The sequence below is a fragment of the Euleptes europaea genome, chromosome 12, assembly GCF_029931775.1.
Source record: "Euleptes europaea isolate rEulEur1 chromosome 12, rEulEur1.hap1, whole genome shotgun sequence".
NCBI lineage: Eukaryota > Metazoa > Chordata > Lepidosauria > Squamata > Sphaerodactylidae > Euleptes > Euleptes europaea.
Window position 1 is genome coordinate 32859461 of NC_079323.1, and position 60948 is coordinate 32920408.

General features: G+C 44.0%; 3 protein-coding genes and 4 non-coding genes across 7 annotated transcripts in view; 4 read left to right on the plus strand and 3 right to left on the minus strand.

The window, feature by feature from the left end:
* The window catches only part of TIPRL (TOR signaling pathway regulator), a 6324-nt gene extending 4612 nt beyond the window's left edge, over positions 1-1712 (minus strand). Inside the window, exons 1-2 of the mRNA XM_056858142.1 lie at positions 1604-1712; positions 1-131 (exon numbers count right to left, since the gene is read on the minus strand). The exon at positions 1-131 is cut by the window's left edge and continues 49 nt beyond it. Of these exons, the coding sequence (XP_056714120.1) occupies positions 1-131; positions 1604-1704 (232 nt within the window). The 5' untranslated portion in view covers positions 1705-1712. The remainder of the gene's footprint in view (positions 132-1603) is intronic.
* Positions 1713-9096: 7384 nt separating this feature from the next.
* Positions 9097-17934, plus strand: GPR161 (G protein-coupled receptor 161). The gene is made up of 5 exons (XM_056858364.1): positions 9097-9503; positions 11446-12170; positions 13039-13143; positions 16738-16857; positions 17642-17934. The coding sequence occupies exons 1-5, from the start codon at positions 9136-9138 to the stop codon at positions 17887-17889; spliced, it is 1566 nt and encodes a 521-aa protein (XP_056714342.1). The 5' UTR covers positions 9097-9135; the 3' UTR covers positions 17890-17934.
* Positions 17935-26848: 8914 nt separating this feature from the next.
* On the plus strand, positions 26849-49753 carry TTF2 (transcription termination factor 2). The gene is given in 23 exon segments (XM_056858171.1): positions 26849-26855; positions 27857-27968; positions 28370-28456; positions 28570-28636; positions 30635-31555; positions 32769-32895; positions 34636-34824; positions 35535-35692; positions 38096-38177; positions 38943-39059; positions 39236-39386; positions 39994-40103; positions 42365-42545; positions 42804-42957; positions 44187-44278; positions 45039-45125; positions 45333-45462; positions 45557-45727; positions 46494-46546; positions 48125-48278; positions 48714-48796; positions 49314-49388; positions 49609-49753. Coding segments are annotated over 23 exon segments (3453 nt in total).
* Positions 49754-52454: 2701 nt separating this feature from the next.
* Positions 52455-52537, plus strand: TRNAL-CAG (transfer RNA leucine (anticodon CAG)). The gene has a single exon. It is a non-coding gene; the product is annotated as a tRNA-Leu (tRNA).
* Positions 52538-55869: 3332 nt separating this feature from the next.
* On the minus strand, positions 55870-55943 carry TRNAT-AGU (transfer RNA threonine (anticodon AGU)). Its single transcript has one exon. It is a non-coding gene; the product is annotated as a tRNA-Thr (tRNA).
* A 1942-nt stretch (positions 55944-57885) lies between these two features.
* TRNAI-AAU (transfer RNA isoleucine (anticodon AAU)) lies at positions 57886-57959 on the plus strand. The gene has a single exon. It is a non-coding gene; the product is annotated as a tRNA-Ile (tRNA).
* A 385-nt stretch (positions 57960-58344) lies between these two features.
* Positions 58345-58416, minus strand: TRNAH-GUG (transfer RNA histidin (anticodon GUG)). The gene has a single exon. It is a non-coding gene; the product is annotated as a tRNA-His (tRNA).
* Between the last annotated feature and the right edge of the window lie 2532 nt (positions 58417-60948).

Sequence of the window (60948 nt, forward strand, 5' to 3'; positions counted from 1 at the left end):
AGTTATTTACGCATCTTAAAGCATCAACGGCATTGAACTCGATTCCAAAGTGAGACTCATGCTGAATTCTTAAGATATTGTCTCCAAACATCATTTCTGGGACACAAGGCATACGCAGTTCTTCAGCTAGTCTGAAGGGGAAAAAGAAGATTTATAGTCTACCTATTCTTGCAGGAACTATTTCTTATTGATCTCTATATTTTTCATTCCACAGAATATTGCAATTTTTTGGTATCTAATGCAGAATATGTTAACAGGGAGTTCATTTAGTCAAGATGAAATTAGCAATAGAAGAACCTCCCCTCCCCCAATTTTATATACCTCTTTCACAGTATCATTTCCCCATACAGAAAAATGACTTAATGTGGGAATTGGTATGAAACCAGAATGAGAATCCCACTTTGAAGCTGCTTACAGCTTCTGCACATACAATGAGAAACACACACACAAAGCTACAAGTTATAATTTACACAACAATTTTCCAGAAATTTAACAGCAGCCATCCTAAAACAGCAAGAGAAACAACCTTAACTACACCCACCAAATGATTAAGAAGAGTTGTTTTTTACACCCTACTTTTCTCTATCGAAAGGAGTCTCAAAGCAGCTTATAATCACCTCCAATTCCTCCCCCCACAACAGGCACCTTGTGAGGTAGGTGCGGCTGAGAGAGTTGTGAGAGAACTGTGACTAGCCCAAGTGACCCAGCAGGCTTCACGTGTAGGAGTGGGGAAACAAACCCGGTTAGAGTCCACCGCTCATGTAGAAGAGGGGGAATCAAACCCAGTTCTCCACGTTAGAGTCCACCGCTCTTAACCACTACACCACGCTGGCTCTGGGCTGGGAGAATAGACGAATTCATTCTTTTTGCAATGAACAGTAGGACATAAGCTCAGCTATAATAAAAACCTGCCAAGATAGGAATTTCCAAAAAAAAAAAAAAGGTTTTGCATGGGGAAAAACCTTCTAGTGTTAAGTCCGTGTTAATACCACACCTAATCCCATCACGCCTGCTATTCACATGTACATACTGTTAACATTTACATACTAATGCTTATCTGAATTCACTCTCCTCTACTTAAAGACAGATGGATGCACGTTCTAGCTGTATCTGAAGAAGTGAGCTGTGGCTCACGAAAGCTCCTACCCTCCCCGAAAATATTTTTGTTAGTCTTTAAAGTGCTACTGGACTCTTGCTCTTTTCTACCACTAAATACAGTACACTAAATACCTTGCTCTTTTCTACCACTAAATACAGTATCTGAAGAAGTAAGCTGTGGCTCTCGAAAGCTCATACCCGGCCAGAAAATATTTTTGTTAGTCTTTAAAGTGCTACTGGACTCTTGCCCTTTTCTACTTCTAGTGTTAGGTATTCTTTACTAGCGCTGTGGGCTAACTGGATTAGCTGCTGCTGCTGCTTTGCTACTGTAAGGGTTTGTTGGTCGGTTCCCGTTTTCCCCTGCCGTCAATGCCGATCTCTGCAGATTTGGGGCCCCGGGATTGAAAGCAAAGGCAAGGACTGAGAACCGGCTGCCGGAGACCGGGCAACGGCCCCCAGCTCCGGGCCCGGGCAGCCAACGCCCCGACCCCGACCCCTCTCCCACCTCTCGGCCTCAGCCGACTTCATGATGTGGGTCCGGGCGGCGGTGAGCTTCCAGGGCCCGAAGGTGAAGTCGCGCCGGCTGCTTCTGAAGACGGGCATCATGATGGCGGCGGCGAGGACGGAGCGAGCATCGATCCCCCCTTTCCCCTCAAAAGAGGTCCCCCAAGAGAGGCGAGAGGCCAGAGACCGACTCAAAACAGGCGCAACCCCCACAGGAAGGACAAAAAAAAGGGAAACACCCCCCCCCCAAACACCTCTTTCCGTTTCTGGGTTGAGCACCTAAGCCGGCGACGCCAGGCTGCAGTCTCTATGGTTCTGGAACGAGACTTCCGGTTCCGGGTTGCGGTGGGAAGAATCCCACGTGCGTTGGGCAGCCGCCGTAGGACCAGAGGAGCGTCAACTTGAAAACTCAAGCCAAGCGGGCGGGATTAAAAAAATAAAAATCATTTTGTTGCAGTAATCATATGCTGCCCCCTCCCACCTCCTAGACTACAAGAAGCTCGACTGATTCAGAAAAGACATTGATGGTTGTCATGCCCAGATATAAGGGCTGGTTTAGAACGCTAGGTAATTGAAAAGAAACTATTTTGCTTTATGTACTTTTAAGAAAGAAAGCTACTCCATATTAATATCACTGTGAATTTACTGAGGCCTGGCACACATATCCTGAACGTATAAGTGTCGCAGCTCAGACTGGTATGCACCAATTTTCCTTGAGTGGCATACTTTGCAAAGAAAGTTGTGCATATCCATCCCTGTAAACTTCATCTCAGTGATACCATTAAACCACTATCTATGCATATTATTTATTTTCCTCAATTTATATTCTTCTTTTCCATTGGAAATTCAAAGTAGCTACCATCACCAGAACAAAATCATAATAAAAGGTCATAAAATAACATAATATTCTGCTCAAATTGATTCAAATGAAGTCAAAACAAATTGGATCCACAGGCGCACGCATGGAAGCTTTGGGAAGTTGGCATCCGGGAGCCATGAACCAACAGATCATGCTCTCTGGGCTTGGTACGGCCTTTCACCAGTAGAGAGCTCTGAATTACCTTCATCTTTAGGTATGTGGTTTCTAGTTACTAAGATCACAAGACCTAGAACTTGCTTAGAGACAGCCTTCGGCCAATAGCTATGGCTATGCTAATTAGGGTGAAGTAGACACTTAATGTGCATTGGTGCTTTTGTGTATCAATCTGCTTGTCAGCAGCCGTGGGCCTGCCCCATGCGGATGCATAAATGATACTGACTTCCCTATGTTTCTCAGGTGAGTAACTCTGCATCTTATTTGTGGGTTATTTCACCCCAGGGTCTCTGTTTAGCTAAATAAAGAACTGTTGCTTATTTTAACCTCCTCCTAGTTGTCTTCATTGGACTCTAAAAGACAACATGGCACTTTGTATGGCGCCCAACGGGGGGCGCCATATGAAGTGCTATGTTGTCTTATAGAATCCAATGAAGACAACTAGGAGGAGGTTAAAATAAGCAACAGTTGATGAGGAAATGCTTCGCCTGTTGAATGCCTTCTTTGACATATTTATACCTAGGGTTGCCAGCTCTGGGTTGGGAAATACCTGTAACTTTTTGGGGCGGAGCCTGAGGAGGGTGGGGTTTAGGGAGGGGAGGGACTTCAATGCCATAGAGTTCAATGGCCAAAGCGGCCATTTTCTCCAGGTGAACTGGTCACTATTGGCTGGAGATCAGTTGTAATAGCAGGAGATCTCCAGCTAGTACCTGGAGGTTGGCAACCCTATTTATACCCCACTTTTCAGCTAGAAGGGCTCCAAAAGATGCTGTGTGTGAAGCAAGGTGACGTACAAGTATTATAATAAATAATTAAATCAATCATAAATTAGGGTTTTCAATTTGGTTGTATATATTTTTGTAATTATTTTATGTATTTTATTAGAGCTCTGTAAGGAAGAAAGGTGGCTAATAAATATTTTAAATAAAATTAATAAGTAATAAAAACTGTTCAAAAGTTGCCAAAATGCAGTGTTCTAGTTTGCTCCACCCCCCATCATAAATGTGGCATCTGTTCAGACCATGCAGATTACTTATAATGCAATTCTAAATAGGGTCATACTACTCTACATCTGTTGAAATCAGTGGGCTTAGAAGAGCGAAGCTCTGTGCAACACTGTTATTTAGGAGACATCATGGTACAGGGAATATCCCTGAAGACATAAAAAACATACAAAAGTAAACTGGCCAGCAAGGATGTAGAGACCAGTAGCTGTTCAGGCCTGGCAGAATACTGAGAAGCTGAAATTGATACTTGGTAGAGATAGCGGTGAGATGTCAATCTTCTCTCCCACCACTTTCCTTTGATAGCTTCTAGTTTTTCAACAGCCTCCAAGCATGATTTCAAGATTCCATTTGATTACAGTGCTTTGAAAAGGCCATGGCCCCTCCCCAAAAAGTAGAGAAGGAAACCACATAAGGTTTAAGAAACAATGGGGGGGGGGAGGTTCCCTAAATTTATGTGAGAGACAGAAAATTGGCAAGTAAAACCCTCCCTTAACCACAAATTTATACCAAGGGTACTACAGAGTATTCGGAACTGATGGAGACTCTATTGGCGCCTTGACACTGTCAGGTGGTCCAGGGTGGGATATCAACATCAATAATATTTTAGGCCACTGCCGATATGAAGAACTGGCTCCTCCTAACCCCAAACAGCCATGGCCTACCCACTCCTATAACCACAGAGGAGCCACCGGAGAAACTGGCTTGTTTTCCTAAGCTCCGTAGAGGGAAGCCATCCTTAGTTTACCTGCCAAAAGCACATCTTGTTCACTCTGCTATCCAAGAGAGAAGAGCCCAAACCCTCCAGTTACCCATCTCACTCTCAGGAGACAATCACATGAAGCGGATAAGTGGGTGCTGCACCAGCCAGGAAATCCTTGCCAAGAGAGCAAGCAACTTGTGGAGGTCAAGATCAGACTGGGCTCCATCCTAACTGCATTTGGACTCCACAATCTTTACATTTTCTTTCTCTAAGTACCCATTGATCTGTCACACCTGCCCAATTAAAATATTCTAAGCATCAGATAAAATAGGCTGTAGTCCACAAACCTTTATGCTGCAATAAATCTGTTAATCTTCAAACTCCTATTTGTTTCTTAGTGGTGTCACCACAACGTACACCAGTAACATCAAGTTGCACCACAGCTCTCCTCTGAAGCCTTCATAGTTCTTCCCAGAATTGTAGCTGAATACTTCAGTTTGCTCTCCCTGAGTGACTTGTCACAAGTAGCAGCCATCTTACCCATCATCTTTCTTTTATATAAGAATCAAATTCATGGTAATGTGGAAGGCAGGAAAAACAAAATGATTTGGTTCAGACCACCAAAAGAAGCAATCAGGCAATAAGAGTGTAATTATTTTGTTCCTTATAACTTTAAACCTTTATTCAGTAGTACACATTTTCAAAAATGTTTAGGGGGCGAAATGGGAATTCAACCTGTAGCTCCAGTGTCAGAATTAGGCTCTCTAGCATCAGGGGTTCTACTGTAGCCACTCCATCCATCACCCCCACCCCCAAGTGTGTAAAATCTCAAAATCAGCCTTAATGATTAAGGAAACTGTAAACTGAAATCATCAGATCAATTTGCCTTCCACATGTAGAAACTCTGGATCAGACAGAGCCCAGACTTGCTGCCAAACATACAGCAAGGTCAGGGGGAATTATGAATGTCACGACTTCCTTACAAGTCTTGTGTTTTCTTTCTTTCCCCTATTGTATTAGTGCTACCTGCTTCACGGATGCTCCCTAAACGCTGCTGTAATTAAACATGTAATGTAATGACTACTGGGGAATTACTCAACTTTAAGGTGGACAGTGAGGAAACTGAAATTGTTCAAGACTTTCTATTCCTTGGCTTCATCATCAACCAAGAGGGAGACTGCAGGCAAGAAATCAGGAGATTGAGACTGGGAAGGGCAGCCATGAAGGAGCTAGAAAAGATTCTTAAGTGTAAGGATGTGTCACAGGCAACCAAGAGTAAGTTAATTCATGCCATAGTATTCCCTATTACTATGCATGGGTGTGAAAGTTGGACAGTGAAGAAGCTGACAGGAAGAAATGTGGTGTTGGAGGAGAGTTTTATGGATACTGTGGACCTCCAAAAAGACAAATCAGTGGGTTCTAGATCAAGCCAAGCCTGAACTCTCCCTAGAAGCTAAAATTACTAAACTGAAGCTATCGTACTTTGGTCACATTATGAGAAGACAAGAGCAACTGGAAATGACAATAATGCTAGAAAAAGTTGAAGGCTGCAGGAAAAGAGGAAGACCCAACATGAGATGGGTTGACTCTATAAAGGAAATCATGGCCCTCAGACATTTTGGAAGACATTGATTCATAGGGTTGCCATGAATCAGAAGTGACTTGACAGCACTTAACACATACATGCATGCTCGCACAGTCTGGAACTAGGGTTGCCAGGTCCCTCTTTGCCACTGGTGGGAGGTTTTGGGGGTGGAGCCTGAGGAGGGCGGGATTTGGGGAGGGGAGGGACTTCGATGCCATGGAGTCCAATTGCCAAAGCTGCCATTTTCTCCAGGGGAACTGATCTCTATCGGCTGGAGATCAGTTGTAATAGCAGGAGATCTCCAGCTAGTACCTGGAAGTTGGCAACCCTACCTTGGGCCAGTCACACACTCTCAGACTCAACCCTGGCCAATATGTGGATGGGGGACCTCCAAGGAGTACCAGGGTGGCTATGCAGAGGCAGGCAATGACAAACCATCTCTGAATGTCTCTTGCCTTGAAAACCCTACCCGTGGCCATAAATCAGCTGTGACTTGATGGGAAAGAAAGAAAAAGAGAGAGAGAGAGAGAGAGAGAGAGAGAGAGAGAGAGAGAGAGAGAGAAAGATGTTAGATAGGCGGTAATGATAATTGTAGTAAGAATATCAGTTTTTATTTGAAGCCTTTTGAATGGCTCTAAATCAGTGGTTCCCAACCTTTTTTTGACCAGGGACCACTAGGACTTTTTTGTTCAGTGCAGGGACCCCAAGGTTCAAAATAAAAATTCCGGGAATTTGAAAATAAACTTTAATCATAACTGTTAGTTAAACTGTTAGTTAAACTTAGAATTATATTTGAATATATATATTTTATAATAGAGAACTTTTAATTGAAAATATTAATTTATTATGGGTTTATAACTTTGTTTCGCGGACCTTAATTTAGTTCTCACGGACCCCTGGGGGTCCACGGACCCCCGGTTGGGAACCAGTGCTGTAAATATATGTTCCCTTTGGAAGGTATGATATTGTATATGGATGGATTGGTACGTGTTTTACTTTTTTATTTTAATAAAAAAAATTTTTGGGGAAAAACCCAAACCAACGTAACCGCACCCTCGCCCGAAAGCCCGCGCTTCTTTTTGTCTCACTCAACAGGGTGGGGGAAAGAGATGGAAAAAGGCGGGGTGAGAAAGACAATTCGCACGGGATATGTCAGGAATGCCACGGAGCCACACCGAAAACGATTCCGCACCGGCGGTGAACCAGACGGTGGCCTAGGGAAACCCACCCCGGGCGATAGAAGACCGCCTTTCCCCCCAAAAAAAGTTGGTCTAGCCCGGCCCTGAACGGGTAAGGAACGGGGGGGGGGGGCGACTGGAGAAGGACAAAGGAGCCGAGGAGGGGCGAGGATGGGGAGGAGGAAGGGGAGGAGTGGACGGGGAGGGGGGCTCGCGAGGAGGAGGAGGAGGAGGCGGCGGGACGTGAAAGAGCCGATGGGGGGGCTGTCCCGAGTGGAGCGCCAGACGCGGAGCGCCCTGCAGTTGGCTCCCTTTGTGTAAGGGGGGAGTGGGTTTGTGTGTGCTTGCGTGGATGGGGGGGGGAGTCTGAGCCTTCGTGGGGGGGACCCTCCTGCCCTGGGCGGCCTCCGTGGCCTTTTTTTTTTGGGGGGGGGGCTGCAAAACGCCAGCCGGCTTGCTGGCTTGGCCGGCGGGGATGGGGCGGGCGAGGGGGGCACCCCGGGCGGAATGGGCGCGCGGCGCGCACCGCCCTGCTCCGCGCCCGCCTGGGTGGCCTCGGGGAAGGAAGAGCGGGGCTGGGCGAGGGGAGCCCGGGCGAGAGCGGAGGCTTTCTGGCTTCTGCGACCCGCAGATGGGGCGCAAAGGCGGCGGGGAAGAAGCCAGGAGCATCTACAAAGGGGGGGGGGGTTCATTCCTTGGAACTGGGGTGTTGGAGGAGAGGGTGACGGATGCCGTGGACGGCCCCAAAAAAACCAATCGGTGGGTCCTAGGTCAAATCAAGCCTGAACTGACCCTAGAAGCTACAATGACTAAACTGAGGCTGCCGTACTTTGGTCACGTCGTGAGAAGAGAAGCGTCGCTGGAAAAGACAGCCGTGCTAGGAAAAGTGAAGGCAACAGAAAAGAGGAAGACCCAACAAGAGATGGATGGACTCCAGAAAGGAAGCCACGGCCGTCAATTTGCAAGATCTGAGCAAGGCTGTCAAAGACAGGACGTTTTGGAGGACTTTCATTCATAGGGTCGCCATGAGTCGGAAGGTGTGTGTGTGAAGTGCCGTCAAGTCGCTTCCAACTCATGGCGACCCTATGAATGAAAGCCCTCCAAAACGTCCTGTCTTTGACAGCCTTGCTCAGATCTTGCAAATTGACGGCTGTGGCTTCCTTTATGGAGTCCATCCATCTCTTGTTGGGCACACACACACACATCTAGAAAGGGGGAGCTAGTTAATGGACTCTGATTCCAAGGGCACTCAAATGCACAAGTTGCCATAGATGCGTAAAATGATGGTGTGTTGTCTACTTTAGGCTTGAGGAACTTAGTCCAGCCTAAAGAACCTTCCTCCAACTTAAGGGTCTCTTCCAATGGAGGAAGGCTTCAGATTTGCTCAGTGGAGATGTGCCATACATAAGCACAGCCCTAAGCTCTGAGAGTAGGGTTACCAGGTCCCTCTTCGCCATGGGCAGGAGGTTTTTGGGGCGAAGCCTGAGGAGGGCGGGGTTTGGGGGAGGGGAGGGACGTCAATGCCATAGAGTCCAATTGCCAAAGCTGCTATATTCTCCAGGTGAACTGATCTCTTATCAGCTGGAGATCAGTTGTAATAGCAGGGGCTCTCCAGCTAGGACCTGGTGGTTAGAACCAAACACACACAGAAACACAAGCTCAAAGAAGTTTCAATCAGTCTATAATATAACCTAACTTCTTTGAGCTTGTGTTTCTGTGTGCTTTTGGTTCTAGCTTTTATTTGCACAGAGGTGTCTATTTTCCGTGAGTACCTGGAGGTTGACAAGCCTAGCTAAAAGACTTCAGTGCACAAACAGATCTGCACATACACAGAGGTTTCTATTGACTCTTTGCGAGTCAGTGCACGGTCTTCACCATGCACAGGCAGCATTCCTCAACTTACCCAGTGCATATAGCAGATATCAGGAATGGGAGCAAGGCCGATATTTTTGCTTAACTGTCTTTTTATGCTTTCCTTCTTTTCAGGTGCTCAGCATGTGCTGGCCACTCCCCCACCGTATGCTCTGACAATGAGCATCAACTCCTCCCTCGGTAATGAGAAGGCCTTGAGGAACCTGACGCTGCTGGAAGATGGGGCAGGCAGAATCACAGAGTCCATTGCTATCATTGTCATTGCTATTTTCATCTGTTTGGGAAACTTGGTGGTGGTACTGACCCTCTACAAGAAATCCTACCTCCTCACGCTCAGCAACAAGTTTGTTTTCAGCCTGACCCTCTCCAACTTTCTTCTCTCTGTGCTGGTGCTTCCTTTCGTTGTCACCAGCTCCATCCGGAGGGAATGGATCTTCGGGGTCGTGTGGTGCAACTTCTCAGCCCTGCTGTACATGCTCATCAGTTCGGCCAGCATGCTCACTCTTGGGCTCATTGCTATAGACCGGTATGCTATTCTTCCATTATGTGTCATGTGGGTGAGCAGCGAAAAATCAGGATGCGCCGGAATTAAGTGCTCAGGGGTACAGAAACATGCTGCGCATCAAATAATACATCATGGCCATGTCCTGAAGCTGAGGCTCATGGAAGTATTTATTGTCATCAATACGGAATAAGGTATCAAATTGATAATATGCAATCAGCAGAAAGCTGGACATTGAAGAAAACTGATAGGAAGAAAGTAGATTCCTTTGAAATGTGGGTTGGAGGAGAGTGTTACATATACCCTGGACTGCCAAAAAAAATTAATCAGTGGCTTCTAGATCAAATCAGGCCTGAACTGACCTTAGAAGCTAGAATGACTAAACTGAGGCTATCATACTTTGGTCACATTATGAGAAGACAAGAGTCACAAGAAAAGACAGTCATGCTAGGAAAAGTTGAGGGCAGCAGGAAAAGAGGAAGACCCAACAAGAGATGGTTTGACTCTATAAAGGAAGCCTCTGCCCTCAATTTGCAAGACCTGAGCAAGGCTGTCAAAGATAGGACATTTTGGAGGACACTGATTCATAAGGTCCCCATGAGTCGGAAGTGACTTGACAGCACTTAACACATAACACACAATCAGCAGACAGCATATTATTAATAACATAAGATGAAAAAAATTAAAATCTCATTAATGTGGAGGCTGTGTTCCAAGGTCTTTATTAATTCCCCTTAATTGTATGGAAGACTGAACTTCAGCCTCATTCTTTCAAACATTCTATAATTGTATTTTGAGACAACCAGATGGGACTGAAGTGCAGTTTTTAAAGACCCATTGTGCAGATATGCTGAGTGCTCTGTATTTGTGTCTTCCCCCAAACACAGTTCTTGGACCACTGCACCAATGTGAGTAGTATAGTCCGTGTGGCTTGCTCCCAGTGCACCTACTATTTGGGTGAAAAGATACATCTCCCCAGGACTCTTTATCAGCCTGTTATTCTCCATAGCTGCCAGGAGAGCACAAAATCTGGAGTACTCATAAAGCAGTGTAAACCTCTCCAAGTCACTTGGCTAAACTGGATTCCAAATATGTAGTGCTGACTTTTTTTTACTGGAGAAGATTCCACTGATACTACATATGACACCACAAGCATATGTTTTAAATACATGTAATATTACTGTATTATAGATCAAACCAGGCCTGAACTGACCCTAGAAGCTAAATGACTAAACTGAGGCTATCATATTTTGGTCACATGAGAAGACGAGTCACTGGAAAAGACAGTTATGCTAGGAAAAGTTGAGGGCAGCAGGAAAAGAGGAAGACCCAACAAGAGATTGATTGACTCAATAAAGGAAGCCACAGCCCTCAATTTGCAAGATCTGAGCAAGGCTGTCAAAGGGAGGACATTTTGGAGGACTTTAATTCATAGGGTCGCCATGAGTTGGAAGTGACTTGACGGCACTTAACACACACAATATTACTGTGGGCTTCGTATATACTTGTAAGATGGCACCCCCCTACACATACCCCATCCCATCATATCTCGAGAGTAATGAAAGAAAGATTTCTGTTTTACTTCTGAAATGACATAAACAGATCATACGTGTTCATGGCCTTGGCCCAGTCCATCCCCCCTAGAACCTGATTCCATATGTTTCAGTAGCCTTTTCGGACAAATGCAGGTTCACTTATGACCAATTTTAAAATACTTTTTATACTTTCTAAAGCAAGGACCTGGGGATAGCAGAGCAGAGGGAAACCCAACAAACATGCAAAGATTGTAAATGTTATGTACCAAGAAGAATCGTTAATAATATTGGTCTGAGATCACAATGGGTAGCCACATTTGTCTGTAGCAATAGAAAAGAGCAAGAGTCCATTTATCTACTGATTGCAATGTGTGTATGTGTGTATATATAGAGATATATATAGTGGAATCTTCTTTTTGTATTTCTTCCAGATACTATGCTGTCCTGTACCCAATGATTTACCCGATGAAGATTACGGGTAACAGAGCTGTTGTTGCCATTGTGTACGTGTGGCTACATTCCCTCATTGGATGCCTGCCTCCCCTCTTCGGCTGGTCTTCCTTAGAGTTTGATCAGTTCAAATGGATGTGTGTGGCCGCATGGCATAAAGAGGCCGGTTACACTGCCTTTTGGCAGATCTGGTGCGCTCTGCTGCCCTTTATGGTCATGATGATTTGCTATGGATTCATATTCCGCGTGGCCAGGATTAAGGCACGGAAGATTCATTGCGGGAGCGTGGTCATTGCGGAGGAAGATACCCAAAGGAATGGAAGAAAGAACTCTAGCACTTCAACGTCCTCCTCGGGCAGTCGAAGGAACGCTTTTCAAGGAGTAGTTTATTCTGCCAACCAATGCAAAGCTTTGATAACTATCTTGGTTGTGATTGGTGCTTTTGTGATCACGTGGGGGCCTTACATGGTGGTAATTACATCTGAGGCACTTTGGGGGAAAAACAGCATTTCCCCTGCTTTGGAGACATTAGCAACCTGGCTGTCTTTCACTAGTGCTATATGCCACCCTCTGATTTATGGACTCTGGAATAAAACTGTCCGCAAGGAATTGCTGGGAATGTGCTTTGGCGACCGGTACTACAGAGAATCGTTTGTTCAACGGCAGAGGACATCCAGATTATTTAGTATTTCTAATAGGATCACAGGTAACAAAGTATAGATATATACTAGATAGGTAGATGAACAGATATGATTATTTCCAAAACGGGGTTTTGGAGATGTTTATAGTAAACATTCATATCTCTTTGTGTGTTAAGTGCTATCCAGTCACAGCTGATTTATGGCAACCCCAACAAGGGACTTTCACGGCAAGTGAGAAGCAGAGCTGGTTTGCCATTGCCTTCCTCTGCAGTCTTCCTTGGTAGTCTCACATCCAAGTACTGGCCCTGCTTACCTTCCATAATCTGACGAGATAGGTCTATACCATGCCACCTTCCCTCCCTCATATCTCTTTTCATAATGAAAAAGAAATATAAGAATTTCCCTGCCTTGGATTTCTCTTTTGGAGAAAGTATCATAAGTGTAATTCTTACATATTCTTACATAAGCATCATAAGAATAAATTTTCGTGGTGAGCCAGCATGGTGTAGTGGTTAGGAGTGGTGGATTCTAATCTGGAAAACCGGGTTTGATTCCCCACTACACATGAGCAGCGGACTCTAATCTGGTGAACCGGGTTGGCTTCCCCTCTCCTACACATGAAGCCTGCTGGTGGGCTAGTCACAGTTCTCTTAGAGCTCTCTCAGCCTGACCTACCTCACAGGGTGTCTGTTGTGGGGAGGGGAGGGGAAGTTGATTGTAAGCCAGTTTGATTCTTCCTTAAGTGGTAGAGAAAGGGGTAGAGAAAACCCAACTCTTCTTCCTTCATTCATTGCCAGCTGTTGTTAGTACAGATGTTGTTGGTCCACTGGTAGATCCATTAATCAGGCTGTCAGTAGTGAAGGTTTGTGACAATGCTTTTGTTAAGATCATCTCTCCAATGCATACATTGTTAATACTGGAACTCTTTTGCAGACTTGGGGCTATCCCCCCATCTCACAGCGCTCATGGCTGGTGAGCGTCCTTTAGGACACAGCAGCAGCACGGGAGACACAGGGTTCAGCTACTCTCAGGATTCAGGTAACTCTTCTTATTGTGTTGCTAGCATTCTGCATGTAGATAGCAAGAACTCTCAAGCTGCCTGGAGCAGGAGTCCCCGACCTTTTTGGGCCTGCGGGCACATTTGGAATTCTGACAGTATGGTGAGCGCAGTAACGAAGTGGCTGCCGCAGGAGGTGGAGCCAGCCACAAAGTGATTGCCGCAGCTTAACTTCAGAGCCAGCGTGGTGTAGTGGTTAAGAGCGGTGGTTTGGAGTGGTGCACTCTGATCTGGAGAACCAGGTTTGATTTCGCACTCCTCCACATGAGCGGCGGAGGCTAATCTGGTGAACTGGATTTGTTTCCCCACTCCTACACATGAAGCCAGTTAGGTGACTTTGGGCTAGTCGCAGTTCTCTCAGCCCCACCTATCTCACAGGGTGGCTGTTGTGGGGAGGGGAAGGGAAGGTGATTGTAAGCCGGTTTGATTCTGCCTGATGTGGTAGAGAAAGTCGGCATATAAAAACCAACTCTTCTTCTAACACAGTACAGATCCTTGTGCTATGGTGGCAGCTGTTGCCAAAGCAACATTTTAAAAAATCTGCACAGCCAATCAAATCTCCAATAGTCAATCAGAAGCCTTGCTGGGCAAAAGCCCTGCCTGGCCCCACCCACCTCCTAAAAACACTTGGGCACCAGAAAAGGTATTGGTGGGTGCCATGGTGCCCACGGGCCTATATTTTTCCATTTCTTGCTAGGTGAATCTATGGTTTCTATGAAGCTGGAGAGTATGCTTTTGTTGTCAGAGCTGAATTAATTTTAATGGCACTCTCTTGGTGCCAGAGTGTTTAAAGCTTAGTGGGAATGTGTGAAACCTGATGAGCGCTACAGAAATTACAAGGAAGAGAACACACATTACAGGCATGAACACATGAAGCTGCCTTATACTGAATCAGACCCTTGGTCCATCAAAGTCAGTATTGTCTACTCTGACTGGCAGCAGCTCTCCAGGGTCTCAGGCCGAGGTCTTTCACATCACCTGCTTGCCTAGTCCCTTTAACTGGAGATGCCGGGGATTGAACCTGGGACCTTCTGCATGCCAAGCAGATGCTCTACAAACTGAGCCACGTCTGAGGAAGTGCCCTTTAGTCCATGTAAGCTTATGCTAAAATAAAAAGTTAGTCTTTAAAGTGCCACGAGGATTTATTCAATTTTTTTTGCAACCGACTAACACAGCTACTTATAGGAAATTATAATTGTCTCCTTCTCATGCACAGTACCACAAACCTAGCTGCAAATGCAGCCAGGGAGATTTGAGAGATCCTAACTAACCAGCACAAGAATACTGAAAGGAAGACTTCAGCCTATAGAGCAGAAGAAAATCTGCCCAAGGCCCCAGGCCTATTCTGAAGCCTTGCGGTGGGCTTCAGTTCTGACACAGATTTGGGACCCTATCTATGTTGTCTATTTATTTCATTGCACTCTTGCAGGGTCAGTCTGACCACTATGCAATGTAACTTACTCCTTACTACATCGGTGCAGGATCACAGTGTTTCTTTCACTTGATTTCTTGTTCTTATTAAAATATAATCAGTGGTGTTACTACAGCTATATAAATAGATGCTTTCCACACTACATTGAACCCTGAAATAGGTTTTTGGCAAACATTCTATCTGCATTACCATCATTATCTGATGCTGATAAATTAATTCATTTGTTATCAGATATGGATCCCTATATTTCCCAACAAATGGCATTTTATGGCCTTGAGGCTAAGAAAATCAGAGAGAAGCAAATATAAATTGTAGAATGCTGGATAGAATTGCACGGGCGCATTTTAATGTTTTTTTTTTAATGATACTGGCTTGTCCATTTTAAAATTGCTGGTATATTGTTTTTGTAATGGCCTATGGTCTTATACAATGAACTGCTGGTACTACTACTATAAATAGATGCAATACTGAAGTATGCATTCAAACCACAAAACAATTGATTTAAAACATATGTTCATGTTTCCTTTTAACAATGGACTTATATTTTCCGATGGCTTTAATTAACATTGCCATTTTTTCTGCCATTTTTTCATTGGCCTAAGACATGCTTCGCCCTCCTGCAGAATATTCACATCCAGGGCCCAAACATAATTTCTCTGGAGGTGGTATCCGTTTGTGACTTGTCCACCTCCCACCTCCCACAGTCCCATCCCACCTCATAAAAGAACATTTTTATTTCTGAAATAGTGTAAGTAGACCAAGGGATTTACTTATCTCAAGGTCCCACCACAATGTATGCATTGCTTCCCCCTCCCCCGCCATGCTTGGTGCTCAGACTCTGCCATGCTCAGACTCTGCCAGCAATTCCTTCAATCCAACAATTTGTGGAGATGTTACAGTATAGAGACAGATTACATACTCCATTTAATCCGTAGTCTATCTTAATTTTATGTCCACATGAAAGTATTTGAGAGCCACGGAGCTGAATGAGAAACTTTTCAGTACATAAGCTTTGGGTTTCAGTTACAGGTTCATTGTTTAGGTAGTGTAGTGTAGTAGTCAGAGTGTCCGACTAGGATATGGGAGAACTTGGTTTGAATTCCCAGCCTGCCATGATCACCCAAGATCACACAGCTTTCTGTGTGATCTTGGGTCAGTCACATTCAGCCTAATCTACCTCACATGGTTGTATAGTAGAGGGGAACCATGCCAGCCATTTACATCCCAACTGGGGAGAAAGGCAGGGTATGAATGAAATAAAGAAATGTCACCAGATATTTCACTGGCTCAGTGAATATCATAGGAATTGCATTTAGGGCTGCAATCCAATACATGCTAACTTGAACAAAATGAGACTTACAATTTAATATGAGTTCAGGTTGCATTCCTGTACACACTTACATGAGAGTAAGCCTCAATGAACAACAAGACTTACTTTCAAGTAAATACACCGAGAATCAGGCTACTTGTAGCTTTGCATTACTCCCTAAGAGTAGGACTGGACATTATACTGACAAATATGTTTGTTCAACATGGTTGCCGTTTAATGGTATGGGCGATAATGGGCATCTGCAGAATTAGTTATTGGATTAGTTAGCCTGCTTACTCTTCTCTGCAAATACTCATCCCCCAGAAAGTTTTCCCCCCTACAGGTAGGATGCTTCAAATTTCAGAGCTCGGATGATAGAAAAATAAAGTGTGATTATTATTATTTTAAGACTGAGAAGAGAGGCATTTGGAAAGAAGGATAAGAAGGCAGGGGGAACAGTTAAGTTCTGCCTTCTATCTGCCTGTTCTTTCCTGCAAATGCTCTTTTGTGCTTGGCATTAGTATTAGTTCTCCCCTTAGAAAGTTACATCTGATGTAGGTTTGCATTCATCACTCCACTAGGAAACCTTGGACACATAAAGCTGCCTTATACTGAATCAGACCCATGGTCCATCAAAGTCAGTATTGTCTACTCATACTGGTAGTGGCTGTCCAGGGTCTCTGGTAGAGGTCTTTCACATCACCTACTACCTCATCCTTTAAACTGGAGATGCTAGAGATTGAACCTGGGACCTTCTGCATGCCAAGCAGATGCTCTACCACTGAGCCATGGCCTTCCCCACGTGTATTGTCTTAAACCCTGATCTCCTTTTAGGAACAGATGTCATGCTGCTTGAAGACTACAGCTCGGATGGTGTTAATCACCCACACTGCATTTATCCCCACCGGCGGCGGAGTTCTGTCACGTTTGAAGATGAAGTGGAACGACTTAAAGGTGCGTTTAGATTGCCTTTTAATACTGAGATGTTATAAGTAGAAGAGACTTCTTGTACACTTGTTTTAAGCTTCTGTTGTTAAGCATTTAAAATATTATTGAACTCTGTGCAACAGTTAAAGACCAACACAGCCTCGCAGAAACAGCTAAGCACACATGATGTTGAAGGGGAGAGTGAAGCCATTTTCATGTGGATGCTTTCCTCCACCCTGGCTCCCTTGCAGCAGTGCAGTTTATTCGGAGCATCCACACAATGTTGTCCTCTATTCATCCCAGTTCTGTGTTTTCCCCCTGCTTCGCTGCAGTCTTTTCGAATCCTTATTTGGGATAGTCTTTTTTTTTATTTTAAAGATTGCTATCAAGCCCCCTTTGGATTACATGTAGATGGGAAGGTGTGCATTTTTAGCAGGTCCCATCTAGATCAGTGCTATTTGTCTTACCTCAGCTCTGTTGTAACCATTGCTTTCCTTACACCCACCAAAGGGCTTTTTCCTACTTTTTTTTTTAATGAATCAGGAATTGCTAGATCACTTTAGCATTACTGTTATAACAATCTATTGCCATGATCCACTTGTTCCCAGCTTTCATTAAAAAAGTAAAAAATAAATAAAAATCTAGCCCTTTTCTTCATGGAGATATAAGGGGAAAGATGCAGACTGGATGTAGCTCTGTGTATGTGTGTGTATATAGACGTCAAAATATCATTTGTTGTCTTCAGAAGCAAAATCCATTCCTCCCGGATAGTTTATGTTACCTTTTCTATGTGGTTTTTCTCTTTCTTCAGACACTGCAAAGAATTCTGTTCTCCATGTAAAAGCTGAAGTCCATAAATCTATAGACAGCTACGCATCCAGCTTGGCCAGAGCTATCGAAGCCGATGTGAGGATTGCCTTGTTTGGAGGAGACGCTCTACCTGGCTCTTTGTTTCCAGTGCAAACTATGGTGGGAAGCAACTCATGTGCCCGACGTGGGGGCAGGACCCATGTTGGCCAAAGGCTGCAGCTACAAAGCATTGAAGAAGGGAACACTTAAAATCACCTAAACAGGGAAGGAACCTACAAAACTGCTAATGACAATGCAGGGTGGCTTTCGCTTTTTCTTTTTTTTTAAAGGATGGCTTTGAAAAGCAGCCTCCAACATTTTAGTCAACGACATCTGAAAATACACACACCATACCCCACCCTATATGCCTAGGGCCACCATGTGGCTGAATAATGGCTGATAAGCAGTGGAACTGTTTGTTTGTTTTTAAAGTGTGGCGGGAAATTAGAAACAAGCAAAAGGCCAGACAAATTTATTAATGAACTGAAATTTGTTTCCCTCTCTAAGTGACAGAGAACATCTTGCAGTTGTTCTCTTCCTACTTGTTTCTCTAGCCACTGACATCATCCATTTTCAAGACTGCTTCTCTCTCCATGCCCCACCACTCAGGAAAACTCTTAGCAGATGCTCCAGACAGGAGTCCAGGGGCACCTTCAAGATTAACAAGTCCTCCAGCATAAGCTTTTGTGAGTCAGGGCTCACTTTAGCAGATGCACAGGTGGTGTTAAGGGGTTATTGGACTCCTGTTTAATTTTGCTACAGCTTACTAGCATGGCCGCTGTTCTGGAATGATCTCCCAAGTATCCTTGGAGAAAAATACAATGAAACAAAACAGCCGTTTTAATAAACCTAGTATGATTCATCAAAGGTAAGTACATCATATTAAAAAGGGAAGGGGAGTAATTTAAATAAGTATTAGTTGCTTACCTGATTGGACAAAAGAATAAAGCAGAATTTCCTGCTCAGAAAGGTGTGTGCAAAGTTTCTATCCCTGCTGTTCAAAGGAATTGCTGTAGAAAGATGAAATCTTTTTGCTGTGATAGCTATCCTTATATATATTGGCTTTGAGGAGGAAAAAAGGATGAGCTTTATTCTCACAAGTGGCTGTTACCATACTAGGTATTCCCAGCGATGCATTAAGAGTTTGAAACTTATAAAAAATACTGTTTGCACTTTGTTTGGCCCCTTTAACTGTGAAGACGTCTTCCAACCATTTATTAGCCGTGGCATCCAAAACCCCTTTTAAAGCGATGTTTTTATAACATTTCCAAACTCTTGATACATCGCTGGGAATACCTAGTGCGGTAACAGCACAGGTATAAGTACAAAATTTAGATGTACACCAGTTAGGTGGTTTGAGTACTGAAGCCAAACCTAGAGTTCCATCCTAAGCAAAGTTACACCCTTGTAAGCCCATTGACTCCAATAGACTTATAAGGGTATAACTTTGCCTAGGATTGGACCCTCAAATTCCCTTCCTTCCTTCCACCAGCCTAAATGGAAGTAACATACATACCGGTTTACATCAGAGGGGATGGATATTGAGAGTTACTGGAATAATCTAACCTGGACATCCTGTGCTCTGTATGCCTGCCCAGCCTCTGCCACCTATGACCCTTTTGCGGCAATTGTCATTCTTTTTCTATTGGCCACAAAGGACTACAATCTTTTTAAATGCTAAAAGTGACAGAAATGGTGCACCTGTAGCTTCCAGAAGGCTCAGTGGAGCCTTTATGTACCACCCCATTCTGCTAACTTTAAAGAGATAGATTTGGGATGGGTTATGAATCTGAAAAAGAAAAAGCAACAGACCTGTGTGTGGCCTTGTATTAAAGCTGGCATGCTTTCTGTCTCTTGTTCATTTGAAAAGACAGTAGTTCTTTAAAGGTTTGGCGAGAGAAAGAGGACCTAGCTACATGATATATTGGGAGTTCTGTGGACGGAGCTTCCAGCGCTTTTCAAAACTTTGTCGAAGGCTTTCACGGTCAGAGTTCATTGGTTCTTGTAGGTTATCCGGGCTGTGTAACCGTGGTCTTGGAATTTTCTTTCCTGACGTTTCGCCAGCAACTGTGGCAGGCATCTTCAGAGTAGTAACACTGAAGGACAGTGTCTCTCAGTGTCAAGGGTGTAGAAAGAGTAATATATAGTCAGAAAGGGGTTGGGTTTGAGCTGAGTATTGTCCTGCAAAAGTATTGTCCTGTAAGTATCAAGATAATGTGCTAATGAGGGTATGGTATGTTAATATGGAACCATTGTATCCTGAAGTGATCTGTTAATGTGTGTAATCCAAAACTAATCTGTATGGCTATTGTTGAATGTTGTCTTTGTCTGGAGGTGTTTCAGGGCAGGAAGCCAAGCCTTATTCATTCTTAAACTCTCCTCTTTTCTGTTAAAGTTGTGCTGATGTTTGTGAATTTCAATGGCTTCTCTGTGCAATCTGACAAGATTGCACAGAGAAGCCATTGAAATTCACAAACATCAGCACAACTTTAACAGAAAAGAGGAGAGTTTAAGAATGAATAAGGCTTGGCTTCCTGCCCTGAAACACCTCCAGACAAAGACAACATTCAACAATAGCCATACAGATTAGTTTTGGATTACACACATTAACAGATCACTTCAGGATACAATGGTTCCATATTAACATACCATACCCTCATTAGCACATTATCTTGATACTTACAGGACAATACTTTTGCAGGACAATACTCAGCTCAAACCCAACCCCTTTCTGACTATATATTACTCTTTCTACACCCTTGACACTGAGAGACACTGTCCTTCAGTGTTACTACTCTGAAGATGCCTGCCACAGTTGCTGGCGAAACGTCAGGAAAGAAAATTCCAAGACCACGGTTACACAGCCCGGATTTTCAAAACTTGTTTGCCAGGGGAACCAGTTTGGACTGGGACCACCACATGAGGGAATGGTTATGATGGCAGGAGTCAAAACTTTGCACTGAACTTTTTGTTAAACTATCTTATCCAAATTACATTTACAACAATGGGACTGTGCTAATAGCCTTGAAATGTGTTTGGCAGTTCAGCAGAATAGCTTTAGCAAATGGGTCAAATCCCTTCCACTAAGTCTTCTTTCATCAGAGGAAGTCTTAGCAGAAAGGAGTGATTTTATTAGCAAAAAAGAAAAACCTTTTCAAATAATGGGGATTGTTATTCTGACCATACTTTTATAGTGAGGAACAGATGAGGGAAATAGTAGAGTCAGTGTTCGCCACTATGTCACAAAACATTTTGGGAACATTCATGGTACTCCATTATTGGGCACAAAAGTAAGTCTGCATTCTCATAGAGAAACTCTATATGTTACATATTACTTTTGTATCTCTTCCCAAATGTTAGAATGATACATGATTTTCTATATTCATTCTCTGAAAAATAAAAATATTTGAAGACTGCAGTTTTTTATTTGGAAAGATGACCCCAGTGGTAACAAAGTATTTCCTAAATGTTGGCACATAAACACATGAAACTGTCTTATACTGAATTAGACCATTGGTCCATCAAGGTCAGTATTGTCTACTCAGACTGGCAGTGGCTTTCCCAGTTCCCAGGTAGAGGTCTTTCACATCACCTCCTGCTTGGTCCTTTTAACTGAAGATGCCAGAGATTGTACCTGGGACCTTCTGCATGCCAAACAGATGCGCTACCACTGAGCCATGGCAAAATATCAGCTCTCTAAATAAGGTCTGGTTAGATGACTTAATAGCATGATGTGGTAAAAGGGTTTCAGCAGGCCAATCATCTCCCTTATTTCAACTGCCCTCAACATTCGATGCTTCTTGGAGACCAATGAACATGCTCATTCCTCATCAGGCCATTTTTCGGGGGTGGGGAGCTTTTTCATTTATAAAGTAATATTCCTCTGCATGCCTTGGAAATCAGCCAAGTATGAAGCCATCCCTTTATTTTCTGTGGGCACCCTTGTTTAACCGCTGTAATGACCAAGAACACATTGGTATCTTGTGAGAAATTGCAAGGGGAAGAAAATCACATTCCCCCAAGCCGAAATGTCTCCCATCAAGCTGTTATAAGCTCTCAGAGGCTTGAGTGTAGGCCAGTTTCTGCATTTCTCTTCTTTTTCAACATTCCACATCTCAAGAATGCACCACATTTATCAGACTGTTTTGTAGCCATTCTTTTTCTGCAAACCAGCAGAATCAGCAAATAGCCAAAAACCCATACCTGCTTTCGTGATTGGCTCCTTCCACTATTTTTACTATTATAGTAATGATAAACAATTGGCACAAATAGCTATTATTTCTCTGATAATGCAATCCTAAACAGAATTGAGGTGCCAATGAAATTAGAAGGGTGCGCCTCTGCTTAGGGCTGCATTGCAACATTGTGAAAAGAATGGGTAGCATCTAACAAGCTTTTCACTGGGGGAAAAGGGAGGAGGGGATCCCCATTGACTACCAGAAAGACTATGCTGGGAACTGTGGAATCTGAATGAACAAAGGTGATGTGGGTTGTGGGCTGTAATCAGGAGAAGAATTGACCAAGATTGAGCAAAAAAGCTGGTTGGTTGCAACCCAGTGCATCCACGGGTTGCATTTTCACCCAGTAGTGCTAAGGTGAACTGTTTCCATATTCTGTACAGTTTGCAAGTTACAAAGATTAATCCATGTTTTCTTCTCCCACAATTGTTATAGCCCGAAGTGTTTATAGCCCTAGCAGCCATCTTTCATTTGGGCTCTAGTCACTGAATTCTGGTCTGGGAGGACAAAACTAGTTGACTTCATTGGGGATTAGCTCTGCTAGTTTCTTGGGATGGAAAGAAACAGACTGAGAAACACTTAAGTAGTCACTGACTTTTGGAACACTTTCAGCATTCATCCAACCCTTGCTAAAAAGGCTGGGAACATTTTCTATTCTAAATACAGGGCTGAAACATAAATTTAAGGCTATTAGAAGCCACTACTACTATGCTAAGAGGGACAAGAATCATGACTGAATCGCTCTTGGCAGATCATAATACGCTGAACACTTACTATCTCATATTAGCAAGAGTAGTTTGACTGAGACCATAAAAGTCAAGGTTCTGCTTGCTCTACGTAAATGTCACACTTTGTAAGCAAAGGCAGATTCCTATTTGCTGGGTCATAATCCCAACTCCTTCCCTGAGTGATGAGGCCAGCTCAGAGCTACATGATTTGGTGCACTCTTATTTCACAGGGCTCATTAACGGCAGACAACAAAAATAAAGTTTAGTAAGTGCCAAGCATTTTCTAAAAAATGTCTAAGTAGTATGAAATTGGGTTACTGGGACGATCATGGATATTAACTGAAGAAGTTTGTGAAATTTAAAAAAATTATGAGGTTTTGCTAACATACAATAATTGATAGATTTGAGTCCCACTCTTCAAGAATAGCAGTTGGCTTTTCTGTGGCATTAGAAAATCTGAAATAGAAATGATTGAACACATGAAGCTTCCTTAGACTGAATCAGACCCTTGGCCCATCAACATCAGCATTGTCTACTTAGACCAGCAGCAGCTCTCCAGGATCTCAAGCAGAGGTCTCTCACATCACCTAATGCCTGATCCTTATTATTTTGCTTGTTGGTATTGACATACTTACCTTTTACCAAAATAATTACTATGAAAGTATAGGGGGGCACAATTTTGTATTCTTTCCTCAGGGGCAAAATTAGCTATTTATGGCTGCGGCATACAATAGGTGGAGGTGCAAAGCTTTGGCGGGAGGCAGGGTTCAGACCTATTGAAGCATCCTCAATATTTGTGATTTGAATCATACCCAATAAGGAACCCAGAAGTGCAAATAAGGAACCGAGAACCACTTTTGGCCTTCTTTGTTACGAAGATAAAACGAGGGCGGGAAGAGCTGCTTTAAGATTCCTGGAAGCAGGATGGAATAATAATAAAAAAACAATAATAAAGAGACACAATAATCTTTCATCGCTGTCATGGTGGGGCTGCTTTCTATGGGTGCTTCGTCGCATGCAAGTCAAGCCCTTCTTATTAGAGGAAGTAAAAACCAAGTTCGCCAGGCGCTGCTGTTACCGCACTAGGTATTCCCAGCGATGTATCAAGAGTTTGGAAATGGTATAAAAAACATCCATAGGGGTTACCGCACTTGTATTCCCAGCAATGTATTAAGAGTTTGAAAACGTTATAAAAAATACTGTTCACACTTTGTTTGGCCCCTTTAGCTGTGAAGACGGCTTCCAACCATTTATTAGCCATGGTATCCAAAAACCCTTTTAAAGCAATGTTTTTTATAACATTTTCGGGAAAAAAAATTATTATTTTTTTCATTTAATATATCAACATGTAAATCAACCTCTATTGCTACAAATTAATAAAGTTAATCGAAAACTATTAATAATAGTAATTTAAACTTAAAATGACTTCCCCCTCACTCTCTTCTATCTAAAAATAAATTGTATATACTTTTGCTAACAAAATTAATCACCATATTATTGTCGAAGGCTTTCACGGTCAGAGTTCATTGGTTCTTGTAGGTTATCTGGGCTGTGTCCAAGACCACGGTCACAGAGCCCGGATAACCTACAAGAACCAATCCCCATATTGTTTAATTAATGTATATGTATCTTATCTTGGTTCTAATTTGTTAATTTAGTACCTTAACATAACCATAGTACAAAAAATATATAAGGGATTAAGTCAAAGAATATGCTTTCAATGGTCCCATTAAAAATTGATTTTCACAGTAAATTCTCCACGCCTCCCATTCCCCCATAAATTGTTCATTATCATTCTGATTTATTAAAGCTGTAAGTTTCGCCATCTCTTTCTAACTCTTAATACATCGCTGGAAATACAAAGTGTGGTAACCCCCACTGAGTTTTTGGAAGCCACGGCTAAAAAATGGTTGGAAGCCATCTTCGCAGCTAAAGGGGCCAAACAAAGTGCGAACAGGATTTTTTTAATAACTGTCAGGCCTGTATTTCAGTTAGTTCCGTTTTATCACCAACTCGCCTTCAAGGATTGTTTTGCATTCTTAGTCTCTTTGAAGCTGCCGGAACTCCGTGGGAATGGCGGCACCTCTGTACTGTTTGTAATCTGTAATCTCCTGAAAATGTACTGTACTGTTGAGCGCTTTTTTCAATGCTTTTATATTATCAAGCGCAAGCCCGTTTCCTCCATTGCTGTCTTAGGTTTTTTGCTCTGCTTACCTATGCTACCAGTAAACCAACTTCTTTGGAGATTTTCGTCTCCTGCTGTGGTTTGTGGTTCTCAATAGGACAAGTGCTGACAATAACGTTTTCAAACTCTTAATACATCGCTGGGAATACAAAGTGCGGTCACCCCCGCTGAGTTCTTGGACGCCACGGCTTATAAATGGTTGGAAGACGTCTTCACAGCTAAAGGGGCCGAACAAAGTGCGAACAGGATTTTTTTTTATAACGTTTTCAAACTCTTAATACATCGCTGGGGACACCTAGTGCGGCCACAGCCCGCGCCAAGCTTCCCTGTTTGCATTTTCGCAGAGCAGCTCCAGCAGACGGCGCCACCCCACCCAGCCTCCACCCTGGCAAAGCCTTGCTCGAACTTGTCCACCCGCCCCATGGTAGTCCCTTCCCAACCAATGGCTTTGCTTCCCCCCCCCCTCTCCTCTCGCTGATTGGGCAGAAATAGCGCGCGCGCGGGGAAGGGACCATTCGGATTCGGGGCGGGCGCTAACCCTTCCTTGGCTTCCTCTTCTTCCTGGTCTCTGTTCGTTTTGATAGGCTCCGAGGACGTCAGGGGAAGAGCGTGATTGGCCGGTTTTGGGAGCCTTTTCCCCCCCCCTATCAGTGATGCGCCGGATTGAGAAACCGGTGGAAAGAGTTTGAGATTTGGCGGCTTGGTATGGAGAAGGTGTCGTGCCCCGCGCACGGTGAGGAGTGGGCCGCGGCAGCTGGGGCCGGGGGAGGGGGAAGGCAGGTGCAGAGCGAAGGAAGGAAGGGGGCTCGCTTGCAGCTGGGCCAGGCTTCCAGTTGGGCCCGCCCTCTCATTTCCTGGGGCCACAAATGGAGGGAGGAGGAAATCCTGTGGGGAAACCAGAACCTCAAGGCAGATGGCCTCTTAGACTTAACTGTATTGAACAGCAATGCAAAATTTAACTGTGTAAAGTTCAAATCCAAGTGCCCAGTAGTTGTCAGTTTTCTGCAACACTGCAAAATTTAACTGTGTAAAGTTCAAATCTAAGTGCCCAGTAGTTGTCAGTTAACTGCAAAATTTAACTGTGTAAAGTTCAAATCTAAGTGCCCAGTAGTTGTCAGTTTTCTGCAAAACTGCAAAATTTAACTGTGTAAAGTTCAAATCTAAGTGCCCAGTAGTTGTCAGTTTTCTGCAAAACTGCAAAATTTAACTGTGTAAAGTTCAAATCTAAGTGCCCAGTAGTTGTCAGTTAACTGCAAAATTTAACTGTGTAAAGTTCAAATCTAAGTGCCCAGTAGTTGTCAGTTTTCTGCAAAACTGCAAAATTTAACTGTGTAAAGTTCAAATCTAAGTGCCCAGTAGTTGTCAGTTTTCTGCAAAACTGCAAAATTTAACTGTGTAAAGTTCAAATCTAAGTGCCCGGTAGTTGTCAGTTTTCTGCAAAACTGCAAAATTTAACTGTGTAAAGTTCAAATTTAAGTGCCCGGTAGTTGTCAGTTAATTGCAAAATTTAACTGTGTAAAGTTCAAATCTAAGTGTCCAGTAGTTGTCAGTTTTCTGCAAAACTGCAAAATTTAACTGTGTAAAGTTCAAATCTAAGTGCCCAGTAGTTGTCAGTTTTCTGCAAAACTGCAAAATTTAACTGTGTAAAGTTCAAATCTAAGTGCCCGGTAGTTGTCAGTTTTCTCAGTTCCTTTGATTTCAAATCCTGGAGCGCTGGATGGTAGGAGCAAGTTTTCTTCTCTAGCATTCTGGATAGTGGCGTGCCCACACTTAGTCCCCAGCATTCACATGCACACGGGTATGAACAGACACGCAAGCACCAACTCCTCCCCCCTTCTCTGAGAGTTGGAAAGCAGAAGCACACACACAGAGAGAGTGACATAATCTGAGTAAGCTGTCCTTCAGGGAAGGGACTTTCCCTCCCTCCTTTCCTCGCTCCGGAAGATAAGGAATTCTAATAGAATGCTTTGTTCCCCCATATAGCGGAAAGGCTAAGTTATGTATCACAATGCTGAACAATGACGCGTATGTTTGATTGAAACGTAATAGCCTAAAAGTTACAAAGCTAACTGCTTGCCTCTTGGGGGGGGGGTGTCATTTCCCGCCTGCCATCTGGGTGCAGAGGGTGAACACCTAGTTCTCTCCTTAAAGAACTGTTAGTTTTCACTCAGTCTCCTCTTAGTTGTCTTTAATTGGACTCTACGGATAATTGGGGTCACAACAACAGGATGCTGGTTACACAGACTGTATCTTGTAGAGTCTTGTCTCAAAAAGAGGGCATCTGGCCACCATTATGGGAACAGAACTCCCCCAGGGAACTAGCCAAGTCACTGACGTAGAAGCAAGTGGATTAGGAGTTCCTCCAGGTCATAACCACCTGCAGTCTTGCTTTATAAGAAACAGTGTCTTTATTTACAGTGCACAGATAAAACATACCATCACGTACACTTCTCCACTACTACTTCCAGGCTATAATTGATTTGTATTTGAGTGTGTTACAGAAGCACAGTTACACAGCCTTATATACACCTACTGCACCTGATCTGCATTAGGCCACCTGTGGACCTTCCCAAGCATTGCATCAGCAAACTGCCCAGATCTGGATTCCTGCAGTTCCCTTTGGTACCTGCAAGGCTATTGCTTCTGCTGACATCATCTTTGGCCTCTCAGATCTGACAGCTCTCACACAGCTGTTACTGTCAGATTATTACAATCAACTTGATACTCTGACAGTCACTGCTTCTTTGCTACGGGTGCATTCCACTGCAGTTTATGTGGCCAGCAGAAGTGTTCTCTGTTCCCCACCTCCCCGGGCCTTTTCCATTGTTCCAAAGGCAAAGTATCTTGAGGAATTACTTTGCAGTAGTGACAGAGGGAATGTTGAATGTTTGAAACAACAGGACTTAAAAACTCATTACATATGTGGGGTAGAACCAACATTTATTATTGTAGAACTACAATGGCTTTGATTTATGCTGCCTCTATGACTCTACTGTGGCTACTTTCTTACCTTTTGTTCTTCTCAGGGTTTCCCTGCCTTTTGAAGACTGGCATCCGAGATGGCCCAAGCAAAGGCAAAAGCTTTTATGTTTGTGGAGTCCAAGACCAGCCACCTTGTGGATTTGTCCTCCCTACCCTGTATGTTGAACATTCTTCTGTTCTGGGTACTTGTCTTAAAGACCTGTGTTTTGGAAATTACCACCATCGAATGCACTCATGTTAATTTAAACTAATCTTGCGCCCCTTAAAACTTCACAGGAAAAACCCTGAGAACATAAAATTCCACATCCTATTCAGAATCAGAATGTGGTAGTTTGTGTTCAAACAGTTATTAATTTAAGCTGTTGGATAGACTTGAGCCCTAACAATTTTTTCATGTTGGGATGATTTCATGCACAGAGGTTTGCTCTGTACACAGGTTTTCACTTCTCCCTTCCCCCATGACAGAATCTTCTGTGACATCGGTTGAAGATCTTTCAAAGACCCTCATTGATTCCTGCCATAAACCTTACTTACGTGAATATCTTTTCTTCCCTCAGACTTTGTCCTTCTCACTGCTTGATGCATGAAGAGTATGTGGTGGACCTGCAAGTTTTAGTCCAGCAGCAGGGGACAGACCAATATCGGTATATTTTCCAAAGAACACCTGACGATTTGACATTTTTATGGCATAGGTTGGGGTGGTCCAAAGTATGAGTAGCCTGCTTGACAATCCATGCTTTGTTTTGTTGTTCAACAGACTGTTCTATCGATGCACAAACTATAAGGTGGAAGGGAAGAAGTGGTGTGGAAGTGTCCCATGGCAGGTACTTATACCTCATTGCTATTTATTTGTTTCCAACAGTGTGAGGCATTAAAGTTTCGGAATGTTGTTGTGCTCCCTGCCCCAGGATGTGGTGATGGCTGTCAGCTTGGAGGGCTTTAAGAGAGGAGTGGACATATTCATGGAGGAGAGGGGTATTCATGGCTATTAGTTAGAATGGATACTGGTCATGCTGCATACCTATTCTCTCTAGTATCAGAGGAGCATGCCTATTATTTTGGGTGCAGTGGAACACAGGTAGGATGGTGCTGCTGCAGTCGTCTTGTTTGTGGCTTCCTAAAGGCACCTGGTTGGCCACTGTGTGAACAGACTGCTGGACTTGATGGGCCTTGGTCTGATCCAGCAGGACCCTTCTTATGTTCTTATGCACACTGATGAGTTAACTATGTTTTTCTGCATGCATTTGAACTCGGCTTGTTGCCCTGTTGTGCTGTCCTTACTCTTCCTATCTGCCTCTTCCTTGACAAACAGAGCTTGATTGAAAACTCCCTGGTTTGATTATGCTCCGGTTTGATTATGCTCCAGTTTGCCATGAGAGGTACCTTAGCAAATTGAAATCTGCATTCCCCCACAAACTGGGTTTCTAAACCTCAGTTAAGTATTAACTTAGAATACCAGTTTGGGGATGGGGGCAACAAGATCCACCTCAATCAGAAGCCTATATTTGGACATGATCGCTAGCTGGAGCTTGATCAAACCACAAAATTTTCAGTCAAGCATCACACAGGGGAAACACGAGGGGAGTATGCAAACAGGGCAAATGACCTGTGTTCCTACCCGATTGCAGAGCACTTGCATCTTTTTGGGAGGTCTGTATGCAGCCTAAGGCTGCAATACTGTGTCCCTTTACTTGAGAGTAAGCCTTGATGAGCAAGCTCTGATTAGCATAGTGGGTTTTACATCTGAGAAAGCATGCATAGAATCACTGAGGCACTCCAATTCTGTGAAGGGCCCTTCCCAAACTGCCTCTGACTTAATTAGTTTTGAGAGGTTTTAGGATCATGACTTGATTTCTTCTGGTGGTTCCTTCCAACTCTATGATTCTATACTCTGGCATATGCACCCTGATCATACCACTGCTTTTATTTCTCTTGAGCCCTAGTCAAATTTTCTCTGGCAAGTTCTGGACTTTCTCTCAGAGAGTTCTATGTATTATCTACATAGTCCAGGACAGAGCTAGGTTCAGACTGTTGGGCCTGTGCTCCTTCTCACAGGTCTCAACAAGTCCAGGGGCCCGTTCACTTTTTGTCCAACCACAAGTTCAAAGGGAGAAAAGCCTGTGCATTCCTGGGGCACCTTGTGATATACAAAAAGGAGGTGTTGCAAGGAATCACCCCCATTATCAGGGCGTGTGTCTACATAAGTTTTAAGCCTCTGTTCCAAAGTAGCATCGACTCTTTCAATCATGCCATTTGTATCTGGGTGGTAAGCTGTAGAAGTGAGGTGTTTGATGCCACATGCTTTCCACAGCTGTTTCATGAGGGTTGACATGAAGTTTGCCCCTCTGTCTGAAACTCTTTCCCCCTAGGGTCCCAGATGCTCTAGCTGGCATGCCTGAGCCTTAGCGAGTTTTAGGATTTCTGTCACAACCCTGTTGGTCTGCAGTAGAACAGCTAGATTCCCATCAAAGCTCATACCCCAAATATATTGTTGGTCTCTAAGGTGCTACTGGACTGGAATTTAGCTGGCTTTATATAAAGAGGGCAGTAAAGACAGACAATATTTGTGAGAGAAAACAAACTGAACAGGACAGTAAAACCTGATCCGGTATTTTGTGTAGCTTTTGATATATTTGACACTATTCAGTAGTTCTCATGGTTAGAACCTTTATTTCTTAATAATAAACATAAAGAGCCTAATATCAACTTTTATTCTCTGTATCAATGCCAGTGCAACAATTCTGCAGAAGCCCTGAGAATGTGTAGCCTTAGTATTCGTGGTGTCTGGTGCTAGTCTGAGATTTGATCTGAATTTTTTGCAGGATTCACAACCCACCAGATTATCAACTAAACCACAATCTCAGCAGATGTTGGATTTACCCCTTAATCACAGAGAACAAAGAAACCCATTCAAAGTATTAGACAAGAATCAAGAACCATTCTCTTTGAAACAAATTAATAAATATGAGGACAAAAATTCAAAAGAAAAGGATAAAAGAGAGACATTGGACTCTGATAAAAAGATTCAGCAGAAATTATCATCTGAATATGTTGGGGAAGAACTTCCAAAAGAATGTAAGGTTGAGTTGGGAGATAAAAGTGGTAGATCATCCAGGAGGGTGAAAGAAAACCAAATTAGATCAAATGACTTGACAACTGACCTTCAAGAAACCGTATTTTTGAATGCACAAAAAAGTTGTTCGAGCACAAAAGTTGAAATACCCTCTGGACATATAAGGTGGAGTTCCACTATGAGACCGTCTAAAGATGGCATGCCGAAACAAAAAACAAGCTGCAGTAGCCAGACATCAAGCATAAAGCCCCTTAATGAGGAGCAACTTCGAAAAGGAAGACCGGAAACATGCATAGACAAAAGGGTAGCAGAGAAGAAGCATGACAATGAGGGAAGCGAAAAGAGGGCTGTCACACCTGGAGGACTTGTAACCGTTCAGAAATGTATGGGCTTCCCTACAGTGTCCCCTAGAGAAAACCTACTATTATACAGGGAAATGACTCCAGAAGAAAAACAGAGTACCAATAAAAATGTTAGTGGTGATGAGCACAATAGATTTGTGCCCTCCAAGTCGCCTGTTGGACTGATAGTGGATTCCTCGCGGGGAAAAGACTGCAGTCAGAAGAACTCACCTTCCATCTCACAAGGAAGTGCCTCTTCACAAAGGGCAGAAATTCTGGATTCCAAAGCCCTTCACAGCCAACTTTCAGCTCAGTTAAGACAAAAAAAGGTATCTTGGTTGCTTTCTTTTTCTAGCGTCTATTTACACTGTGGCCCGAAGGCTCCTTGTGTCAAAATAATATTCCCTTGAATCTCTCAAGGTGACCCAGCCATCCCTTGGCTACCTTTATAAATCACTCAGGTTATTTTACTGTGCCACTCTAAGCAGAGTTAAAGGTAAAGGTCCCCTGTGCAAGCACCGGGTCATTCATGACCCATGGGGTGACGTCACATCCTGACGTTTCCTAGGCAGACTTTGTTTATGGGGTGGTTTGCCAGTGCCTTCCCCAGTCATCTCCCCTTTACCCCCAGCAAGCTGGGTACTCATTTTACTGACCTCGGAAGGATGGAAGGCTGAGTCAACCTTGAGCCGGCTACCTAAAACCGACGTCTGTCGGGATCGAACTCAGGTCGTGAGCAGAGCTTTTGACTGCAGTACTGCAGCTTAACACTCTGCGCCACGGGGCTCCTCTAAGCAGAGTTACCCACTTCTAAACCCATTGACTTAAATCAATTTAGAAGGGTTACACTCTGGGACTGGCACACTGGAGACTAGTTTGTGATACTCAGACTTTGCTTGAAGTCTGTGACATGCATCACGGTTTGGCTAGAGCACAGAAGCCTCGTTTTAAAATGTCTTCTAAGGGATACGCTGTTTTACCTGCATGTGATTCATAATTAATTTCCCACCCCCTTTTTGGTGGTAATTGTAGGCAGCATTAGTCTGAACTATTTGAATGAAAATGTGTACCTCTACATGAAAATATTTCTTTGCAGTTGGCTTCTTATTTTGACATTTTTGCATATTTTAAAATATTCTTCAGACTGTAGAAGCGAATGCCACCAGAAGGAACTGGGGTAAGAGTAGCAGCAAAGCAGAAACTTCTGTCCTGTTTCCCCAGAAGATTATTTTTTGCTTTCATTTGTGTGCATGTCACTCACACTGATTTTCTGGTAGCAGTTTTCTTCCTTGGAAGCTGGTTCTGAACAACTCTGATCAATCATAGTGCAGGTAGAAGGACAAGGGAGACATGGATGTGAGTGTTGAAGCACCATGAAACAGTAATAATCCTTGCTAGTAACTTTATAATGGATAGTGTTCTTCCTCAGACCTGTATGCCTCTTAAATATATCAAAGCTGTTGTAGTGATAATCTTAAATAAAAATAGAAAAGCATTTAGGAAGTCAATTATGCCTTTTTCTCTCCTCCCCCTTCTCTCTAGAGCACTTTGAAAATGGTGAACGTGCAGGCTCTGCCAGATAAAGGAGAACGATTAATAAAGCAAGTGCAGGAGCTGGAAGCTGCACTTAGCTCTCTTAACCTGGAGACGGAGGAAGATGCAAAGAAAGGTGTGCTTATTCAGAATTTAGACGCTGTTGGCGAAACAGCAAAGGCAATACTTTCCCCTTTATTTAGAACACTCAGAAATATTTATTTGGTTCTAAATCTCTCTCTCACTGTCTAAAATGTTAGTGTATTTCTTTTAATATTGTCTTGGAGCCAGTTCAAACATATACAAAAATAGCAAATGATAACATTCCCTTTTGGACAGTACCTTTCAGACTGCCAGTGGGGGGATCTGTTACCTGGAATGCACTTGTGAACAATCTTGCACAAGTGCATCTCTAGACTCCCAAGACAAGGTAACATTGGTCTGGTGGAACGGCTGCAAACATAGGCAATGCCTCAAGTAGGGATTTGGAACAGCACACAGTGAGGGAGACAGTACCTGATTTTTAGTCTCTATTGTACATAAAAATAGCAGAAGTAGAAAATTCAGGTAGATTGAAAAAGCCATGTGGCATACTCAGTTTGGAGGATTACTGAGCTAAGAGTTCCTGGGTGGCCCACAGTACCACTCAAGCATTTGGGGAATAAGCAACAACAGGGAAATGATGGAAGCTGTCCTGGTTATGCTAAATGTGCTTTTCTCTTAGGCTAGTCCAAAGTGAGAACCAAGCCTTGGAGTTATGAGCATATAGTATACCTGGGGGGTAAGAAGCAGATGGGGGGAAATTGTTGCAGTTTCTCACCAAGCTATATTTGGAATGTAGGAAGGGGATTGGGGCGGGGGTGGGGAGAGGAATTTAGAGAAGAGGAGCAGAAAGTTCTAGCAGTGTCAACATAGTTAAAGTTCTGAAGTAGTGAGGGGAGGGGATCCCAGTGAAAAGGAAGAATCTCCAGCCAGTGATTTCAGTGGTTACAGAGCAATCCTAGGGAGGGGACTGAGCCTAATTTCTTCCTTGCCAGGATGCAGCTTTTATCCCCCCCCCCCCGGGCTATTTACTACTGAGACCAAATCTTATTGGTGGCATTTTTTGGATCCTCTTTGCCATGGGGGGTGGGGGGTGGAAGGCAAGATCCTGGCTCCTATTGATGCGTTAGAACGAGGTAATAGGAAAGGAGAGGAGAAGGCTGGGCACCAGGTAAGCTAATAGGAAAGGGTGGATAGATCTGGGTAGGATGACTGGGTTACATGAGTGGCAGTCCAGATCAGTGGCCACTAACAGATGCCAGGAGATGGGTGATATCCGTGGCTTTGTTTATTTCCAGAGCAGTTTGCATGGTAAGGCAGATTCCTGGATGGTCCTAGAAGGGTGATTATTGCCCTGCAAACCTTGATCATTAATCATAGCCTGAATTTTGATGAGTCCTCAAGAAGCCACAAAATAGAGCCATTGTCAGGAGAGTGTCTGAGTTCCCAGGGTGGGGGGACACCTGGCTGCTCCCTGTGAGTCAGCTTCTTGATTGCCCGTTACCCGATCTTAGTTTCTCAGCTTTAATATCAAACATGGAGTCTCTTCCTCCATCTCAGACATTGCAAGGTCTGAGAATTTAAGGAGGTGATGGGGTTGGGTCTCAACAGCATATCTCCTAACCCAGGGCTGCTTTTGGGATAACGGGATCACATGTTTGAATGCTCATCCATAGTGGGGGGAATATTTCTTCCTAAAATGCTAGTTTTGGAGCTGAATGTAGGTTTTTTAAAACATGGGACAATTTTCAAACATGCCGTTCCCCCCTCTTTCAGTCTGAAAAGTACTTTACCTCACAATCCTGCCATGTTTGAACTGGGTTTTACCCAACAGGCGATGCGGGCGTTATCGGAAAGGAAGAAGAAGAATTGCAGCACAAACCATTCAGCAGAACCATCATAGAGCCACCGAGTACCCTGAAGGGAAAAGAGCCACAGATGTTCCATGAGCATGAGAATACCAGACAATTAGAGCTCAATTTTACTGCAGGATCTAGTCAGTACTGCAGTAACCCTTCTGGAGGTAAGTGGGGGAGGAGGCAGCCACAATTACAGTAAAAATGAATTGGGAGAGACATAAACCCAGTTTACTTTTTGGAACAGCTCACTTTGATCCAGTAATCCCTTTAACTTCCTCAGGTCTTTATCCCAAAATACAATTTATATATCTGAGGCATATTGTGTGTTTTCACGGCAGTCTTACTTATGCCAGAATAGGAAGTAGAAGAAATAGCATTTTCACAGATTCCGTTGTTGTCTTTGGGAGCTGCCTGATTCTCTTGTTAGACATTTTATGTTCTGAGAAGCTCCATCAGAGCCGATACTGCTTTTCTTCAGGCTTGACAGCCTTCTGGTCAGCTTTAAGCACAATGTTATGTTACGTTTATCAGTTCTGTACAGGCAAGCCTTGTTTTATTGCGCTTTGAAGGTATTGTGTTTTTGAGCAAGTCTGTCGGAACCATTATTCCAATAGCACGTGCTCACTTCGTCTCTCTGTGTCACATTTTGGTAATTCTTGCAATATTTCAAACTTTTTCATTGTTATTATAGTACATGGTTTTTTTAGACGTAATGTTATTACACTTAATAGTGTAAACATAACTTTTATATGCACAGGAAACCAAAATATTTGTGTGACTCGCTTTATTGCGGTGGTCTGGAACGGAACCCGCAATATCTCCGAGGTATACTTGTAGTAGGATCATTATTTGACTCTCCAGAACTGTCTTCCAGAATATTCTTCTGGGCAGACACTTTATGGAGGCCGGATGACTGAAGATCGGCTCAGAGCTGTGTATGATGCCACAAGCGATGCCATTAACAAGCTCCACAAGTCCCTCAAGTCCTGCCCCACAGCAGAGGCGGTGGCTGTAGACCCACCAGGGTTGAAGGTGAGCTAAGGTGAAAAATGAATGTTGTGCAATCTGTAGCTTGGCCACTCCAATGTGCTGCTGTCTTCCCTTCTGCCCCCCCCCCCCCCAAACCTTTAAATGAGTTTGTGCAATCAAAAGAAGCCAAGAGAAATGGCTAAAATCGTTTGTCTGCAGTCCTATGGATAAGAACCAATGAACTTAAGTGCAATCCAAAGAAAAATGAGAGGGTATTCATCTGCTTAAGGACTGAGGAGTCGGTGTATCCTCAAAGGAGTTGCATTGTCCTTGAAGGAACAAGTTCATAGCTTGTGGGTGCTGCTGGGTCCTGGTTTATGGTTGGAGGCTCAGGCTTTTATCAGATAGATAAAAGTGCCTTTTATCAGATAGATTTGAGAGTCAAAGCTCCCTTCATCAGATACGAATAGGAATGTAGATCTCTGTGCTTATATCCCAGTCAGAAGGTGGGAGGGGTGTTGTAAAGAAGGAACTCAGGATGCAGAGGTACAATGCATATTGTTATCAGCTTGGTTAGAGCAGAGGGAAATGCGTGGGGGCAGAAAATTAACATATGAACACATGAAGCTGCCTTATACTGAATCAGACCCTTAGTCCATCAAAGTCAGTATTTTGTACTAAGACCTGCAGCGGCTCTCCAGGGTCTCAGACAGGGGTCTTTCACATCACCTACCTCCCTGGTCCCTTTAACTGGAGATACCGGGGATTGGACCTGGGACCTTCTGCATGCCAAGCAGATGCTCTGCCACTGAGCCACAGCCCCTCCCCACAGCCTTTTATCAATGCCTTGATACCCCAGCTACAGCTGTTTCTCAGACAGCATGATTGGGTCCCAGTGATCTATCACATCCAGGTTAGATTGTTGTAATGTGCTCTGTGTAGAGCTACTTCTGAAAACTGCTTCAGTTGGTCCAGAATGTGATCAGGTTGTTGTTGTTGTGTGGATACACAGGATCCTTAGCACTCCTCCACTGGCTGCCCTAAGCAGCTTGGGGTCAGGGTACTTGATAGACAAATCTCTTCATACTGCCCAGCCTCCCTATAAAGACTCTCTTCCCAAGCCCTGTTCTCTGTGGCTCTGCCTGCAGAGATGAGGCAGCTGGTGACCAGAGACCGTTGTGGCATCTCACATTTTGGAATGCCAACCACCTTGAGGCTTGCCTGGCACCAACCCCAAATATTTCTTTTTAACTGGAGGTTTGTTGATGGGTTACAGCTTTTTTTTCCCCTAAAGGGGTTTTTATAGCCTGTTTCTAGCCTGAGGACTGTTGTATTAATATCAGTTCAGGCTGCTGGCCTGTTTTTAATGGTTTGTTTTTATGCTGTTGGTTTATGATTTTATTATGTTGCTATTAACTTCTGAATTGCCATGAGGAGGTCCTCTGGAGAGGTGGTATAGCATTTTTCTAAATAATTCAATCTTGCTCTGCCGTTACTTAATTTGGTGAATCGTTTCCCTCCCCCTGGTCTTCCTTAACGGCCCATGATGTATGCAGGCCGCAAAATTCTTGGATTGTGTAATGTTTATTTAGCATTCTACTCTTGTAGCACTACACAGAAGAAGTTCCCATGGCCTATGCTCTTGATCAATTTAGGAAGCCTGATGTTACTGCAAACTGAAAGAACTTCAAGAGCTAAAATCCTGTCTGTTTAGTAGTAAGAGGTTTACCACCACCACACCGTTTAATTGGCACTTTCTGTTGGAAGAAATACCAGTGTCTGAAAGTCTGCATTTTATTCCAGTTATAATAAAATGCTAATCACAAATGCTTGAATATAGAAACTACAGAGTACTTTCTAACCATCTGGTCCTACTTCCTAAAATCATGTGTCCCAACTCTGAAATATTCTTTACGTTTAATTCCTGTGGAACTCTTTTGATTCCCCTGATTTATTATAAGGACTATTTATCCCTCAGAGCTCACCCATTAATGACTGATTGAAACAAATTTTTTGTTTTTCTGATCTGAGGATTATTCAGCTTATGTTATTAAGAATAACACTCGGAAGGACACAAAAAGGCCTCCTAGTGAATTCAGAATACAGAAGTTACAGAGTAAAAAAAAAATTCTGAATTCTCAGGTTTAGAAATGAGTGTTTGGTATAATTATCCCAACTCTTTCTAAAAAGTTACAAAGAAAAGGGGGGGAGTGTATGAGCTGGATTTCATAATTGAAAAAATGGCCTGTGAACATCTGCTGTATCAGTGTTGAATCTTATCATGTATGAATGTGATCACTGCATTTATGGGAGCACCACAGAGGGCCCAGGTGAGTTGCTCAAGAGATAGCAGAGATAGCAGAATAAAGAATTAATAAAAGAAGTAACCGATTGCTGAACCTGAGTTCTGAGTGCCGTCTCTTGCAAAATAGCAATTAATTCTACATCCTGCGCTTCCTTTCCTAGATCTCCCTCTTGCTACACCAGAAACAAGCCCTTGCTTGGCTCCTCTGGAGGGAGAACCAAGCACCGTGTGGAGGAATCCTGGGTAAGAAACTATTTGTCAGTTTATGATTGAGTGTGTTCGTACAGCTCCTTTTCTGATAAAAGTAGCTTTCCTTGTTTATCAGGTGTCAAGCATAGCATGGAGGGCACAATAATCCATGATATGGCCCTCGTCCCCAAGTTAGAATGTGAGTTGGTTTTAATCTGAGCCCTGGATAAAAGGACATTAGGGCCAGTGCAAATCTGCTCTCCAGCTCCTGGAAAGTTTACAGAGTCCCTTACGGAAGGCTCTTGCTGAGGGTCAGCGTGCAAGCGGTGTTCCTGGGGACATGGCTAAAAAACTGGGTGGGTTGAGAGAGGAGACTGTGGCTAAACTCCACCCTCTGAGGATGGGCGAAGCACATCACTGAAGCTGTGGAAGCCAGCTGGCCCAGAGAAATAGGTAGGATAGCTTAAGAGCTGCTGTTCCTTCCTGTTTTCTTGTCACATCTGCCAACAGTAGAGCAAAGGACTCCATAAAGCTCATAGCCAGTTGATGTTGGCCTGGTCTTTCCAGCCCTGGCTGCCTTCTGATCTGGGTGCCATGTTCCTTCTTCCTTTGGCTTCCTTGTCAATCTGAATAGGGGGTGTGCGCCATGTGATAGATCCATATTCTTTTTCTCCTGAAAATGAGGCATCACAGGGACATAATCAGCAGACACTTTTAGAGTTTCAAATGCCTGATCAGAGGCTTAAGAAATGCAGCACTGTTCAGTCCCGTCACTTCCCTGAAATTTGTTTTGTTCTCTGCTTTCCCTCCCTCTCCCAGCGGATGATATGGGCTTAGGGAAGACTTTAACAATGATTGCGCTTGTCCTGACCCAGAAACAGTTACAGAAGGAGAAGGGACAGGAGAAGAAATTAGAGATTTGCATGTCACGACAAGGTACAGAAGAAGCAACACTAACAATTCTGCTGCCGCTGTCTGTAGACTTATTTATACAGACCAGTAACACTGGAGAAATTCCCTTCTACTGGGAACTTTTGGCTGTGTAGCCAATAAACATGGAGGGCTGTCTCACTTAACAAAATATGTTTACATATTATTCTTTATGTTTGAAGATCCCTCTGTTATCTTTTCCAATGGCACTCTGATTGTCTGCCCTGCCTCCCTGATCCATCACTGGAAAAAGGAAGTGGAAAGGCATGTAAACCATGGCAAACTGAGAATCTGTCTGTACCATGGAAGCAACCGAAATAAGAATACGACAGTGTAAGTGCGAAGCCAGAAAGCAGTTCCCAGTATAAGTGCAATATCGTACAAGCTTGACCCTGGACCGTTGTTTTGGTGTACTCTTTTGCTGGACTTCTGGAGAAGTGTTGGCAAAGAGAGAGTGTGTAGCTTAGAGCTGAAAAGGGGCTGAAATGATTAGTGTTTCCCCTTGGCCCTTCAATAGCCATCTTGGCAAACAAAGCTGAACCAGTTTATATTTGTCACACATCAGTTTCATTGTGGTTGGCAATTTTGACACACCAAGCAGGTGAAACCTGTTTCTCTCTTAATAGTGGGCTAGGATAATTCTGTGGAGCGTGTCTTCTTTTCTGATACAGTGGAGTTTGGAGTCAGAGTACAAATTCTGTACCAAAAATGGTGCTGTTCTATCTCTCCCATTCTCCGTATCTGAGACATTGGAAGGTTGGGTGGAAATACAAAGTCAAATTTAGCATTGTTTCTTTTTCTTTATGGGGGAATTCAAATACTGGCTTATTCAGGATCTTAGTTACTCATTGGAATTTTAGCTGCATTTCTTTCTTTAGTTGTTTGTGGTTGTTCTGAGATATCCTGTGGCTCACCAGCCGTGTGTCTCATTCTTGTGCAGCCTCTCTGGATATGATATTGTCATCACCACCTATAGCATCCTGGGCAAGGAAATTCCCATGCACAAAGAAGAAGCGGAGGTTGCTGCTAAGGACCATGTTGCGCAGGTAACTGGAATGTACACACTACTCCTTAGGCTTTCCTGAGGTAAAAGTACACTTGAGTGTTAAGAGTCCTGCTGATTTCACAGGAAATGCAGGCGTGCGTTGCTTTGGCACAGAGTAGCTATTAAGGAAGTCCATCATATTCTGCTCATTTTTGCTCATAACTCTTGCTGTGATTGTAATGAACCACACATCTTAGGCTGTGCCAGTTTAACTCACTGAGTTAGAGTCCTCCGAGCAATGCAGTGCAACAAGGAATAATAAAAAGTTTAGTAAGCCACTCCTTAATGTGAAACCATATTTAGGAGTCACAATTAAATACAAAGGTGGTATAGGTGGGTCTGCCCTTGGAGTCAGCTTGGAAACTCCAGTGGGCACAGAAAGCCTCAACAGCTTGGTTATTATCAGGAGCTAAGGCGGAGCATGTGTTACGGAGAATGCTGGGGTCTCCAACTTTTAATGGGGGAATTAGTCAGTTTGGAGACAAATTTAGAGCACTAACGAGAGGCTTTAGCGGGGTCTATTCCTGTGTCTACGCAAGGTGACCAAAACCAGTAAAGAACAAATGGCTCAAGAGACTGAGTGCAGTCAAAACAGGATGTACTTTATTTAGGGGAAAAGGGGGTACAAATCACACAAGCGCAATTGCACGCAATAATCACACACACACGCACACACGAGTTCTAAAAGGGATAGCGGTAAAGAGAGTCAATAGCTATCTGTCCTGCGAGGTTCCAAGGAGGGAAGCTGTTGAGGGGGGGCTATTACACAAACCAGCGTGTTATAGCCAGGAAGACGTGCAGAGACACGGGGCACTTTTTTTTTTTTAATCAGAAGGAGAAGGCACAGACATGTGCCAGGGCTCTTGGCTTTATAGTAAAATTCTGCCCTCTGGGGCAAACTGACTCACAGGGCATGTGAGCAGTAGGGCACAAAGGTAACATTGCTTTAAAATATGAGAAAGATTGAGTGGTGAAAAGGTGTGGGCCAGGGTGATCGGAATATGAGGGGATTATTGATGACTGTCAATCACTCAGCGATTGTGTTATTGACAGCTGGCAGGAACTGGGAGCAGAGAGGGGAAGGAGAAGATGGGATTAGCCTGCCCTGAGAAGGAATGTAAGGTGTGGAAGGGGGAAATGCTATTGTTCTGAGTCTGAAGTCGTCAGGCAGATCTTGATGTGCCGACCGTGTCTTTGGTTATGCAAAGGTGTCCAGGAAGGCAGCTGTTCCAGGGGCGAGTCTCTGGCAGAGACGCTCAGGAGCAGATCTCTGTTCTGCTCTGCATTCAGATCCAAGATGGAGTTCAGGTCCACTTCCCTTCTCCGGGTCCAGGTGCTGTGTGCCATTCGCAGGTCCCTGCTGGCTCTGTACAGCGACGTCCAGTGGGGTGTCTGGGATGCTCCTGTGTCTTGGAGTGTGGTTCTGTCTCTCTCCATGCCTCCCCTGCCTTTCAGCAACAGTCCCAATGTACAGACACGAGAGTCCAAGGGTGTCCATATTACAGGGGGTATAGAAGGGTATCGTTACACATGCATATTATACCCATTCTGCAGTCACTCCATTGGCTGCCCATCAGTTACCAGGTTCCCTCCAAGGTGCTGACTGTCACATAGAGAGCCCTACATGGCCTTGGATGCTTATATCTGCAAGACCTCTTCTCCTATGCTTCGCCACAACAACTTCACTCATCTAAGCAGGGCTTTCTGCAGGTGCCACCTTGCAAATGGGCAAGATCAGCGATCACGCGTACACATGCGTTCTCTGTTGTGCCCCCTCCCCACCTTGTGGAATGGCCTGCAATGGTGTAAACTGATCATGCAAATTAAATAGGCACACTGATCATGCAAATTAAATAGGCACACATTTTGCGACATCTGTATATTTGGTTCCATCCACATCCATAGTAAGCTGCAGTCTTGAAGTATTTGGCACAGAATTTAAGTCTGTGAAGTTGTAAGATTTACCATGTATCTTCTACTTCAGTGGGCACATGCATTCTTTCATCTTGTGTGTTATTGAATATCAGTAAGTTGGCAAAGGTTTAACTTTTTGTTTTGAAGTATAGAATTGTGATTATGGAAGGAGGGAAAGAAAACTGTAAGAGAAAGAAATAATTGTAGAAAGAAAAGGTCAATCTGGTTTCCTTTTCCCTGTTAAATATGTAGATAACTTTAATTTGTTTAAATATTTTGGCTGATTATCAGCCCCCCTCCCATGACTTTAGATTTTAAACCCAGTTCTATTTTGTACTCTAGGACAAATCACTTCCCTTCTCTCCCTTGCTCTGGATAAACTGGGCTAGAATTATACTGGATGAGGCACACAACATCAGAAACCCCAAAGTGCAGGCCTCAGTCGCAGCCTGCAAGTTGAGAGCGTCTGCCAGGTGGGCTGTGACTGGGACACCCATTCAGAACAACCTCTTGGACATGTACTCCCTGCTAAGGTGAGTTGATCACAATCATAAGAGAGCTGACATTGTAGATCGGTAAGGGGCTTAAACTTCAGGACTCGTCACACATTACAGGGAAGACCTTGTTTGTCTAGTATCTCCATGGTGAAACCTTGGGGAGAAAAGATGCTTTCTTAAAAACAGGGTAAACATTTTGCCCAGATACTTCACATGGAAAGTCTTTCCCACCCACCCCAAGTTGAGTGAGACCCGTTGACAGTGCTTCATCTACCACTCTTGTTGTCCCCCTAGGTTTCTTCGCTGCTCGCCTTTTGATGAATTCAAGGTGTGGAAGAGTCAGGTAGACAATAATACAAGAAAAGGAGGAGAGAGACTGGCTATTTTAACCAGGAGCCTCTTATTGCGAAGAACCAAGGACCAACTGGACTCATCTGGCAAGCCTCTGGTAACAGTTGTTCTGCCTCTTTTGGGATGTGAATGGGGAGCTGCACAAATAACCCTTGTCTTCCATTTGCTAACGGCCAGCTAGTATGTTTGATTATAAAATGTCCACCAGGCACTTTGCACTGAAGCTTTTTATTTTAAATCACTCAAGACAAAAATCTCTCTTCTAACGGTCAACAGAGGAGCAGCACCTCAAAATCAGAAATAAGAGTTTGCCTCTAGGATGGGACATTAACAGCCCATTCCTGAGAATGGGGCTGAAAGTTGTTAGGAGGCGGCGTGAACTCGCTGCCGATATAAATGTGTGTAATCATGCGTTTATACGCATTCACGCCGGCGGCGATGCCAGTCCCAGTGGCGGCCGAGCGCTGCGGGACTGCGCCTCCCCCCTCCGCCGTCGCGGCCTCTCCATGGCGCTGGCAACGGCATGGAGAGGCCAACCCGGCGCAGGAGGGCAGGCCAGGGGGAGCAACTGCCGCTTGGTTGGCTTCCTCACCACTTTCGGCCACTTGCGCTGGTGGCCAGAACAGTGCTGCGCACGCTCAGCCTCGCTGTTTTAAATGGGGCGAAAAGCCCCAGTTAAAAAAAAAAAGCAGCAAAACAGCTTTTTTTTTTTTAACAGCGTCGGGGAAACCGCTGCGCCTCTTCCCCGCCGTCCCCATATGCCTCAGCTCAGGAATGGGCTGTTAGTTATTTGAGGGCACTGGGCTGGCTGATACCTACCGAGATTCTAACCATCGGGATTTTAAATGCCCCACAACATTTGCCACTTTGGACTTCTACTCAGGCAGATTTTTGGCTGTCTGAAATTTCTCTTTAATGCTAGGTTATGGCTGGGCCCTGATCTGGATGGCCCAGGCTAGCCTGATCTTGTCAGATCTCAGCAGCTAAGCAGAGTTGGTCTTGGTTACTATTTGGATGAGAAAGTGCCAAGGAATACAAGGTTTGTTATGCAGAGGGAGGCAATGGCAAACACCTCTGTTAGTCTTTTGCCTTGAAAACCCTACTGGGTTGCCATAAGTCAGCTGTGCCTTGACAGCACTTTACATACCCATAAGGGCTGGAGGCTAGGCTACCTTTCCCAGATTTCTGGGCCCTGGGAAACGTTAAGTCAAAATGTGCCATGCGAGCCTTTCATAGAAGTGATTTTTGCTGCCACTCTTTAACAGCTGTATTTCAGCCAGTTATTGTGACACACATTCTATCCATCTGGTTCTTCCCTCTGTCCAGGTCCCACTACCTCAGCGTCTTACTCTGCTACACCGATTAAAACTCTCGGATGACGAACAGTCAGTGTATAATGTGCTATTCAAACGATCAAGGTATGAAGGTATCTTGGAGGCCTTTCATGGCTCATTCTACCTTGGCTACAGTTAACAGTCCCAATGCTTCTCTCCTATACTAGACTCTTCCTGTTCTCCTGTGTCCCTTCTGTTACTGAGCCCTGCTCTACTCCCACCCCTTTCCTCAACTGTCTGTGGTAAAAGTTGCCATATATGCGGCATGTCCCTGAAAAATAATTATAATCACTCCTCACGAGTAACAGAACAGTGTTTTGCCTGTGCTTGAGTTGTTGCTTTAGCAAGCAAAGCATCTTGCCTTCTTGTTGAACTAAATCCTTCTAAACTTTCCATAGGGAGAGGTCTTTCATTATCATGATGCTAATGTGGCACTCTGAACAGAATACAAAATGCTTTCTCAGCTGGAAAGACATTTTTAAAAGACCAGCATGTCTCCCCTGAGCGTGCAACCCAAATATGCCTTAAAACTCAAGTGGCTAAGTTGAAGAGATGTTTAAATTGATTCCCTGCTATTGCCATAAACATTCTTTTCCCTGCTATCCTTTTTCTGTTTACCTAAAAAATTATGTTTTATGATCTGTTGCTATATTAGATTCCCCCCCCATTTCCCCCCCCCAGGGTAAATTCAGATGTTACAATCAGAGTTTGTTCATGATGATTAATTGCCACTATTGAGTACTTCCTCCTTCCGCCTCCTTCTTTGCAGCGTTTGTGTGTAAAAAATGGAACTCCAAATGATCAAATCTGTCTAATGGCTTAAAAATGTGCTTTGTTTAATCAGGTCAACACTGCAATCCTACCTCAAGCGTCAGGAGGCTCAGTTGACGGGGAGCCCTGGGGATAACCCGTTTGAGAGAGGTTAGAATTTGGAGTACTCTGTTATGGCATCTGTAGAAATGTGTTAAGAGGAATCTGACGGGGGGGTAATCATAATTTTACACTGTTTTGTTGCCACTTTCATTTTTCTGTTCATTAGAGGATGTTGGCAAATGCTGCCCTGATTAATTATCTCTGCTTTTTTTAACTCTTCCAAAACAAATTACCTGCTCCTGTTGCTCTGACATGTATATTTCTCTCAAGTTGGTCAGCAGGACTCTGTGGGAAAGAGTAAAACAGACACTCCTCCCGTCTCTACTACTGTTCATATCTTGTCCCTGTTGCTGAGGCTCCGTCAATGCTGCTGCCATCTTTCTTTGCTGAAGACGGTAATGATGCAAGGGGCCCTGAAGAGCGCTAGCTGCTCCCTGAGCCAGTGCCGCCCTAGTGCGTAAGTTGCCGACTGCGTTCTTTTCATTGCAGGCTCTGGAGCAGGCCAGCTTGGACAGTGACGGCATCTCCCTCTCCCTGGAGGAGCAGCTCAATGCTCTGACCTTGTCTGAACCTGATAGCAGCGACCCTCGGTCTGTGGTGTACCTCCTCGGTTCACCTTTTGGTGTGGATCTATTTGAAATCACTAGACAGAGCACCAAGGTATTAAGACCGAGGCACTCCCTTTCTAGGGAACCCTGGTGATTATTCCCTACAAACAAGCTATTTTTCAATGTTGAAAAAGAGGAAACCAGTATTTTTGTACTACCCAGCCAGACTAACACGGATACATTAATGAAAAGGAGAATCCTCTGTTCAAATACGGTTAAAGCTGTTTATGTTGCATATAATTTCACAGCTACTTAACTAACAGCATAAATGTTACTATCTACTCCATTTTTATCCTGCCCTTATTCAAAGAAGCTCAGAGCAACCTAGATCAGTTTCCCTGCTTCCATCTTATCCTCACAACCACCCTGTGAGGTAGGTTTGGCTAAGGGTGTGTGACTGGCCCAGGGTTGCCCAGCAAGCTTAAAGGCTAAACCTGGGTCTCTCCAACCCTAATCCAACACTTTAACCACTACACCAAGATGGCTCTTTATTTTAAGCTTCAAGGGTAATTATTTATGTCAGAACAGAAAGGACATCTGTTTCAGTCAAACTAGGTGCTTTGCTGATCAAGTTTCAATGCTTTGATTGCTTCATTGAGCAAGGCAGGCAATCCTACTTTTAGTTTGCTTCCCAAAAATGTGTATGGGGGAGTGGCAATGACTCCAAAATCTCCTGACTTTACAGTAGAGAGAGACTGAGGGTGCAGTCCTAGGCACAGTTGCTTATAAATAACCATCATTGAATTTAGAGGAATTAGTGCTGTGTAAGAATACATGGAACTGGACCATAAGTGTACTCTTTCCCCCCAACTTTCTAGTTATTGCATCTCTTGGAAGAGCTAAAGGCCATCCAAGGTCAGTCCCAAAAAAGGTAAGCATAGTTGCACCAGGTGACCTCCTGGACTGTATTGTAGGATGGGGATGGTCAGTAATAAAACATACAAAGAAAAGCAAGACACTATCTGATGTAATTTGGTTGTCTGCAGCAATATGAGCCAATCCAGGTTAGTGTTGTAATAGGAAATGGCCCGGGAATAAGAACATAAGAAAGGCCATGCTGGATCAGACCAAGGTCCATCAAGTCCAGCAGTCTATTCACACAGTGGCCAACCAGGTGCCTCTAGGAAGCCCACAAACAAGATGACTGCAGCAGCATTATCCTGCCTGTGTTCCAAAGCACCTAATATAATAGGCATGCTCCTCTAATCCTGGAGATAATAGGTATGCATCATGACTAGTATCCATTTTTACTAGTAGACATGAATAGCCTTGTCCTCCATGAACATGTCTACTCCCCTCTTAAAGCCTTCCAAGTTGGCAGCCATCACCACATCATGGGGCAGGGAGTTCCACAATTTAATTATGTGTTGTGTAAAGAAATACTTCCTTTTATCTGTTTTGAATCTGTCACCCTCCAGCTTCAGCAGATGACCCCCGTTCTAATATTAGGAGAGAAGGAGAAAAGCTTCTCCCTGTCCACTCTGTCCATACCATGCATAATTTTATAGACCTCTACCATGTCTCCCCTTAACTACCTTCTTTCCAAGCTAAATAGCCCTAAGCATTTTAACTGCTCCTCATACGGCAGTTTCTCTAGCCCTTGATCATTTTAGTTTCTCTTTTCTGTACCTTCTCAAACTGCAATATCCTTTTTTAGGTGTGGTGACCAGAACTGTACACAGTATTCCAAGTGTGGTCTCGCCATAGATTTGTACAAGGGCAGTATGTCAAGTACGCTAATGAGTATATGTTAGAGAAGGAGTGAGGTATAAACAGAAGGGGTGACATTCCATGGTGTGCTATCAGTATGCTTTGGAGTTCAAATATAAGTATAATGCAAATATTCATAAGCAGAAATATGGATCCCATTGGTCAGGTGATGCTTGTGTCTTGTGTTGCCACCAGGGCTGTAACTCAGATTTGCATGTTCCTTCCTCCTGCCCTTGCACACTACACTTTGGTCTTGGGTTTCTGTTTTATGGCAAACCTTAGTTTGCTCCTTCACTTGAATAACTGTAGTTTGCTCAATTCAGATATAACAGCAAGTGTTTGTTGCAAGTGAGGGAGGAAATCAGAGGGGAGGAGGGAGCACACAAGCCTGAGCGCCATTCAGGTCATGACAAACCGTACTTTGCTTGTTGCATCCAAATTGGTCATAGTAAAATGGTTCAGTACATAAATGTAAGTATATTATGAACATGGACAATCCTGTCTGGAGCCCTGTTCAAGAACCCCTGCCTCTGATAGTGTAATGTTTTAAAGATATTTCCCTTTAGAAGTTTATTGCATTCAGACCTTTTCTGTTGCTTCTCAGTGATCCTGTAAGACAGGCTGATATCCTCTTCAATACGCAGGTGCAGAATAGTAGCTTTCTCAAGTCCACCTAGTAAGTTCATGGCAGAAGAGAGATTGAGCCAGGGGCTAAAATGCTGCCCTCCTGTCTTTCTAGTGTCGTTGTGTCCCAGTGGACTAGCATGCTGAAGGTTGTGGCAGTCCACCTTGGGAAGCTTGGCCTGAAATACGCCACAGTGGATGGCTCTGTGAATCCAAAGCAGAGGATGGATCTGGTGGAGGAATTCAACAGTAATCCTAAAGGACCTCAGGTATGCAAAAGACCAGAGGCTTTTCTCAATGCAACTGCTGATGGATTCAGTAGGTAGTTGCTACTATCGCTTTGCCAGATCCATAACTGATAGGTAGGATTAAGCCAGTAATTGTCCTAGCCCAGAATTGTGTCCGTTCATATGTAATACGTGTGCTGAAAAGTGTTTTTTTGAAGGGCTCAGATTCTTGAATCGCACAGTAACTTCAGTGATTTCCTGTGGTGAATTCAGTGCTCTGAAACTGCAGATCAAAATAAAAGGATGCACAGGTAATGCTGGTCTTGATCAGGGCTTTGTAGGCTTCATATCTGAATCTGGGCATAAAATTCAGCTTTCCAATAATCTGTTGTAAAAACAAGTTTTTACTTAAACCAAACTCAGGAGGAATGCCAGATCTGGGTTGGGAAACAAGTGACTATTTTCTCTCCATTGCAGGTGATGTTGATCTCCCTCTTGGCTGGAGGCGTTGGCCTCAATCTTGTTGGCGGAAATCATCTCTTCCTTCTTGACATGCACTGGTAATGAGAACGGCAGTTGCCTCCCACAGCAAAAGCTTTGCAGAGTTTGTTTTGTTACTGCAACTAGTCTGGACATTAGGAAGAATTTTCTAACAGTTAGAGCAGTTCCTCAGTGGGACAGGCTTCCTCTGGAGGTGGTAAGCTCTCCTTCCCTGGAGGTTTTTAAGAAGAGGCTAGATGGCCATCTGTCAGCAATGCTGATTCTGTGACCTTAAGCAGATGAGGAGGAGGGCATCTTGGCCATCTTCTGGGCATGGAGTAGGGGTCACTGGGGGTGGGGGGGTAGTTGTGAATTTCCTGCATTGTGCAGGGAGTTGGACTAGATGACCCTGGTGGTCCCTTCCAACTCTATGATTCTATTATTCTAACTGCAGAAATTCAGAATGGATGGGGTTAAGGAATTCATGAGTTAATCTGAAAGGACCTTTACTCTGAGCTAAATATGTGGGCTGTTTCTGCTCCCAACTAACTTATGTGTGCTTAAGCAGAGTGACAGGACAGTTTCCTTTCCTTTCAGGAACCCAGCTCTAGAGGACCAAGCCTGTGACCGTATTTACCGTGTGGGGCAGCAGAAGGATGTTGTGATCCACAGGTCATGCTTTGCTCTATGTCCTCTGTTTGTTGCTGTCTCTGTTTTAATTTATGAGAATTGTGGATTTGTTCTAACTGTTTTATGGAAAGCATCTGAATCTTCCAGCCTGCTGTCTTGGGGGTTCTTAACCGATTGCGGCTCAGTCCTGCTGAACTAATTTAACTGCCTGAATAAAGAAGACCGACCCAACTTGTGCTAATGTACCATGCTTGGTTTCTAGGTTCGTTTGTGAAGGGACGGTAGAAGAAAAGATCTCGGGGCTGCAAGCCACAAAAAAGGAGTTGGCCCAGAAAGTGCTGTTGGGAAGAGGAGATTCCTTCACCAAGCTCACCCTGGCAGACCTCAAGCTCCTTTTTGGCATTTGACCCTTCACATTTTGAATAGGATGCGTGCCTTGAGAAGTAAATTAGGTATATATAAATAAATAAAGTGACCGAGTCAAGCTTTTACAATTGTATTGTGGTCTTGTTCTTTGTAAGCATATTTTTCTATAGGAGGAAGGGCTTACTCCCACCTTTGACGAGACGAAGAGGGGGAAGAATGCTTCATCTTTGATATGGAAGCAGTTAACCATATTGCTGTGTACTACCTACTAAATATAGTCAGTTGAATATTCTGTATCCTGCGGTCGTATCAGATGGTGAGAATGAGAGCCAAGCTAGATGTGACAACTGTATATTTACCGAAGAGGGGGAGAGTCAGGAACTTTGGGTCAGCAGGAAACCTGGGATCTGATGGATGGGCATTATAAAATGCGACGAGGGAGAGAATACCCCAAGGCACTGGTTACTGAACAGCTGTGTTTTATAACTTGGGTAGGTGTCAAGAAGAGGAGACACAATTTTACACGCAGGCAAACACACAACACACATGTGTGAGAACACACAGACCCAGTGCAGGAATGTTACAACCATCACATCTAGTTTGCCCCCCCTTTTTGCCATCAAGTCACAGCTGACTTATGGTGACCACTGGGTTTTTCAAGGCAAGAGATGTTCAGAGGTGCTTTGCCATTGACTGCCTTTGCATAGCGACCCTGGTATTCCTTGGGAAGTCTCCCATCCAAACACTTGCCAGGGTCAACCTTGTTTAGCTTCTGAGATGTGATGAGATCGGGCTACCCTGGGCTATCCAGGTAAGGGCAGTTTGCCCCTTAGTACACACTAATATGAATTGCTGTCCAAATGAGCACCTGTCTAGTCCATGAGGCTGTTTACAGCAGTCTCCTCCATTTTATCCTCAGTAGGTTAGACTGAGATTGTGCAACTGACCCAAGGTCGCCCAGTAAGTCTCCATGGCAGAGTGGAGATTTGAACCTGGGTGTCCCAGATCCTAGTCTGACATGATTACCATTATACCATTCTTAATTTTTACTTAGAAGAGAAAGAAGAGTTAGTTTTTATATGCTGACTTTCTCCCCCACTTAAGGAAAAACCAAATCAGCTTACAATCACCTTCCCTTCCCTTCCACACAACAGACACCCTGTGAGGTAGGTGGGGCTGAGAGCTCTAAGAGAGCTGTGACTAGCCCAAGGTCACCCAGCTGGCTTCCTGTGTAGGAGTGGGGAAACCAATCTGGTTCTCCAGATTAGAGACTGCTCCTCTTAACCACTACACCACGCTATTCAGTTTGTACCCTGCCCTTTCCCAACCCAAATTGGGCTCAGGGCCACTTCCAACACTATACGTCAGACAGAAGTTAAAACATAGTTTAAAACACAAAATTAAAACAGCATACAGAATTTAAAGAAGGCCAGCTATTAAAAGATCAAGGGTGAGAACTGGGGATGTACAAGATCCAAATAAAGAACTGATTCCACCCATATCTTCTTCAGAAACACAGTGGAACCGGGAGCAACAATGTAAAAACAAAAACAGGCCATAGAAGCTAATGCCACAAATGGATTTTAGTCTTTAAGATGCAACAGGATTCCTCTTATTTTCGTTCCATGCTAATGCAGCTACCCTACTGACATTTGTTCCCATGTAAGCCATGCAAGATGCCTTTTGAGTATTGCAGATGAGTGGCCCAGTTGGTCTGTAGCAGCAGAATAAGAGGAGTGCAGTGGGACATTAAAGACTTAACAAAATGTTCATTCCTGCTGTAACCTTTCCCAGCAGACAACAGGGTGTTCAGCAGTGAAGACAGCAGTGCTAATAGGTTCCAAAGAGTTTTGGTTGTGAAGCCAAAATCCCCCTTCATTGTGGCTTCTGGCCCCTGCTCCATTGTCTGTTGCGCTGATAATCATGCAGTGTCCGCTGAGTGTTTGATTTGCATTGTGTCGACTTATCTTTCATGCCATCTGATCGATGCTTGGAAGCTCCTGATCCTTTTTATTTTTGGCTATGGTTCAGCTGAGGAAAAATCAATTCTGGACAAGTGGGTAAAATCTGGATGCAAATAAAGTCAGCAAGTTATCAAGCTGAAAGATAGTGTTAGGGGTGTGTGTGTCTGGTAGTAAGTGAGCTGGTAGTAAGCTTTAAAAAGTGGTTGCTAATTCAAAATGGAACCAATCTTTAACTAAATGGAATTAATTCAGTGGGTCGCCGTGTTAGTCTGTCTGCAGTAGTAGAAAAGGGCAAGAGTCCAGTAGCACCTTAAAGACTAACAAAAATATTTTCTGGCAGGATATGAGCTTTCGTGAGCCACAGCTCACTTCTTCAGATACAGCTAGAATGTGAATCCATCTGCATTCATGGCTCATTACCAATGCTGATTTCTCCACACCCATCTCTCCCCTGGACATCACAGACGCTTCTACATACCACACCTAATCCCATCACGCCTGCTATTCACATTTACATACTGTTAACATTTGCACACTAATGATTGTCTGAATTCACTCTCCTCTACTTAAAAGGCAGATGGATTCACATTCTAGCTGTATCTGAAGAAGTGAGCTGTGGCTCACGAAAGCTCACACCCTGCCAGAAAACATTTTTGTTCGTCTTTAAGGTGCTACTGGACTCTTGCCCTTTTCTTCTAAATGGAATCAATCTTCCTAAATTGGGGTTTCAGTTATGTGTTGATTACTAGTGAACATGGAGAAGAAGCTTTGCAGAGCTGTCAGGATGGCCGAGCGGTCTAAGGCGCTGCGTTCAGGTCGCAGTCTCCCCTGGAGGCGTGGGTTCGAATCCCACTTCTGACAAGCAAATGTTTTCTTTAAATTCCAGCGGACCTCCGTCTTTATAGATACAAACCCTTAGAACGTTTCATTAAAGCAAAATAGCATTAAGGGTTCCTCTCCCCCAGTACTTTTAGACTCTCTTAAACCTGAGGTTTAGCATTTACAAGCAGCGATCCAAGGCCGGAAGAAGCGCCTGCAGCGGCGCACCGAGGCATGCCCGACTCTGCTCCTGGCGGAACGGCGGCTTCATTCCCTTTGCTGCGCTAGCGTTAACCCTTTATTTGCCGGCTCTCTTGCCAGTCCGAGACTTTGGAGTGACAGACGCGAAGAGGAAAACCTCGCCGGGCGCGCAGGGGGTGACCGCACTTTGTATTCCCAGCGATGTATTAAGAGTTTGAAAATGTGATAAAAAAAAAACATCGCTTTAAAAGGGTTTTTGGATACTACGGCTTATAAATGGTTGGAAGGCAAGGGGCCAAACAAAGTGCGAATCGTGTTTTTTTATAACGTTTTCAAACTCTTAATACATCGCTGGGAATACAAAGTGCGGTAACAGCGGACAGACTGGCTGTTTATGCACGGGAGGGTTTTGCCTTGGATTTGCCGCTCTCTAGATGCCCATTTTCCCCATTCAAATTCTCTCTCTCTCTCTCTCTCTCTCTCTCTATATATATATATATAAAAACATAAAACAAAACAGTTACAATAATAAAAAGAAAATAAAAAGATACAAAAGAGTATCAATTGTATGTTCTACGTTCGTAGTGACAAAGTTATAAAGTTCAAAAAACAAAGATACCCTTTTGACCCTCCACCCACGTTAAAAAAGTAACCCCTCACCAGACTTCCGAAGAAGTGTCTAAACAGTTTTAACAATAATATTAACAGTAAAATAGAGAAGTAATAAAGCTTGTTTCTATAACTCACTAACTAAAATAGTAAAATCCATTTTTGCCAGTTTCTCCCAATATGTGACGGCCTTTTCCCAAGTTTTTTTGTATTCTTCCATATCTTTTCCATGTAGGAATTCTGTTAATTTGGCCATCCTCATCCATAGTTTCTCTCTCCCCATTCAAATTCTCAAAACTCTGAATGGGGGCTTATTGTTGAATTTTGGGAGTTTGGATGGGGAAAATGGGCATCTAGAGAGTGGCAAATCCAAGGCAGAACCTCCCGTGCAATAATGGCCTTAGGCTAGCCTGATCTTGTTAGGTCGCAGAAACTAAGTAGGGTCTGCCGTGCTTAGTCCTTGGACCGGGGGGGGGGGGGGACACCTCCAAGGAGAGTCCAGGGAGTCTGATCATCTCTTGCCTTCCAAACTCTATGGGGTCGCCATAAGTCGGCTGTGACTTAACAGCAGTTTTCACCACCACCGGTACATATTTGGCTTATACTGAAGGTTCAGATGCTACTGCCTCCTTGTAGATAATAATCTTCTAGAATTTGTGCTACAGCTGCCTTTCCTTTATTGGTGTAGGGAAAAGACCCAGCGTAGCTATGAAGTCTTCAGTATATTACTGTGCTTTTCCTTCTTTTGCATGCTGAACGAACCATGGGCTGCAATTCAATGCCTTGCTGAGATAGGTAGCTGTCAGGTCTGGACTGGAGTGCTCTGTTATGGCAAATGAAGTAAATAAATAAAAATAAATATTCAGCCTCCATATCAAACATTCCTTGTTAAAACCTCTGATGGTCCATACATTTTCTTTGTCCTGGAGGCTGCCTATTCTCTTGCACAGTTGCCACCACAACATCCATTAGAATTTATGTCTAATTTTTATCTCACACTTCCTCCAAGAAGTTCAGGGCAGCCAGAATCACAATGCCTTCAATCTGCAGCACAGGTCTGTAGGTGGCTTTGGGAGCCAGTGTGGTGTAGTGGTTAAGAGGGGTGGTTTGGAGCAGTGGACTCTGATCTGGAGAGCCGGGTTTGATTCCCTACTCTTCCACATGAGCTGCGTACGTTAATTTGGTGCACTGGGTTGGTTTCCCCACTCCTACACATGAAGCCAGTTGGGATGCCCTGGGCTAGTCACACTCTCTCAGCCCCACCTACCTCAAGGGGTCTCTGTTGTGAGGAAAGTGATTGTAAGCCGGTTTGAGTCTTCCTTTAATTGGTAGAGAAAGCTGGCATATCAAAACCAACTCTTCTTCTTCTTTGTCATCAATGTTTCCGTTGAGGACATGTAAAGCTGCCGTGTGGGCCGCACTTGCAACCCCTGCCAAACATGACAAGACAAGCACGCACGCCTTGCCCAAGGAGGGCTTGCAGATGTCGGTGCTACCCCTATAACAAGTGGTGTAATCCCTCTGGATATCAGCTGGTCGCTCACCTCTACCCCTGCGGTGTGACATCTCCTCCATCAGGCTGTCCTCCTCTGAGTCAAATATTGGCCTTACCATGAAGATGACAGTGAGCCAGTTGTCATTATATAATCAGACCCCCCCCCCCACTGACACAATACCTTAACAAGGGTGCCGAGTAAAGTTGCCAGTCATGGATAAGAAGAGGGGTACTCTTGTGCATTCGTAACTGGTTAAGCAGCAGGAAGGGAGGGTAGTAAACTGATAGAAGTAGTAAGTAGTTGGGGGGGAGGTGTCCCTCAAGCATCTGTATTTCATTTATGCATAAATGATCTGGAAGCAGTGATGGGGCCTAGTTTGTGGACAATGTCAAATTATTCTCAAGGAAGCATACCCAGACTGTGAAGAGGACCTCTCCAAACCGGGTGAGTGGACAACACCATGCTGAATGAGGTTCATTGTAGGTAAGTGTAAAGTGATGCACCCTGGGACAAAAATGTCCTGACTTTACATATACACTCATGGGGTCTGAGCTGGCAATGACTGGCCAGGAAAAACATCTTGGGGTTAGAGTGGATAGCTCAGAAAAATGTCGACTCGGTGCACGGCAGCGATGAGAAAGGAAAATACTACAGTAGTACGATTAGTAGAAGAAGGTCTCTAAATAAAATGGGTAGTACAGTGATACCCTTGTGTAGATCTATGCTGCAGTCACAGTTTGGACACTGAGCACAGTGCTGGTCTTCCCATCTCAAAAATATTTTACAGGCTATGTCCAAGACTGCTGGTTAAATGTCTTTAAAAGGTGAAATCATGGAGGATACCCATGACGGATGGGTGGGGCTTCTGTGTCCAGCAACAGTCTACCATTGAATGTCAGTTTCTGGTGTTCGACCTCCGCCTAAAAAGGATGCTCAGCTAGACACAAGGATGCTGCTGACACAGCAATTCTTTGAATGAGGACCATTCAGCGACGGAATCACAGGAATCTCATTTTGCCCTTGTGAACGTAACATTTAGAAATAAATGACATAAATGAAAGAACGTAGAGGCACCGCTGGGATTCGAACCCAGGATCTCCTGTTTACTAGACAGGCGCTTTAACCAGCTAAGCCACGGCGCCCAGAGTTGCATCATAAGCCTACAAAAACACTCTCTAAAGAATAAATGGGGTTTAAGTTTGCTTTGCAATTTTTGGATTTCTGTAGCCATCTGTGTACCTTAAGATATGAAAGCCTAGTAAAAGCTGTTCATGGACCGCCGCAGCTCTCATCGATGCTTGATTTCAGCGCCGATCAGTATTATCTGCAGATAAAAGCGCCTCCACCTTTACAGCTCCGAATGTCGCTCTTTCTTTTTTAAAATTTTATTATTATTATTATTTTCAAATTGATTTACAATCTTAGTTATTTTTTCAGTTCCTAAAGTACATAATATAAAAGATTTCTATCTTATCTCTAAGTGTGTACACACACACACACACACACACACACACATATATATAACTTCCCCTCTCCCCTCCTCAGTCCATTTAATATCCATGTTTCTCTCTTTGTATTCAATTCTAATTCATTATAATAAATCAAAGCTGTCAATCCTACAATACATTTTTAAACTTTGGTAGTGTAGTTACTCCTGACACTTTGAATTAGAGTAATTCATAGCCCTTAATATTTCCCAATTTAAGTTCAGTTGCGCAATATATTGTCCATGCCTCCCATTCTCGCAAAAATTCACTATTTTCCTTTGGATTTATTAATGCAGTTAATTTTGCCATTTCGGCCTCGCTCTTTCCACCTCGTTTTGATGCAGCCTTCCCTGCCCAGGGGAACATTCCGGCTTCCAGGCCAACGGAGAGAGATATTTTTCATGCTGTTGATTTGCACGCATTTTGAATGGCCGCATTTTATTTTGCACCAGCACAAACCTCTCACCTCTCGAGCAGGGCCATTGGGAGTCACTCCCTGCTGTGAATCCGGCAGCTGTGAATCCGGTCTAACTTCACGCAACTGACACATTTTTTGTTTATTGCTTTTGAGAGTTTCCAAATTAGTACTTCTCCTTGGCAAAGTTAAAATCCATTTCCCTGAAAGCAGATCTATGATGAGGATCCTAGTTCTGCAGAGGTTATTTCTGTCCTTGTGCGCAGCAAACTATACGGCTTCTTCTCTTGGGAAATTACTGAGTGCCAGCAAAAGATGGATTGACTCAATAAAGGAAGCCACAGCCTTCAATTTGCAAGATCTGAGCAAGGCTGTCAAAGATAGGACATTTTGGAGGACTTTCATTCATAGGGTCGCCATGAGTCGGAAGCGACTTGACGGCACTTAACACACACACACACAGCAAAAGTACTTGCCCCCCACCCCCCGCTGCAAATGTGAGCCATTTATGCACGGGAGGGTTCGCCTTGGATTTGCTGCTCTCTAGATGCACATTTTCCCCCCCCACCCCCATCTGAATTCTCAAAACTCTGCATGGGGACTTATGGTTGAGTTTGCATTAGTGACCCAGTGGATGAGCAAGCTGGCGAAGAGGGACACGTTTCGTTTTTAACTGGTTTGCGGGCGAGCAACGCATTGTTACCCGCGTGAACGAAGGAAATAAAGGGATGCCATAGCAAAACTTTCTGCCCATTTATTCATGGGAGGTTTTGCATTGCATTTGTCACTTGAGAGATGCACATTTTCCCCATCTGAATTCTCAAAACTCTGCACGGGGGCTTATTGTTGAGTTTTGAGAATATGGATGGGGAAAAAGTGCATCTAAACAGTGGCGAATCCAATGCAAAACCTTCCATGAATAAATGGCCTCTGCCTTCGTTTTGTCACTCGCTTCCAGCGAAAGGGCTGCAGGTGCCTCTTAGTCCGACCGCCTCTTCCTCTTCTGGTCTGTGACCACAGTCCCGATTGATCATTTAAGCATTGGGGGGGGGGGAAATAGGATGTAATGTTTATGATCGGAGTCAGCTTAAAAAGAAAACAGCATCTGGTCAAGCAATAAAAACTGCCGCATAATGCATTCTTTTCTGCAAGGGGGAAAATGGAAAAAGGTTGCACGCGAGTGGCCGGTTAGCTCAGTTGGTTAGAGCGTGGTGCTAATAACGCCAAGGTCGCGGGTTCGATCCCCGTACGGGCCAGTTGCCTTTTTTTTTTCTCTCCGCAAAAAAAGTCAGATGTACTATTGAGCTGCTTTAAATTTACTTTCCCCTTACCCCATTAGCAAAACCTCAGTATAACAAACTGTACTTCTCTGTTTGCCGGAAACTGTCATGTTTCTGAGTAGGGTCTGGTTTGGGCATTCAGGTTGGCTTCTTAGGTGCACGCACAAAATCTCTGAACTTTCTGAACTGTCTTTAGCATTGAACCCCAAATGTACCCATCGTCGTTTCGGAGTGTTGTCAAGTATTCGGGGTTGCTTCCTCCAAGACAGCTTCTTGAATGGGATAAGTTGTAAACGGGAAACATGGTATGAAATCACAGCCTGGAAACAAAGCGTCCCCAAAAAAAATTTTTAGGAAAATGTGCCGTGACTCGGATTCGAACCGAGGTTGCTGCGGCCACAACGCAGAGTACTAACCACTATACGATCACGGCGCGCCACCGCACAGCTGCACTAGCCCTCTTGAGCAAGTCTACATCATCAATCGCTAGTGAATGACAGCATTGTTTGCATTAAACATGTTTTTGAAGGACAGGTCTCAGAAAGACATTCTGCCCATTTGCCGCAGCAGAACAAAACGGAAAAAAACGAGCTTCGTTAAACCTTCAAGATTTCCGTGTCGCAACCAGTCAATCAACCTGTTAGTCTTTAAAGCACCATGGAACCGTTTTTCATTTTACTGCACTTTGCACTGAAAACAAACATTTCCCCCAAAGGGATCAGGAAGGAAACCCCCCAGAGGAGATGCCAGGCGGAGCTGGATGGCCCGCTTTGCTTCTGGGCGCCAGGTATGCTTGACGTGGCATCTGCTTCCGCCAGGACAGTGGCGCTCATCTCAGCAGGGCCTTCTAGGTGCCACCCTGCAAATGGGCAAAATCAACAGCTGCCCCTGTGCATGAGTTATTTGTTGTGCCCACCCACCCACCCATCCAGCCTTCTAGGTGCCACCCTGCAAATGGGCAAGATCAACAGCTGCCCCTGTGCATGAGTTATTTGTTGTGCCCACCCACCCATCCATCCATCCACCCATCCAGCCTTCTAGGTGCCACCCTGCAAATGGGCAAGATCAACAGCTGCCCCTGTGCATGAGTTATTTGTTGTGCCCACCCACCCACTCACCCATCCATCCATCCACCCACCCACCCTTCTAGGTGCCACCCTGTAAATGGGCAAGATCAACAGCTGCCCCTGTGCATGAGTTATTTGTTGTGCCCACCCACCCTTGCGGAACTGCCTGCCTGGGCTGATTCGGAGGGCTCCTAATCTCCAGGCTTTGCTCAAACTATCCAAAACTGAACTAGTCAGGTGGGCATGCGCAGACCGAGCAGGGGAGGCAAAAGGTCATTGGAGGGGTGGAAGGAAGATCAGCTGGGCTGCTAAAAACGGGGGCCATTTACGCACGGGAGGTTTTGCTTGGCTTTGCCACTCTCTAGATGCACACTTTCCCCATCCAAATTCCCCAAACTCAACAATAAGCCCCCATGCAGAGTTTTGAGAACTCAGATGGGGGAAATGTGCATCTAGAGAGAGGCAAACCCAAGGCAAAACCTCCCATGCGTAAGTGGCGGAGGGGGGGGGGTTCATTCAGTCTCTGAAGGTGCTGCCTTCAGGATTCCCAAGAAGGTATTTTAAACGTAGCCTGCCAAACAGATTGATCACACAAGACTCCACAAGGGCAACAGCCTACAAGTACACAGAGTAAAAATGTGTGTGTGTGTTAAGTGCCGTCAAGTCGCTTCTGACTCATGGCGACCCTATGAATGAAAGTCCTCCAAAATGTCCTGTCTTTGACAGCCTTGCTCAGATCTTGCAAACTGAGGGCTGTGGCTTCCTTTCTGGAGTCCATCCATCTCTTGTTGGGTCTTCCTCTTTTCCTGCTGCCCTCCACTTTTCCTAGCATGACTGTCTTTTCCAGTGACTCTTGTCATCTCATGATGTGACCAAAATATGATAGCCTCAGTTTAGTCATTTTAGCTTCTAGGGTCAGTTCAGGCTTGATTTGATCTATAACCCACTGATTTGTTTGTTTTTCTGGCAGTCCACAGTATCCATGACACTCCTCCAACACCACAGTTCAAAGGAATCTACTTTCTTCCTATCAGCTTTCTTCAATGTCCAGCATTGTGGTTTGGGTTTACTGTTCTGGAGCATGTTAACATTGACCGATTTCTCCAACCCCACAAAAACCAAATGGGATCCCCAGCTATTCCTGTAAATTCTTCATTGCGTGGCTCTTAGAATACAAAACCTGCTGGATCAGGTCCTCCTACCTTCCTCATTGTTGTTTCAGGAGACGCCAAGCATGGGGGTGCTCTCCTATAATAGTAATTTTTCAAAAGCATCACAGAGAATCAGCACTGTGATCTCCACCAATGCCACCGTTCTCTTCCTACACACTTACATAGCCATCTCTTAGATGGTTGCTGAGAACAGGGAATAGCAACAGAGTACGCAACGGTTTCAATCTTTACTAGATCAGAAAAGAAAGGCTTTCACCATTATGGATCTGTTTTTGTTTAAAGATGTTTCTTAGGTATATCCATTTGCCAACAGACTCAAAAGTTCCAAGCCGGAGCGCCTCTTAAGTACTGAGAGATACGAACCCCTCAAGGTCAATCAGACAAATCAAATTGCTTTAATGAACCTGCTCCCTATTACTGGCACTAAGCTCTGGTGAAGGCTGTAAATACGAATTCTTTGTGTAAGTCACCAGCAAAGAAAACAAATATGACCTTTACAGCTGGAAAACAAACATCCACAATTGCAAGCGAACTGGAAAAAATAATTTATTAAAATACATAATTTTATGACAGTTGTTTACAAAACAGCAAAACTTTACTATTATGCGGCTCATTATGTTTACAGGGCTTTTTATTTGCAACAGATGGAACAATTGAGGTCCTAACTACTTTCCATGATTGTCAAATGTTTGCTCCTAGCTGCTGGAATAAAACACATAGGTGTAA

Excerpts from the sequence above, each read along its gene's own strand:
- GPR161 (XM_056858364.1), top strand. The coding sequence starts at position 9,136 with ATGAGCATCAACTCCTCCCTCGGTAATGAGAAGGCCTTGAGGAACCTG. Across the intron at positions 9,504-11,445 it reads GGGCTCATTGCTATAGACCG|ATACTATGCTGTCCTGTACC; the intron begins GTATGCTATTCT and ends TATTTCTTCCAG. Across the intron at positions 16,858-17,641 it reads TGAAGTGGAACGACTTAAAG|ACACTGCAAAGAATTCTGTT; the intron begins GTGCGTTTAGAT and ends CTCTTTCTTCAG.